This window comes from Lithobates pipiens, unplaced genomic scaffold (genome assembly GCF_037356315.1).
Source record: "Lithobates pipiens isolate NorthernLeopardFrog02 unplaced genomic scaffold, aLitPip1_a1.2 Scaffold_8, whole genome shotgun sequence".
NCBI lineage: Eukaryota > Metazoa > Chordata > Amphibia > Anura > Ranidae > Lithobates > Lithobates pipiens.
In genome coordinates, this window is record NW_027507903.1 from 324,143,763 (window position 1) to 324,215,851 (window position 72,089).

Sequence of the window (72,089 nt, forward strand, 5' to 3'; positions counted from 1 at the left end):
CGTCGGAATATCCGTCGGACCCAATTTTCCAACTTGCTGGAAATATTTTCCGACAAACTGGTCCGATCGGACATACTCCGATCATGTGTAGCCTACTCCGACGGACAAGGTGCCACGCATGCTCACATTCAAATTCCGACACGGAAGCGCTCATTCAGGTAAAACTACTGTTCGTAAGCGATATAGCACATTTGTCACGCTGCAATGTTAAAAATTCATTCATGAAGCGCATTCTCTTGTTCTTTACAATGCTGCAAGAACAAACTGCTTTTGATGCTCACAGTCACACACACTTCTCCCGAACGTACTTCATTACTCTTTTTTTACCATTTCAGCAATACAATTTTATTTTGCGTCACATCTACACAATTTTAGATTTTGTTTATTCTTTTTTGGATTTTTTTTTTTTAAATTCCTAAAAATCTCCTTTAAAGACAGTTAGCTCATTTCTCCTTTTTTTGGGGTGTTTTTTTTTTCACCACAAAAACATTATTGTATTTTTGATATTTTGTTTTTCTTTTTTAATCTACAGGAGGTTGTTTATTGTTGGTACCCCTTGTTATTCATTTCACTTTGTTTTTTTTTAAATGTACCTGCCTGCTCACAAATAAACTGTACGTTTTGAAGGAAAACACATTCACAAGTATTTGATCAAACAAAAAAAAACTTTATTTTGGTCGCAATAACATAAAAAGAGGAACGCAGCGCTGAAGAAACCTGTTACTTTGGTGCAGCCTTTGGACCCCAGGGCAGACATGAACAAATTAGAATATAAAAAATTGGTGGCCTGAGGAGTACATCACTCAGGGAGAGAAGTCTGGTCCCGAAGTCCTAGAGAATAGGAAATGCAGATGCCATTTATGTCCCCAGGATGTGGATCTTCAAGAGGCTGCATATTCTGGCAGACCAGACTGAACCCAGGCCATCACTCACTCGTCTTCCTTAGGCACTTCCCTCCAGGCATCCTTCGAGGCTGTGGCTGGTCTCCTGTAGTTGGGCCAGGAGGAGGAGAAGGAGGGCATTGGTCGACCTCCTGGCTGCCACTTGCCACAGCCTCCCCCCGACTGAGGTCTTCCTGTGTATGAAAAGGGGACATTGTTTTAGTTTTTTGCTCATCAATCACACCATTTTGTGCTCCTGGCTTTTGCAAATTGAATGTTACCAAATAGAACAGACTATCATTCTGAGCCCAGCATTTTTCTTTCCCGTCCCAATCATTTTTGGTCACTACTGTCTCTTGATATGTAAACCACTTTGATAAATCACAACTTACTGATCAATAAGAACATCTAGTTAACATCATTAAATGTAACACAAGAAATATGTTCAACAATGCAATACCTGTCTCAAGCTGGGCCCCTCCACATGTTGCTGCCTGGAAGGCCCAGGTTGGACGTTGGAAGCCTCAGCTGGGGGTGAAGGATGCCTTGAAGGAAGACTGGAGAGTGGTGGCCTGAGTGGTGGCCTGGGTACCCCCTGGTCTACCAGAAAATGCAGCCTCTCAAAGTAAACCCTCCTGGGGTAATAAACGGCATCTGTATCTCCTGCTCTCAAGGACTCCAGGTGCTTCTTTCTCTCCCTGAGATATGTAATCCTCATGGCCCCAATTTTCTTATTCAGATAGGCCATGTCTACCGTGGGGACCATGATCCGCACCAAAGAAAGAAGTTTCTCCAGCGCTGCGTTCCTCTTTGTTATGTCGGCATAAAACTCGTTGTGGAACTGCCACAGGCAGGGCATCTCCTTGAAGCGTTTGAGGAATAGCCCCATAAAATTTGGGTTTTTGAATGGATCCATATTGTCTGCAAGACACAACACAAGACAAACCCTCAAATATTAATAATGCTATTAAAAACCCTCCTAATCTTGGTCCAACATCGGCCTAGATAGAAGCAGTCTAGTCTAGTGATGCACCAAGTTAAAAATGTTACCTTTGTTTGCACGTTCGTCGCGTCCGCGCCTCACTCTCTTCCCAGATCGTACGGACGATACACGCGTGTTGCGTTTTATATACAGTGCGCATGCGTGAAAATCCACCCGCCCCTGACGTTCTTTCTAGACTATTCCCCGCCCCTTCGCTTCTGGCGCAGTGGGGAGAGCACATGGCGGAGAGAACGCAGGTGCACACTAATAATAGTTCCACTAACGAGGAGGAGGGTGAGGAAAGCCCGGAGCCTGAAACGTCCCGATCCAGAAAGAGAAGATTTAAGGCCTCAAATATGTCTTTTGGAGAGATGTTGGAGATGGTCGACATATTGAACAGGACCGACTATGATGGGAAGTATGGACCTTACCCAAACCCAAATATCAGAAAGGCCAAGATCATGTCTAAAGTTGTGAATTTTGGGGTACGACGATCCAAGGATCAACTGAGAAAACGCTGGTCAGACCTGAAACTGAGGGAGCATGAGCAGTACCTGAGGATCAAGCGTGTTCTTAAAAAAATTAAGTAGTTGTCGTGTGTTCATATGATTATTCTTGCTTGCATACTGCTCCATGTGCTTTGATTTCATGTTGTGCATTTTAAAATGGGCACTTTCAAGTTCATGGTTTCATTTGTTCGTAAGAAACATCGTTCTGCAGGGAAGTATTCCAGCTTAACAAAGTGTCCCCAATAATGTTCTCACCTTGGAACTCGGCAAAAAAGCACAATTGCACAACACTTCCAAGCAATGTTTCAGATTCCTATTTCTGCCCTCTGTGTGCTAATTATTCTTTGTTTACATTCTCATAGAGGAGAGAAGACTCGGCAAGTATGAGGACACCAGGGACCACACCCCTCCCAAAAAAGGGCAACTTCCAAAAGCAGAAACAGAGGAGCAGGAGGAGGAGGAGGAAGGAGAGATCGTGGAGGTTGGGCAAATTGTCACCACAACAGGTGAGTGTTGGAGAACACAGCTTCCGGTAAGCTCATCAATGTATGTCACCATATTTTTATTACATGGTGTGTTTTTTTGCTTTGTTTTATAGGTGATGTGGAAGAAGATTTCTGTTTTACCAGTGAAAGTGCCCAGATCCTGATTGGGGAGATAATGGGGTGCAATCGGGATTTGGAAAATATACAGCAAAACCTCAATGATGTTAAAAATAAAATGAAGAACATCATTGATGTTTTGGGGAGAGTGTGAAACACACAAAACTAGATAGGGTTTTATTTTTGATATTTTAAACAAAAAATTTAGTATTTCTCGAAATTACAAATTTGGAAGATGCACAGAGTGTGTAAACATGCACTAACTCCCATCATGGGGGTTCAATGTACGTGTTTTGTGTAAAGTGTCTGAGATGAAGGGGTTGCAGCCCCAAAGCATGTACATTGATCCCCCATGATGGGAGATAGCACATGTTGAGACACTGTGTGCATCTTCCAAATTTGGATTTTTCAGGGGTGACACCCCATGTGATGAAGGCAATATCAGCCCAGTTTGTACATACTCATGTCTGATATTGTCTTCACTTTTCAAAGTTGAACTTTGTAAGTCCCTGTGTTCTGTATTTTACAGTTTGATACATGCCTGTTTACACAAAAACAAGTAAACAAAATTTGGATTAAACTCTGTTTTTGATACACACAATTTCTTGGTTTGTTGTAAAAACCTTTTCGAAACGCACATGTGAATGTGCTTGTATTAAAAAGTTTAATTTTCAACAATGTGTGGCTTCCTTTTTCATTGCGCCAAAAATGTATTTGTAGTACAATTTTAGTTTGTGCTGAGAAGGAGTGTGATTTACTAAAGGCAACTCCACTTTGCACTCCAAGTGCAGTTTCAGGTGTACTTTTGCAGTGCACTTGTAGTGCATAGTGGATGTGCCTTTAGTAAAAACCACCCACAGTGAGGTGTAAATTTGGACAATCATGCCATTTTCCTGCCATGGTGCAGAAAATGAGCATGATTTTGGTCAGTAATGCACTACATACATTAGTTACAAAAAGAAGGTGTGTGTGTAGCAGACCCACAACATAATAAGATTATCTGAAGAAGAGACTGTCCCCTCATCTCGCTCTGAACTTGGGTTTGCACTGTTGGTGAAAAAGGCACAACTTGAAAAAAACTGGAAAAGTGGGAGGCCACAGTCTGCCATTCCTGTGGCGTTGAAGGACATTGTGTAGTGAAACAAGAACAAAAATTTAATAATTTGACAAATCAACATTGCAAGCAGATTAGACACCAACATTTTTGGTCAAAATTAGTATAACATTTTGGGAACTGAGTATTTAAAGCCTAAAGTATAAGGTCCCCTTAATGAGAGTCATCCACCCTCCCCCCCCCCCCCCCCACATCTGATGGGCCCTTGCTAAAAAATGAGGGGGGATGTTTAGGACAGGTAACCCTCTCCACTTGATTGAGAGCTGAATGCCTAAATAATGTGTGATGCCTTTCAAAGCGTACTATACCAAGATATAGTCCACAGTGAGAAACAAATACTTAATGACTGCATGCACTGATTATCAGATACGCAAAGACAAGCACAAACCGAAGAGCAGTAGCGATCTGAATCACAAATCTGAAAAGCGCGAATCGTCTCTCCCCAAACTTCTACTAACATGAGATCAGCAGAAGGAGCCCAAAGGGTGCCGGACGTGGTGCTGAACTTCCCTTTTCTAGTCCCGCCGTACAAGGCTTACGTCACCGCGTTCTTGGCAACCGCAAATTCCGACAACTTGGTCCAACCGTGTGTATGCAACAGTTTCGGACACAATCCGTCGGACAAAATCCGTCGGACAAAATCCAACGGATTTGGTTGCCAGAATGTCCGACCGTGTGTACAAGGGCTAAGGCATCACCAAGCATGTTATTTAAAGACATTTTATTTGTGTTCCTTGAAGTGTTCCTAGCTGATGGAATTCTACCCATGGATGCTCCCTTGTCTTAATAAGTGATGCTTTTCTCTGTATTTCTGCAGGCCCAGAGTGGCTGACCTGGGTGGGCCATACAGAAGTTGCCTTAATGCAGGGATCCCATCACCATGTTCTGGTCCCTCCCTGGTGACTCTTGGTCTTCCTTCTCTGACTGTGAATCCCTTATTTCTTCTCTCTGCTGCCACCCTCTCTTTGGATCTCTATTCTACCTGCTTTGGGCGGGGGCTAGGTTTCCAGGCCACAGTTGTGATTAACCTCACCTCTCCCTATGTCAAGTGGATGAAGCTTAGGCTAGATGCTGATGTGATTAAACAGAGTCAATTTTCTGCCCTTGCAATATTATTTCAGTGCCACTTCATACAAAAAAAAATCAGGGTTGTAGAAAAAAAACTTTAGCAGTAAGCATATGGGACTGCAGTGGTCACATGACAATACAATTACTGAACATGTAGCCATAAAGTATAGGCAAAGATATTTTCTTGTTCAAACAGTTTATTGATTTGCAGAAATTGGCAAAATACAGAAAAACATGTCACAGGTGGACAACAAAGCATAATGTGAAAGGTACAGTCAACTAGACATGTGCACTGACAAAAAATCTGATTTTCGAAAATCCGAATTTCCAAATTTTCGGATTTCGGGAATTCGGGAATTCAAACATTTGAAAGTCAAAAAATTTGAAAATCTGAAAAAAAGAAAGAAAATCAGTTTAATTAATAACTAACTATTAAATTAATGAGTATGAATTTATCTGAAGTTACGAATTATCTGAAATACGAATGCCGCATCTAAACAAATGTAACGGAAAAAATTACTAATACATAATTAATAATTAATAATAATAAGGTTTTGTTATAATTATTAGATTGTTACGTTCCATTTGGTTAGATGTGGACGTCAATGACGAAATGCGTACGAAGGAGCCATGCACACTAAGTCACTTCCGGGTGCTGATCGTGTAGAGTGCACGCCGCTCCTCCACAGATCAAGCACTTTCCCTACAACAGTCGATCTGTATGGACTTTTTTTGTGTCTCAACATAGCAAGGTGGTTCGATACCCTGAATATACAGGCCACCAGTGGGTGGAATAACGTTGGTAATTAACCTCACTGGATGGACGTTATCGCTACCTGATAGAGGGTTTTATATATTTTAATTTGTATTTTTGTGATTATGTTTTTTATGGATTTTTAATAAATGAATTTTTGGATGTTAAAAAAAACACTACACTATGGGAGCTGATTTTAGTTTTTTCTGAGGATCCATCAGAGCATACCTTTACAAATATATACAAGCATACAAATTTAAAGGGGAAACCCCCACGACTGCAAAGACCCCTTAGAGCAGTGATGGCGAACCTTGGCACCCCAGATGTTTTGAAACTACATTTCCCATGATGCTCCTGCATTCTGCAGTGTAGTTGAGCATCATGGGAAATGTAGTTCCAAAACATCTGGGGTGCCAAGGTTCACCATCACTGCCTTAGAGTCTACGGAGTGGAGAGAGAAGGGGAAGGAGCCGAGCAGATCCAGCTGGATACAGAGGGATTACATGCATTTAACCCCTGTAGGGGTGCGAGGATCCAGTGAGTAGGGACCCGTGAGGGGGAGCACACAAGTCACTGGAATTTCTGTTCAAGCACTAAAAGTCACCTTTATTTATTTATTTTTTTCTGGACTTCCTTTATATAAAACTTTTTTGTGTTGGTTTGCACGTTTTTGCACTTTTTTGCACTTTAATACAGCCTTTTTTTTGTATTTATTTGAATATAACTGATACATGGACATTTGGTTTTCTCATATATATATATATATATATATATATATATATATATATATATATATATATATATGTATTTATTTTAAATGGAGTTACAGGAATTATTATTATTATTTCACATTAATATTTACTGTCTATGGAGTAATCTTGGCAGTGTATTATGATCACAGGCATAATTGTACACGATTAACATATATGCATAGCATGGTACCTGTTGGGTGCATTAATTGTTCAACATAGGGACTTAATCATGCTGTTACTAGTGGATTACCTAATGGTGAACCATTAGCCTACTCTTACTGTGCATATTGCATATATGTTTTTTTGGTTTTTGGACACTACAGGTTTAGTATATATCATTATATGAGTTGTTGTTTGCACTTAGGGGTGTGCTGTTTAAGTCTGTGCACTTTTGTAGCATATTAACACAATTTTTTTGGTAATATATTTTAAGTAAGGGATCTTGATGTATGCCCTCTGAATCTTGGGGGATCCATCAGTGACTGAATACTTCCAACCCTTTCCCTTTCCCCCTCCCTTCAACCTCTTCTGTTTTTTATTAACGGTTGAGAGGACTTTGGGGAGAGTTGTCACTGGAAGGAGTCTCTCTTAATTATATGTTATTTATAAGCACTATTAAGGTAGCACCATTCACCCTACTTTCTTATATAATTTTTACATCTTCAGTCCTCTAGGGGGGGTATAGATCTAAGGGAGGCAGCAACCGGTTAATTTAATCTAAGCGCGACCTTGTACAACATAATTTTTGTAGATGTGGCATTCGTTATTTCAGATAAATTGTAACTTCGGATAAATTCATACTCGTTACGTTCACTAACAGACAAATTTGAAAGGGAATTCCAATACCTATAATTTAATAGTTAGTTATTATTTAGAATTAAACAGATTTTCTTTCTTTTTTTCTGATTTTTGAATCTTAGAATTTTTGAATTTCCGAATTTCCGAAAATTCTGAATTACGAAAGTCCGAAAATCGGAAATCTGAAATTCGAAAATCCTAAAAATTAGAAATTCGGAAATTCTTAATTTCGGATTTTCCTAAATTTGGACATTTTGGAAATTCATAATTTCGCAAATATTGAAATTCGGAAATTTCAGAAATTGAAAAATTCGGAAATTCTGAGATTTGGAATTAACGAATTTGTCAAAATTTGTTAAAAAACTAATTCGGAACTAAACAAATTGCTTATGTCTACAGTCAACTCATTATGGATAATAAAGGGTATTACCCAGATTTCAGAACATCATATGGGGAAGAATCCAACGTAAACTTTATTATTCGAAAATATCAGACACTTGGTGTCCAAAACACAATATCAGCCTAATGCGTAACTGCGACAGAAATGCAGATACTGAACATAAAGGACATTTCAAAGTCTGCCAGTAAGGCAGACAAAATAGTCACCGTGGGGGTCCCAAACAGTTGTGGGCCCAGAGGGCCGACTATTGCGTTGTGGTTGTCTATCCTGAGGAAGAAAGAAAGAGAGAAGTATGAAGGTTAAAGTGAACCATAGCAGAGGGGGGATGTGTGAGAGAAGGGAATCAAGATGGAGAGTGGAAGGAAAAATAGAGAGGAGTTGTGGGGAGGGGTGTCTATCACCAGGGGGGACTGGGTCCTCAAGAAGGTGTTTTTTGGAGCAGCATCATGTGTTCACCTGAAGGCAGTTACGGACGTAAAAGTGAATTTTCAAAGTTAGAGGGCAAATACTGCTCAACCTAAGGGCTCCAGAGTTTTTCAAATTCGGATACTTTGTCTGGCAGCAGAGTTTCTATTTTGGCGTGGATCAGAGCTTGTGTTACTCTGTTTTGGGTAGCCAGTATACATAGGGTAGGTGATTTCCATGCAATCTCCTATTGTTTGTTTGTCCGCAGTTGTTTTGCATGACAATACAATTACTGAACCTGTAGCCATAAAGTATAGGCAAAGATATTTTCTTGTTCAAACAGTTTATTGATTTGCAGAAATAGGCAAAAATATAGAAAAACATGTCACAGGTAGACAACAAAACATAATGTGAAAGGTACAACAGAAACTTTATTATTTGAAAATATTGGACACTTGGCGTCCAAAACACAATATCAGCCTAATGCGTACTGTAGCTGTGACAGAAATGCAGATACTGAACACAAAGAACATTTCAAAGTCTGCCGGTGAGGCAGAAAAAAGAGGGACCATGGGGGTGCCCAGAGGACCGACTTTTGCATGGTGAGTGTCTATCCTGAGTAAGAAAGAAATTGAGAAGTATGAAGGTTAAAGCAGAGGGGGGGATGTGTGAGAGAAGGGAGTCAAGATGGAGAGTGGAGGGAAAGATAGAGAGGAGTTGTGGGGAGGGGTGTCTATCAGTAGATGCCCATCCATAGGGGGCACCTGGGCATCGCCACCCCTCCCATGTAGTAAAAAAAAAATACAAAAAAAGTAAAAAAATAAAAATACATTTTTTTTTTTAAACATGTCCCTTTAAGAATTTTTTTTTACATTTCCCTCCCTATGTGCACTGGCGCCAGGGGGCGCAGTGCAATATAGGAAGCACCACGTCTATGCAGTCACAAGATTGCAGACGAGGCACTTCATTTGGCCAAAAAAAGAGCGCTCAGTGGCGCAGCCGATCACGCCACAGCTTCCAGCGTGATCAACTGGCTGAGCAAGTGCATAGACTTGCACTTTGAGTGAGCGGTGGGCAGTGCTTCTGATGTCACTCAAGGAAGGGACGTTGGCACTGCACTTCTCTGTTCTGCCCGCCTGAGAGGATCAGGTAAGGGGCTGCCACATTGCAGCTTACAAATTCTTGATTATTTATTCAGCGCTGCCGCCAGTACCCCCTCCACATCCACAGGGTTACTAGTGTGGTGGACACACTCAGCAGCATACCCCAACCCCCACCCCCCTGCTAAACAAGATTTAAAGAAAAAGTGTTATCGGTGGCCGGCAGCATACACCCCCCCAAAGAAGCTTTAAACAAAAAAAGGGTTATTAATAATAACCCTTTTTTTAAATCTTGTCTAAGGGGGGGTATGCTGCCAACCACCAATAATAACCCTTATTTTTAAAATCTTGTTTAGCGCGGGGGGGGGGGGGGGTTAATGCTGCCGACCACCGATATCAACCTTTTTTTTAAATCTTGTTTGGGGGGGCAGGTATGGTGTTTAATGCTGCCGACCACCGATAATAACCCTTTTTTTTAAATCTTGTTCGGGGGGGTATGCTGCCGATAATAACTTATTATCGGTGTTTGGCAGCATACCCCCCAAACAAGATTAAAAAAAGGGTTATTATCGGTGGTCGGCAGCATACTCCCCCCAAACAAGATTTACAGGTTGTAGATATGTGCAATTTGCATGTTGTAGATATGTGCAATTTACAGGTTGTAGATATATGCTATCTACAGGTTGTAGATATGTGCGGTTTGCATGTTGTAGATATGTGCAATTTACAGGTTGTAGATATGTGCAATTTACAGAATGCGATTTACAGAATGCAGATATGTGCTATTCACAGGTTGTAGATATATGCTATCTACAGGTTGTAGATATGTGCGGTTTGCATGTTGTAGATATGTGCAATTTACAGGTTGTAGATATGTGCAATTTACAGAATGCGATTTACAGAATGCAGATATGTGCTATTCACAGGTTGTAGATATATGCGATTTGCAGGTTGTAGATATGTGCGATTTATAGGTTGTAGATATGTGCAATTTACAGGTTGTAGATATGTGCGATTTGCATGTTGTAGATATGTGCAATTAACAGGTTGTAGATATGTGCAATTTGCATGTTGTAGATATGTGCAATTTACAGGTTGTAGATATGTGCGATTTACAGGTTGTAGATATGTGCGATTTGCATGTTGTAGATATGTGCAATTTACAGGTTGTAGATATGTGCAATTTACAGAATGCGATTTACAGAATGCAGATATGTGCTATTTACAGGTTGTAGATATATGTGATTTGCAGGTTGTAGATATGTGCGATTTACAGGTTGTAGATATGTGCGATTTACAGGTTGTAGATATGTGCAATTTACAGGTTGTAGAAATGTAAGATTTGCATGTTGTAGATATGTGCAATTTACATGTTGTAGATATGTGCGATTTGCATGTTGTAGATATGTGCAATTTACAGGTTGTAGATATGTGCGATTTACAGAATGCAGATATGTGCGATTTACAGAATGTGATTTACAGGTTGTAGATATGTGCTATTTACAGGTTGTAGATATGTGCGATTTGCATGTTGTAGATATGTGCAATTTACAGGTTGTAGATATGTGTGATTTGCATGTTGTAGATATGTGCAATTTACAGGTTGTAGATATGTGCAATTTACAGGTTGTAGATATGTGCAATTTACAGGTGGTAGATATGTGCGATTTGCATGTTGTAGATATGTGCAATTTACAGGTTGTAGATATGTGAAATTTACAGAATGTAATTTACAGAATGCAGATATGTGCTATTTACAGGTTGTAGATATGTGCAATTTGCATGTCGTAGATATGTGCAATTTACAGGTTGTAATATGTGTGATTTCCATGTTGTAGATATGTGTGATTTACAGGTTGTAGATATGTGCGATTTGCAGGTTGTAATATGTGTGATTTCCATGTTGTAGATATGTGTGATTTACAGGTTGTAGATATGTGCGATTTGCATGTTGTAGATATGTGCAATTTACAGAAAGCAGATGTGTGATTTACAGAATGCAGATATGTGCAATTTACAGAATGTGATTTGCAGAATGCAGATATGTGCTATTTACAGGTTGTAGATATGTGCAATTTACAGGTTGTAGGTATGTGCGATTTGCATGTTGTAGATATGTGCAATTTACAGGTTGTAGATATGTGCGATTTACAGAATGTGATTTACAGAATGCAGATATGTGCTATTTACGGGTTGTAGATATGTGCAATTTACAGGTTGTAGATATGTGCAATTTACAGAATGCAGATGTGTGATTTACAGAATACAGATATGTGCGATTTACAGAATGTAGATATGTGCGATTTACATGTTGCAGAATGCAGATATGGGCAATTTACAGGTTGTAGATATGTGCTATTTACAGGTTGCAGATATGTGCGATTTACAGAATGCAGATATGTGCGATTTACAGAATGTGATTTACAGGTTGTAGATATGTGCTATTTACAGGTTGTAGATATGTGCGATTTGCATGTTGTAGATATGTGCAATTTACAGGTTGTAGATATGTGCGATTTGCATGTTGTAGATATGTGCAATTTACAGGTTGTAGATATGTGCAATTTGCATGTTGTAGATATGTGCAAATTACAGGTTGTAGATATGTGCGATTTACAGGTTGTAGATATGTGCGATTTGAATGTTGTAGATATGTGCAATTTACAGGTTGTAGATATGTGCAATTTACAGAATGAAGATGTGTGATTTACAGAATGCAGATATGTGTGATTTACAGAATGTGATTTACAGAATGCAGATATGTGCGATTTAAATGTTGCAGAATGCAGATATGGGCAATTTACAGGTTGCAGAATGCAGATATGTGCTATTTACAGGTTGCAGATATGTGCGATTTACAGAATGCAGATATGTGCGATTTACAGAATGTGATTTACAGAATGCAGATATGTGCGATTTACAGAATGCAGATGTGCAATTTACAGAATGCAGATGTGTGGGATTTACAGAATGCGATTTACAGAATGCAGATATGTGCGATTTACATGCTGCAGAATGCAGATATGTGCAATTTACAGGTTGCAGAATGCAGATATGTGCGATTTACAGAATGCGATTTACAGAATGCATATATGTGCGATTTACATGTTGCAGAATGCAGATATGTGCAATTTACAGATTGCAGAATGCAGTTATGTGCGATTTACAGAATGCAGATATGTGCGATTTACAGGTTGCAGAATGGAGTTATGTGCGATTTACAGAATGCAGATATGTGCAATTTACAGGTTGCAGAATGCAGTCATGTGCGATTTACAGAATGCAGATATGTGTGATTTACAGGTTGCAGAATGCAGATGTGTGTGATTTACAGGTTGCAGAATGCAGATATGTGTGATTTACAGGTTGCAGAATGCAAATATGTGCGATTTACAGGTTGCAGAAAATGTGCCTGATGTGGTTATACACAAGATGGGCACGATTCATCTGCTTTAGTAGAGCCATGTGTATAATGTGCAGCCTGGTATATGATATGCAGAGCCCAGTGTATAATGTGCAGCCTGGTATATGATGTTGATTTGATAAGGGGTGTGGCTTGTGACAAGTGGGATGGGTCAAACCTGAGGGGGCGTGGTCTTGCGCCCCCCATCCTAAAACTTCACCAGCCCCACTGGTGTCTATTCCCAGGGGGTCTGAGCCCTCAAGATGGTGTTTTGGGAGCAGAATCATGTGTTTGCCTGAGGGTAGTTACAGACGTAAAAGTGAGTGGTCGAAGTTAGAGGGCAAGTTGTGCTCAACCCACGGGCTCCAGAGTTTTCCAAATGTGGATACTTTGTCCAGCAGCACAGCTTCTATTTTGGCATGGATCAGAACTTGTGTTACTCTGCTTTGGGTAGCCAGTATACATAGGGTAGGGGATTTCCATGCTCTCGCTTTTGTTTGTTTGGCCACAATTGTTACTTGGAGGCATAATTTGAATTGACAGTGGGTAATAGAGGGTGGCCTCAGGTTCAAGGAAAAAACAGGGAGGGGGAGGCACCGACCTGAGTGTAGTATTAAAATGATGAATTTAATAGGATAACATTAAAAACACTTACAAGTTGATAGAAGATGCATCCAAGTCAAAGTAAAGTGCAGTCCTGGCATTCCACATGGCTCTGTGCGTCCCACCGCTGTTCCGGATAGCTGGAAAGGATTGGGCAGCTGGCTGGAATGGATCACAGTGTTTCTCCAGGAGCAAATGAACCAAGCAGCTCCACACAGACCAGCATGGACCATGGAACAAGAAGTGATGTCACCGGCATCTGATTGGACGTAGGCAAGGCTGGAATCTCATCAATTAGAGCTGCAGTAATGAAAGGCTACGTGCTTGGAGCTGACTTCTCCTTCTATTGGCCTGCTCATGTTCAAGAGTGCTATTGCGGGGTCTGGTGTCATGGAAATGTTAAAAAGTCTGCAAAGGAATGCGGAACACATCTAACCAGAAGGATTGTGCCACTGGGCATTCCCATCATATGTGACGGTGTGTGCCTGCAGAATTACAACACCGGAAGCAATGAAAAGGATATAAGAGAAGGCATTTGGATATCGAAGAGGGGATGGCAAAGATATTTTATTGTGGCTGTTACAGCAGGATGAAGCCACTGTTATCTATACACAACTAATGCAGAATTTTAATAGGTGCGATGTGATGTGCCCAAAAGCCAAAACCATTCCTCCTCTTTCTACTCCCCATAATCTGTCCAATTATTTTATTTTCCAGAGTACCTCATCTGCTATTGTTACAAATTTTTCCCAGAGTAGCTAATTCCAAGATCTCATGTTTTGGTATCAATACTTGTTACCTGATCGTTATTACTTCCAAAATACAGTAAAGTCACCTCTGTCCATTTTTCTCATAAAACTACAAATATAATAGGAGCCTGGGTTTGGGCCAAAACATGTCAGTAATAGCCCACTGCAATGATGGTAGGAAATAAAGTCAGTAACTATATCACAAAAGCCAGGTTGTCATTCAAGAATTTTTCCTTAATCCAATGGCAACATGGCCAATATGGTCAGGAAATAGTCCACCTACGGTATTTTAGCTATTTGCATTGTACTAAAATGCTCTCCTGGCCTTGGAATGGCAGCACAGCCTTCCTTAAATGTTACTACTTGATGGAATTCTACATGTGGATGCCCAATTGTCTTAATAAGCAATGTGAAATGCACACTGACTACATTAAGCAAAGCAGGAAGCATATACATCAGCATGCAAACCCACTAGCAAATGACCATTAAGATAAAAAAATAAAAAATAAAGGCAGATGATATGTCTCCCCTTTACAGATCTAATAAGCAAACAGAACACATAGACTATTTATAAATTACTATATTTTACTAATTCTATCTGCCATATTTAAATCACAAATATAGCAAAAATAGTTTTAACATATCAAGCAGCCTTGCCTTTTCTTTTCATTTTTTTAAATGATTTCATTTTTTGCAATTTAAACAAAATAAAGAGTCCCCAAATGTAATTCTGATTCAGGATTTCATAGTTACCATCTAGGTCAAGCCACAAAGAAAATAGTTTATTAAGTGAATTTGCAGCATGCTGAGAAATGCTTCATAAATAAATCATAAATTGCCTGCTCTACCATATCTTAAAAGCTTGAAGAAGGTACATATATTCACCCTAAATGTATTTATGAATTGTAATGCTGCCTCTTAAATCACTTGAAATGCAAACTAATATACAGTATGGAGCTAAAATAACATTTTAGCATGACCTAAGTTTTTTGGCAGGTTTTTGGGAAACCAGAAACAAAAAATATTTTTAATTCTACAGCATTATTCATTTATAGAGCTTTACATTGTTGAATTCATATTCACAGAGAAACAAACCACCAAATAACAGTATGTTTTTTCACTTTTCATGTGACAACACTGAAGAAATTAGTGTACAGCTTGTATAACAGTGTACATTTTCTTTCTCAACACACAGTCATTAATGTCTAAACCGCTGGCAATAAATTTTGTGTGGCCACCATTATTTTCTAGCACTGCCCTTTTGGGCATGGAGTTCACCAGAGTTTCACAAGTTGCCACTGGAGTCCTCTCCCACTCCTCCATGATGACATCACAAGACTGGTAGATATTAGAGACATTGTGTTTCTCCACCTTCCATTTGAGGATGCCCCAGAGATGCTCAATAGGGTTTAGGTCTGGAGACGTGGCCAGTCCATCACTGTTACCCTCAGATTCTTTAGCAAGGCAGTGGTCATCCTGGAGGTGTGTATGAGGTCATTACCATGCTGGAATACTGCCCTGCCGCCCAGTCTGTGGAGGGCTGCAGGGCAGTATTCAGTATGTCACAGTACATGTTGGCATTCATGGTTCCCTCGATGAACTGTAGCTCCCCAGTGCTGGCAGCAGTCATGCAGCCCCAGACCATGACACTCCCACCACCATGCACCGTGCAGGGTTCAGTGAGTTGGCTCCAGCTTGGTTGGCTCATGTTTTATCCTATAGTTTCCTCTCCACAGTCCACACACATCTGACTTCTCCCATTACCCCCATCCTGGCGGCACTACCACTCTTGACTCCTCTCCAGACTGCCCCAAGAAGACTGCAGACATGATATAAGACAAGAGATGGTCAGAGTTTGCAGACATGATACAAGAGATGGTTAGAGGCTGCGGGCATGATACAGTAGATGTCAGAGGCTTCAGACACAATACAAGAGATGGTCAGAGACTGCAGACATAATACAGGAGGTGTCAGAGGCTGCAGGCATGATACAAGAGATGGTCAGAGACTGCAGACATAGTACAGGAGGTGTCAGAGGCTGCAGGCATGATACAAGAGATGGTCAGAGACTGCAGGCATGGTACAAGAGATGGTCAGAGACTGCGGACATGATACAGGGGATGTTCAGAGACTGCAGACCTTATACAAGAGATGGTCAGAGACTGCGGACATGATACAAGTGATCAATGCAGCCTCACCAGTGCCCATCAAATGCAGCCTCATCAGTGCCCATCAAATGCAGCCTACCACTGCCCAATAAATGCAGCCTCAATGTGCCCATCAAATGCAGCCTCACTGTGCTCATCAATGCAGCCTCACTGTGCCCATCATTGCAGCCTCACTGTGCCCATGAAATGCAGCTTAATGGTGCCCATGAATACAGCCCCATTGTGCCCATCAATGCAGCTTTGCTGTGCCCATGAATGCAGCCTTACTGCCAATTAATCTAGCCTCACTATGCCCATGAATGCAGTCTCAATGTGCCTATGTATGCAGCCTCACTGTGCCCATCAATTGCAGCCTCAATGTACCCATGAATGCAGCCTCACTACCCATGAATCTAGCCTCACTGTGCCCATGTATGTAGCCTCACTGTGCCCATGAATGCAGTCTCACTGTGCGCATCAATTTCAGCCTCACCGTGTCCACCAATTGCAGCCTCACTGTGCCCATGTATGCAGCCTCACTGTGCCCATCAATTGCAGCCTCACTGTGCCCATAAATGCATCCTCATTGTGCCCATGTATGAAGCCTCACTGTGAGCATGTATGCAGCCTCACTGTGCCCATGTATGCAGTATCAATGTGCCCGTGCATTCAGCATCACTGCCCATGTATGCACCCTCACTCCTCATGTATGCAGCCTCACTGTGCCCATGAAAGCAACCTCATTGTCCCCATGTATGCAACCTGCCCATGTATGAAGCCTCACTATCCATGAATGCAGCCTCACTGCCCATATATGCAGCCTCATGGCCCATGTATATAGCCTCACTGTGCCCATGAATACAGCCTCACTGTGCCCATGTATGCAGCCTCACTGTGCCCATGTATGCAGCCTCATTGTGCCCATGTATGCAGCCTCACTGTGCCCATGAATGCAGCCTTGCTGCACTGCCCATGTATGCAGCATCACTGTGCCCATGTATGCAGCCTCACCGTACCCATGGATGCAGCCTAACTATGACCATGTATGCAGCCTCACTGTGCCCATGTATGCAGTCTCACTGTGGCCATGTATGTAGCCTCGCTGCCCATGTATGCAGCCTCACTGTGCCCATGTATGCATCCTCGCTGCCCATGTGTGCAGCCTCACTGCCCATCAATACAAATTCACCATTGCCTGAATCATACACACACAGCGAAGATCTCCTGCTGTGTGTCACAGAGCTGGGTCTGTGTTCGGCGCTGGCACGATGCTGTAATAAGGTCCCTCCTCCTAGTGTGATAGTCCTCTTTTTTAAAGCATCCTTACTTTACAGCATTTCTTCATACCTGCTTAAAACTTTTGCACAGTACTGTGTATTATCATTATAATTTTTTGTGTGTGTTGTTGCATTCAGTCTCATGTATAGAGTCTTCCAAGAATGCTGTCTACTCAGCAGAATGCATTTTAGGGCTTTTTCTACATACACATCACAAATGTGCTTAAGCCCCATACACACTATCAGATTTTCTGCAGATTTTTGTCTTCAGATTTACCAAAATCATGTAGTGCAAGGGCCTGCCTGGTTGCATACAAATTGAAACTCCTATGGTTTGACCTCATATTATATGGTTTTTGTAAATCTGAAGACAAAAATCAGCAGAAAATCTGATAGTGTGTGTGGGGCGTTACTCAGCTCAGACACAACTGTCTGTTTAAACAAAGGGAATACCTCTGTCTTGTCACAATCTCCAACTCTCAGACATCAGTCTTGCTCAGCAGCCTGTCTGTGTATACCAGAGAGGCCTGATCATTTTATTATTATACAGGCTGCATACATGGGCACAGAGAGGCTGCATACATGATGGGCACAGTGAGGCGTAATGCATATAGTCCTGGTGTGTCAGGTTTCAAGTCGCTTCTATATGTCAGAAAACAAGTTGCCCCCCCACTGACCCCCCCCCCCCCCCCAAAAAAAAATTGTCCCCAACAAAAGAAACAAGATATACCTGTGCTCAGATTCCAATATCTTGTACATGCATATAAACTGCCAGGTGCTAAAGGGGTGTAACTACACTAACAATACTGGGTGAATCCTCTGCACACTGCTATACCCTTTCTAGCAAACATTGCAATAAAACATACATACTGCAATACATGTTTAAGCTGGCCGACTGCATCAAAGTAATGCCTCTTTAGCCAGTCCTGCTTTGCTCTGCCACTGCAAATGACACTTTGGACGCAATGTCAGCATGGGGCAGACAGACACAAAATAAGGGAGAGCTGCAAGGTTTAGGTCTGACCACTGATGTAGTTGTCCAGCTTAAACATGTACAGGCAGTCCCTGAATTACGAACACCCGCGTTACAAACAACTTCTACTTACGAACAGACCTCAATGCCAGCCGCTTCTGCTCCATGCTGGTCCTGGATACCTCCGAGCAGCTATCTTGCAGAGCCGAACACATCCCACACTGCAGTACTACATGTACTGCATGGCCTAAAGAGCCCCAGATAGGGATGAGCCGAACACCCCCCGGTTCGGTTCGCACCAGAACTTTCGAACGGACCCCAAATTCGTACGAACTTTAGAACCCCATTGAAGTCTATGGGATTCGAACGTTCGAAATTAAAAGTGCTAATTTTAACGGCTAATATGCAAGATACTGTCCTAAAAAGGGTTTGGGGACCTGGCTCCTGCCCCAGGGGACATGGGTCAATGCCTAAAATGTTTTTAAAAATGGCCGTTTTGGCGGGAGCACTGATTTTAATGACGATTAAAGTGAAAAAAAAGTGAAATATTCCTTTAAATATGGTGCCTGGGGGGTGTCTGTAGTATGCTTGTGAAGTGCCACGTGTTTCCCGTGTTTAGAACCGTCCCTGTACAAAATTACATTAAACGGAAATAACATCATTTAAAACTGCTTGCGGTTTTAATGTTATATCTGGTTCCTGCAATATGGTTGAAAATCATTGAGAAAAATGGCATGGGTAGCCCTCCCTGCCCATTACCAGCCCCTTTGGGTCTTGTACGCATATTAAGGGGAACCCAGTACCCATATTAAAAAAAGGAAATGTGTGTGGCCCCCAGGCCCTATATACTCAGAACAGCAGTATACAGGCGGTGCAAACAAGACAGGGACTGTGTAGGTTTGTTGTGTTAAGTTGAATCTGTTTGTAATTTTCAACTGGTACATTTTTAAAGTGCAGCTCCAGTCAAAAAAACTATTTTTAAGCTTTTTGGAAAACATAGGGAAGGGTTATCACCCCTGTATAATTTGTTTTGTCGTCCATCTTTTTTCATCTGACTTGCTGTTGTCTCCTTCCGTTTGCAAGTAGGAGATGTTTGTAAGTTGGATGTTTGAAAGTAGGGGCCTGCCCTATATGCTCTGCAGAAATGGTGGAACAAGGTGTTGGTTTTGCCACAACATTGTAAGCCCTCAAAGTGACTCTTGGTGGGCGCTGGAGCGCCCTGCTGTGAACGATTATATCAAGAATTGTAATTACATGCCATTGTTGAACAGTGGTAGAAAAATTTACCTTTGGTGGTTGTGGTGCTGGTGCCACAACACTATAAGTCCTCACAGTTACTCTGGGTGGGCACAGGAACGGGCCCTCCTGTGAAATATTATATCAAGAATTGTAATTACATGTCCCTGTTAAACAGGGGCAGAAAAATTGGGCCTTAGGCACTGGTGCTGGTGCCACGACACTGCAACCTCTCCCATATACTCTAGTTCTATTGCAGGAATTAGCCCTGCTGCAAAGCATTGCATCAAAAATTGTAATTAAACGCCCCTGTTAAACAGGGGCAGAAAAATTGGGCTGATGGCATCACCCAGAACCAGAAATGTTCTTCCAACATATCAGCGGAGGACGAAGAGGATAGACAATCAACATAACAGGACAGTCACTCAGCATCAGCATAGGCAGTCTTGAAGGGATGTGATATTTCAAAAAAAAAATTTCGGTTACATCAGCTTCAGGTGCTTGGTAGCTGTGGGTGATCCAAGACTGATTCATCTTGATGAAGGTCAGTCGATCAACTGATTCGGTGGACAGGCGCACCCTGTGATCGGTAACAAAGCCACCAGCAGTACTGAAGGTGCGTTCCGAAAGAACGCTGGATGCAGGACAGGAGAGTAGCCAATTGCATACTGTGCAAGCTCTGGCCAGTGATCCATCCTCAAGACCCAGTAAGCCAGAGGATTTTCGGTGGGAAAGGTGTCCAAGTCTGACCTTGCCCCTAGGTATTCCTGCACAATGTAAATCAGACGCTGGCGATGGTTGCTGGAACTGATCATACCTTGGGGCTGCGGACTAAAAAATTGTCTGAAAGCATCAGTCAGACGGCCACCTTCTCCACCGCTCCTTCTGACCGATGTCTCAGCAACGCGTTGTCCAGGACCAGGAGTTTGTAACCTCCCAGTCTCTGGGAACGTGTGGCACAGACCTTTCTGCAAGGCCTCCCAGAGATGTCTCACCCTCTGCTCCCTCTGCGATGGCAAGATAAGGTCAGCAACCTTACCCTTGTACCGTGGATCAAGGAGAGTGGCCAGCCAGTAATGGTCCCTCTCCTTGATCCGAAGAATACGAGGATTCTTCCGCAGGCTTTGCAGGATCAGGGAGTCCATGCAGCGTAGGTTAGCTGAGGCATTCGGTCCGGAGTCCTCTGGGTCACTAAGGACAACATGATCCGCAGCTACCTCCTCCCAGCCACGAACAAGTCCACGTGTTTCTTGGGACTGTAAATCATCCCTACAAGACTGCTGCTGCTGCTGATGCTGAGTGCCAGCCTCCACCTCCATGCTGACACAATCATCCTCCTCCTCCTCTTCCTCCTCCTCATCCTCTTCCTGTGTGATGGGTGGCACAGCAGGAACACTGTCTGGATAAAGGGGGCCTTGAGAGGCAAGGAAGTCCTCCTCTTCCTGCCTCTGTTCTGCCACAAGTGCCCTGTCCATTATTCCACGCAGCGTATGCTCCAAGAGGTGGACAAGAGGTACAGTGTCACTGATGCATGCACTGTCACTGCTCACCATCCTTGTGGCCTCCTCAAACGGTGACAGGACAGTGCATGCATCCCTGATCATGCCCCACTGGCGTGGTGAGAAAAAACCAAGCTCCCCTGACCCTGTCCTCGTGCCGTAGTCGCACAGGTACTCATTGATGGCCCTCTGCTGCGTGTGCAGCCGCTGCAGCATGGCCAACGTTGAGTTCCACCTGGTGGGCATGTCACATATAAGGCGGTTCTTGGGCAGGTTCAACTCCTTTTGGAGCTCAGCCAGCCAAGCACAGGCATTAAATGATCGGCGGAAATGCACACAGACTTTCCTGGCCTGCTTCAGGACATCCTGTAAGCCCGGGTACCTGCCCAAGAACTGCTGCACCACCAGGTTAAGGATGTGAGCTACACAGGGCACATGGGTCAGTTGTCCCTGTCGGAGGGCGGAGAGGAGGTTGGTGCCATTGTCGCAAACCACCATTCCTGGCTTAAGCTGGCGTGGTGTCAACCACCTCTCGGCCTGCCCCTGCAGAGCTGACAAAACATCTGCCCCAGTGTGGCTCCTGTCCCCCAAACAAACCAGCGCAAGCACGGCATGGCATTGTTTTGCCTGCGTACTTGCGTAGCCCCTGGAACGCCTACGGAGCACCACTGGTTCTGAGGACAGAGCACTGGAAGAGGCCATGGAGGAAGAAGAAGAGGAGGGGGTGGAGGAGAGAGGTGTGTCACAACCAATAGTAGCATTTTGGAGGCGTGGTGACGGAACAACCTCCAACACTACTGCACCTTGTCCTGCATCCTTCCCAGCTGCCAGAAGAGTGACCCAATGGGCCGTGAAAGACAGGTAACGTCCCTGTCCATGCCTGCTGGACCATGAGTCAGCGGTAATATGCACATTACCTCTGACCGCCCTGTCCAGCGAGGCAAGGACATTGCCTTCCACATGCAGGTAGAGAGCCGGAATCGCCTTCCGTGAGAAAAAGTGGCGTTTGGGGACCTGCCACTGAGGAACCGCACATTGTACAAACTCACGGAAGGGGGCCGAGTCTACCAACTGAAAAGGCAGCAGTTGAAGTGCTAGCAATTTAGCCAAGCTAGCATTCAACCGCTGGGCATGTGGATGGCTGGGAGTGAACTTCTTTCGCCGGTCCAGCAGCTGGGGCAGGGACATTTGCCTGCTATAATCGGACGTGGGTGTACTGCTAGCAGAGTGCCCGCAAGCACTTGGCTGTGACACACCTAATTCTACACCTTCATTCCTCTCAGAGCAGGTTTCAGAGAGGACTGAAGGTCTAGTGGGGTTGGAGATCCCAGCTGATGAGGAGCAAGGAGAGGTCCGCTTTGTTCTTTGGTGTGGGTCTTTGAGGTACGCTTGCCAACGAGCTGCATGGCAGGTCAACATATGTCTGGTCAAGCATGTGGTGCCCAAGCGGCTGATGTTTTGGCCACGCGAGATACGCTTGAGACATATGTTGCAAATAGCAGCGGTGCGATCTGATGCACTCGTCTCAAAAAAGGCCCACACCAAAGAACTTTTAGAATAACGCGCAGAGGCAGCGCCCTGCACAGGCGGAGCTCTGCAGTGGGATTCAGTCGGTGTGCTGCCCCTAAGCTGACACAACACCCACTAAGCCCTGCAGATGGCTCTATTAGAGAACAGCAATAAAGGGTAGATACAGGTGTATATTGTGCTGGAGGCACACAACACCCACTAACTCCTGCAGATGCCTTTATTATAGAACACCAGAGATAAAGGGGTATACTGTAATGGAGTCACACAACACCCACTAAGCCCTGCAGATGGCTCTATTAGAGAACAGCAATAAAGGGTAGATACAGGTGTATATTGTGCTGGAGGCACACAACACCCACTAACTCCTGCAGATGCCTTTATTATAGAACACCAGAGATAAAGGGGTATACTGTAATGGAGGCACACAACACCCACTAAGCCCTGCAGATGGCTCTATTAGAGAACAGCAATAAAGGGTAGATACAGGTGTATATTGTGCTGGAGGCACAAAACACCCACTAACTCCTGCAGATGCCTTTATTATAGAACACCAGAGATAAAGGGGTATATACAGATGTATAATGTGCTGTGCTGGAGGCGCACACAACTTCCAATAACTCCTGCAGATGGCTCAAATAGAGAAGAGCTATGTAGGTGGATATAGCGGTCTGTACTGGGTACAGAGCACGCAGACAGCACGCACAAGCTCCTAACACTACTGACTGCAAGCTCTATTATAAAAGATAGATCACTAGCTATATAGGTGAGGTGAATATAGCGGTGTATACTGCGGTCAGGGCACGCAGACAACAACCACTACAGAAAATCAGACGATAACGATCGGTGTATACTGTGTTGAGTGTGGGGTGTGTACTACACAGCCTGAGCTATGATTGGCCACAGGCATCCTGCCTGTGGCCTATCATGGCTCTCCTCGCTGCTGGCGCCGTGATTGGCCAAGCATGCGGGGTCACAGTGCATGCTTGGCCAATCATGAGCCAGCAATGCACTGCGATGACGCAGTGCATTGTGGGCCGTGAGCGCCACACGAATTTGGAGCGAACGGCCCATAATGTTCGGAATTCGCCGAACGGGCGAACAGCCGATGTTCGAGTCGAACGTATGTTCGACTCGAACACGAAGCTCATCTCTAGCCCCAGATAACATAACTTCATGCTGTAAAGTGTCTGGAACATCCTGCACAGGCTGAGGTACACTTAAAAATGCACTGTTCCGGCTTACACACAAATTCCACTTAAGAACAAAACTAAACTGTGTTCATAACCCAGGGACCACCTGTATTGCAATATGTGTGAACTAAAGTTTGCTAGAAAGGGTATAGCAGTGTGCAGAGGGTTCATCCAGTATTTTTAGTGTTAACATGTGGTTACACCCCTTTAGCACCTGTTATCTTATATGCATACACAAGCTATTTGGATCTGAGCACAGGTATATATATATTTTTTTATATTGTATTGCACGTCAGTGGCCAGACCTAAACCTTGTAGCTCTCCTGCATTTTGTGTCTGTTTGCCCCATGTTGACATTGTGTCCACAGTGGTATTTAGGCTTGGTTCACACTGTTGTGATGCAGGAAACCCTGCAAATCCAATGCAGGTTCTGGCATTGCACCTGACTTGCAGGCAGTTCATACTGCCCTCTGCAAACCGCTGCGGGTGTCGGTTCACAGATCGCAGTGCGAACTGTGAGTTTGGACAGGAATCACATCTGATTCTGGTGCGGACAAAAAAAGGGTCCTGCATGAGATTTGTCCAAACAATTTGTATGGCTGAATTTGCATAGCACAGACATTGCATGTGATCTGCACAATAATGCGGTGCAAATCACATGCGATGTCTGGCATCGCACTAGTGTGAACTGGCCATTGCGGTGGAAGAGCAGAGTAGGCCTGACTCACATGTGTCCTGTGGAATCCTAGAGCTTTCATAGGCAGTGTCAAGATGGAGAGTGGAGGGCGAATGAGTAACACCTGAGGTTCTATTATTAAAAATTAAAAATACAGCAGTAATTAAATACCACCAAAAGAAAGCTATATTTGTGTGAAAAAATAATTAAAATTGTTTGGGTACAGTGCAGCATGACTGCGCAATTGTTTTTCAAAGTGCGGCAGCGCTGAAAGCTGAAAAATGCCTTGGGCAGGAATGAGATGTAAGTGCCCTGTATGCAAGTGGTTAAAATGATCCCAAGTCATGCAAATTTTTTTATATATTGCAGTTTGGACTCCAATTACATGCTCATTATTAAACTCATGCCTGAGTTCCTCTCACCTAAATCACTGTATGATTTGTTTATCATTTATTAGCCACTTAACAACCGTGTTATAGCCAAATGACAGCTACAGCGTGGCTCGATAACTCTGGGAGGGTGTACATTGACATCCTGCCAGAATTGCTTACCACATGAAAGCTTCATCAAACTAGCGTCATGTCCGGGTTCTCTCTCCCCTCTCTGTACTGATCGGTACCGTGTGAGTGGAGAGGGTGATCAGGTGCAGAAGCACTGTGGGCTGGATCTGTAGTGCCCACAGCACTGATTTGTGCCCATTGCTGCCTCATCCATCCATGCTCAGCCATCCCTATGTCATACTCATCCAGCCAGCCATCCATACTCAGCCATGCCTCTGTCATACTCATCCAGCCACCCATGCTCAGCCATCCCCATTGTTGGAATTCAACGTGAATTAATATCACATTTATGGATTTTCTACATATGTTTCCTATTGCCCAGATGAGCCATGCTGACACTTGGAGTCCCACAGTTTTAAAAGGTACAGAGGAATGTGGCCCCAAACAGAATCTGCAAGGGGTTTGTCTCCAGCCCACCTTGTGTGCTACACACTTCAAATAGATTGATGACAAAGAAGGCCCAGGGCGCATGGACGGCAATACTGCCACAGAGGCCAAGTATGGCAGGACAGTCAGTAATATAAGGAGGATTGTCATGTGAACACTGATTGGTCCAAAGCAAATGGGACTGGCAATGGGAGGTGGTTTGGATGATGTGTGGTTGTAAAAAGGGTTTGTTACAGAGAGCTCTTTCTCTGTTCGCTGCAAAGCCTTACCATGAGGCAGTGTCTCTGCCATCTCGAGGCCTTGCTCTGGGTGTTGGCTCGGGCCTAATCCATGTGGCCCAGACCCCTTTTATCATCCAGAACCAGCAGATGAAAACATGTGTGATAAGTATCTTTGATATTTCATTGTTGTTATATGCTCGGTATATATACTGTGCTGTGTAGTGTGTGATGTTAGTACATTCCTATTTTCTTGGGAAATAAATGTAACTGGTTTACTAAGCAGAGGTGTTTGTTATATCATTGTGCTTATCAGACTTTTAATAGACTAACTAACTATAGGGACTAGACAAATTATGCTTCAGGTCCTTCAAAAGTGCAAGATGTAGTCATGAAATTATATATGCAATTTATGCTCCTAAAGCGCCTGAAGGTGCTCCCTCAAAGTTGGGCCTCTGTATGTGGCCACACTGTGTAAAAGTCTCACACATGTGGTATCCCCATACTCAGGAGGAGTAGCAGAATGTGTTTTAGGGTAAAATGTGTGGTATGCATATGCTGTGTGTGAGAAATAACCTGCTAATATGACAATTTTGTGAAAAAATTAAAATAAAATTATCTTGATTTTGCAAAGAATTGTGGGAAAAAAATACAACTTCAAAAAACTCACCATGCCTCTTACTAAATAACTTTGAATGTCTACTTTCCAAAAAGGGGTCATTTGGGGGATATTTGTACTTTCCTGGTTTGTTAGGGTCTCAAGAAATGAGATAAGCCATCAGTACTTCAGGTATGATCAATTTTCAGAGATTGGCACTATAGCTTGTGGACTCTAGAATTTTCACAAAGACCTAATATACACCAATTTGGGTTATGTTTAGCTAAGATATTTATGAAGAAAAAGGGCTAATTTGCAAAATTTTATAACAGAAACTAAGAAAAATGCATTTAAAAAAAAAAAAGAATTTTCAGTCTTTTTTCTTTTATAGCGCAAAAAATAGAAATAAAATAGCAGTGATTAAATACCACCAAAATAAATCTTTGTATGAAAAAAAAAGGACAAAAATTTTAATGGGTACAGTGTTGCATGACTATGTAATTGTCATTCAAAATGTCAGAGCACCGAAAGCTGAAAATTGGTCTGGTTAGGAAGAGGGTTTAAGTGCTCAGTGGGTAAGTGGTTAAAGACAACATTACGTTATATACTATAATACAGGACAGTAAGTGGTCTGGTAAGGTGTTCTGCTCTTGATAACAACAAAGTCTGGGGATTCTGCTTTTGATACCTTTCACAGACTGAAATGTCAGCTTGTTCAGGTGATGCAATGAGTCTAAAAATGACAGTATGTCCACGAGATAAATAATTAAAAACTAATATGTCAAACAAAACTCAAATATTTTGGTCAAATGTGAAACACTTACAAAAGTTGCTAATAGCACACAGTTAAAGCGGGAGTCCGCCGGGACTCCGCGTTTTTTTTTTTTTTTTTAAAAGCCAGCAGCTACAAATACTGCAGCTGCTGACTTTTAAAATAGTGACACTTACCTGTCCAGCGCGCCCGCGATGTCGGCACCCGAAGCCGATCTCTAGATCGTCTTGTCGGGTGCTGCCGCCGCCATCTTGGGTATGGGAATCAGGAAATGGAGCCTTTCGGCTTCATTTCCCGGTTCCCTACTGCACATGCGCGAATCGCGCTGCGCAATAAGGATGGTCCCCGCTGCCTCTGGGATCTGTGTGTTTCCCAGCAGGCAGCGGGGCACTTGCGGAAAGGGGCGGGCACTTGCGGAAAGGGGCGTAATCTACGCCCCTTTCCGCAGAGAGCTATCCCAGAAGTGGGTGCAGAATACCTGTACTGTACAGGTATCTGCACCCCCCTCCCCCCTGAAAGGTGCCAATTGTGGCGCCGGAGGGGGGGGGGTTCCAATGAGCGGAGGTCCACTTTAGGGTGGACCTCCGCTTTAATGGTGATACACAGTCAACAGTAGCTTGCCCAAATCTATACATAATTGTGTCAAAACAGCAGATTAGAGATGCTCTGTCTTTGATCTGCTTTGGCTGAGTATAGAGTAGGCATTAGGGCTCTACTCTAATGTCTCTATAAATAACACCTGTTACCAGAAAATTACTATCACATAGAGGGGTCTGTCAGCCCCCTTGAGATTGCAATACAGTTAAGTAAGTTAACTGTTTAAAAAATAAAATAAATCAGAAAGCCAGCAACTGGACTCTAAAATTATGAACATTTTTGTTAAATTTCTAATATCAGACTTTATATTGTTCTGGGTTCAAATTAAAATTGCCTACCCCTGGGTCTTAAAGTGGTTGTACACCCTGTACAACCACTTTTGCCTACAGGTAAGCCTATATTGAGGCTTACCTGTAGGTGCTGGAAATATCTCCTAAACCTCCATGGTTTAGGAGATATTTACACAAAAGCTGTGCACCGATGCCTACTGTGCATGTGTCAATGTCTATGGCACATGCGCACTTTAGAAAGGGCACATCGTGCCCTTTCTAATAGGGGCCATGCCGTGACTGGCAACAAGTTGAAGATAGAGGCTTGGAGACACTAGATCCTCATGGAGGAAGAAGACTGGTCACCGGAGGTGTTCAGCGGGAGCTAAGCAGGTATGTGGAAACTGCACATCAGGAACAGGCAAGGTTTGCAACTGGCTGGCAATGAGGTACAGGAACGGAAGGCAGGTTCATAGTCAAGGACAGGCAGAGGTCTGGCAACGTGCTGGCAGCGAGATACAAAGTCAGGAAGCAAGCCGAAGTGGAGAATCCAAGCCGAGGTCAGTATAGTAAATCCAGGTAAGTAGTAAGCAGGGGTGATCCAGAAGAGTAGACAAGCAAGACGGGTAATCAGGAACAAGGTAACAGGAACAACAGCGGTCAGGTATCTCAGGAACGAGCTGAAGACGATCCAGCACTGGTATCAGGTAAGGACCCTGTTTATATGTGGTGACATGTGTCAGGATTGGTGGATGTGGTCGTGCGTGTGTGAGTACGTACACACATTCGGTTTGGGGCGCGAGTGCGCCCACGTGTTCGTATTGGCGTATTCATTGCGGAACTCATTCGCCTCTGATGGGGACACCGCGCATGGCCCTTGGAATGAAAATAAGCTGCTGCTATACGGGGACGGACATTCACACGGTGAGTTCCCTGACAGGAACTCTAATCTTTGGGAGGTGTGTGCCTGGGAGACCCATAGAGTGGTCTTGCTTTGGATTCAAGTCCATATCTCCGCAAAACACACAGATTCTGGGACCTGGGGAATCCATATACATATTGGGGGTCTCTATGCCTCAAACCAAGCAGCAATGACTGCTTTAGACTGTGAGATTCAGAGCAGATGTTAATATAATTAACTCAAGCAACCCGATGTTAGGGGTCGTCTGATATCATCTATTTAAGGTGTTATGTGTTAAGTGTCTTTCTCCCATTGTGTCCACTTTACCTTGTTATGGAACCACTGTGGGATGTTATGTGTTTATGCTTATAATAAAGTGTAAAGTACTTTGTATTACAGGTTGTGGGCACCAGACTGTCTGAGTGGCTAAATGGTAATTTGTTCATGTTAATTAAATCACTGTCAGTTATCAGTTGCTAGATGTGGATTAGCATTAGGTGTATGTTGGCTGTTTCGTAGCTTAGTTAATTATATTCCTGTTTACAGTTTGTATTGTTAGGGTAATGTGATCAGGCCATACCTTGGGTTGTGTGGTATATAAATTCTGTGTGAGTTTTCGATAAAGAGTTCCAGTTTGCATCTAAGCTATTGTCAGCTAGTCTTGGATGGTTCCTATGTCCAGGCGGGTGGAAGCTATATCATGACGCAAGCATCCAAGCTGGGGGCTGAACGGTTCCGTTACACTAAGCTAAACTGAACAAATTTTCATAGGCTTGTTTAGGCTTAGAAAAACACTTTAAGCCCACACAATTGTATAAAGTTATTTGATACAGATATGTTCCGTAAATATGCTTAGCCATCATGACATTTATTTACCTATATTTAGAAAGTAAACATGGATATTGAAACTATTATAATCCCAGTAAGACCCAAAATATGACCAATACTCAAAGGCTTTCAACCCAAACACTTAAAGCAAATGAGCAAATGTTTTGTTGCACATGTTGCTGTAATTTCAAAAAGGTTTATCACTTTCTTTTTAAATGTTCTGCTGACAAAAAATGATGAACACGATGTACTTGGGTTTTGTGAGAGCAGGGTGAGCTAACATTAGGTACGTTTTACCAAATCTGAACCCTACTGAAAAAAAAATGCAAACCGAATCTCTAAAAATCAAGTTTTTGACAAGTCTTTTATTTAAAAAAAAAAATCCCATGATGTAAATCCATGGTCAATTAAATCATCCAGTGATATAGATCACGGCAAACTACACCAGTCAAAAAAACTTAAAACGATAATGGCCACATACCAAAACTTTCTAAGCTCCTATATTGGACTACACCAGCAGTGTAAGGGAAGGAAATAATGTCAACATAACTTCCCAGATATGGCCATGGCCATATTTGATTACAGTTATTTCCCAAATATAGCCATGTGCATTGATGTCAAATCCCCCCCCCCCCCATACCGGCCATGCAAGTTAATGGGCTGATTGTTGTCAGTGGTAACTAATGACTTAGTGGGTGTAGGCAGCAGCTATGTCCATAGCAACCACTGACAACATGAAGCTGTTATGTTCATCCACTCTGAATGCTCTAAGTGTTCAGAAAAACATCCAAACAGTGAATGATTGGTCTGAACACTCTGCTCATCCCGACTTTCAATGAAATCACTGTTCACAGATTCTTCCTTACACAGGGTTATCACAGTATTGTCATCCTTTCCTGCACACTCCTAATTTTTGAACTACATGCTGCTATGCCAATGCACTGTGTGATTGTGTACAAATATGCTTATAGGAGTAGCCTTCTATATTTACAGATCAGATTTGAAAGAAAATCCCCTTATGGGAATACAGAAAAGAAATGGAGCAGTGATAAAGGAGAGCGATGGGATGCTTTTTTTCTCAGAGAATAGGTGCAGGAACTCTGACCTTCATCCTTTGTTTCTCCGCCCTACCCACCCCTGAGCACTGTTCCTTGGTTCCACCTCCTACCAGCCTCCCTGTACCACCCATTTTAGAGAATACATAACCAAATATAATTTTGCTACTAAGTGATTTGCATGGAATTTGTTAATAATAACAAAGAAAGACAGTAAAATAGATCCCCTGTAGTGAGCAACAATAGACCCTAACCTAGCAACAGTAGACTCTTCCAGCAATGATAGAACTTACCCCAGCAAAAATAGAGTCTCCACACAACAAAATGCCACCCCAGCAACAATAGACCCCTGGCAGCAAAAACAGATGTCCCAGCAGACTGCATCAATAGAACCTCCAGACCCTCAAGGAGGCAACAACAATAGACCTCTCCCTCAACAGTAGATCCCTCCCAGTAACAATTTCTCCCCCTAAAAACATAAGACCCCTCCCACTAGCAACAATAGACCTATCCAGCAACAAGAGACCTCCATGCAAAAATAGATCCAAAGATCCCCACCAGTGACATTAGATCTCCCAGGAGCAAGCATCAATAAACCCTCCAGCACACCCCAGTAGTCCTTGCCATTGCATACATTCATTGCTGGAGGTGCCGAAACTGAGTTCCCCCACGTTTCATATTATGTATATTTTCATAGATACTAAACCAAAGCCATCTTGTTTAAAGGAGTTCTTCTTTTAAGAGGTTACATTAAGTTCATAGCTTATGAATAGACAAAGTTATTTTCTGTCTCACAAGGAATTGTTTTTTTTCTGTTTCACTAGGAGTCTAGTTGTGCCATCTCCCAGGTTATAATTCAAATATTTAGACACTTAGTAATATAAACATGATAAGAAAATGGTTAGAGGTTCTTGTGTTTACATGAGCACTGGAATCATCTTTGCATGAATGAAACCAGAGGGCTTATTCACAATTCCTATTGTATTATGTATTTTAAATAATGTTTTTCTTTCATAATATGGTAATAATACATCTGTATTAGTTATTCACACATAAACCTATTTGCGACATATACAGTATTATTATAAGGTTGCAAATATGGTATCCTATTTAATGGGAATGTTCATGAATAACTGTTAAGCTATCGTTAGATTGATGACTTCACTTTCATGGCATTTACAACCCAACTAATGATGTGAGGTAAATTTCTCAATCCATATATTTAAGCTAACGCCAGTGTGTCTGGGGATAGTGACACTTGATTGTCAACCATTAGACAATTAATGGTGTTTTGCTAAGCCAAGGTCAGAAGGTTATGTCAATCACATTAAAAGTAATTTCTGATCCAACACTGCCCCGAAGAGGCCCGAAATTGGTAATTATTCAAAATGGCGTTGGTCGTGGTTGGCAAGGTAACATATAAACTACATCTTCATATGACATCATCCATTACATAATAATGAGACATACACCCATTTTTGGGGTGAGCTAAAAATTAGCTACAGGTAGCAGGAAGGGGGTCTGATAGGGAAGAAGAAGAAAGGCTGGGAGAATGTGATCTAGCTGAGATCTTAGAGGGATCTGAGCGCAATGGGAAGTCTAGAGAGAGATCTCTATGAAGCTGTCTATACCTCACTGAAAGACAGAGAAATGTAGGGAGGTTGGAAGAGGTCCCTCTGGGGGATTCATCAGACTCATAACGGAATCTTCTCAAACTGACAGACGTCTTAAAGTTCTGGTAAAGTATTGATCTTTCCATGTACACCTTTTTGGTAATTGAATTGTTTTTGCATATCCATTACTAAAACCATTTACATATATACGGCAGAGCAAATTGTAGTTGTATTATTTTTAACTGCATTATGAAATAATTATATTCCAAATATATTTAAAGACATACACAGTTTTGACTGTCTTTAAAAAGCCAAAGCCAGAATCTGTACAATGGTTTTATCAAGATATGTGTGAAATAAATTCACTCTAAATTTAACAGAAGCTTTGATCAAATTATCAAGCTGTGTGCAACATGACACTTGGTCTGCGCACATTTAAGAGTGTAAGTGAGAAGATTTCTTTGTTTTGAGAAGAGATCACATCATAGGTTTAAGGTAAACAGATTGTTAACATAAGTCAGTGAAGTCAGAGAAGCTATTCACTAAGAGTTACCAAGTCTGAATAATATACAAGTATCATTTAAGTATTGAAATGTGATATTTTACAATAAGAGCTTGACTGTGAATATTATCTGTTTCATCATTTATCTGATATGTAGAAGTATATCCATTTAACTGTTTTATCATGAAATATACCTGATATTATTTTGCACTGTATTTTTAGTTAATAATTATATATTTTTAAGCAATATCATTTGTATCACTTGTCTTCAAAATAGCACGAACAAACAAACAAACTTGAATTTCTTGTTGGTATTGGTAGAAAATTGTAAATCTCCCAAATCAAAGATTTGCATATTTTCATAATCACAATACTATTTTATTATTTCAGTATAAATATTTTGACAAGGTTTTTGACCTGGCATAAACTACAGGTGAGCATGTTTTGCTGCTGTTTGTACTGCATATACTTTTAGAGGAGCTTTTTGTTTCTTGTTTATTATTGTGTAGTGTCCTGGCACATTTTGCTGTAATCACCACAGTAAAATTGTAATGTTCTAGAGTGTGCACGCATCCACTGAAAGTTTTTGAGTTCAATCAAGTCTAACGCTGACAAAACATGAACAAATTAAAAGTAAAGCTGTTCTTTTAATAAAAAAAAGTAATTCAGTCCTATTTTACATATAGTGCTCCTCAAAAGTCGGTATTCTTTTCTGAGAGTTTTATTTTACTATACCTGGGTTATGCATTATGATTACAGCCCAACTAATGCATAATGTTTACCCATGATATGCTGGCTTGGGATGCTGGAAATTTAGAGTAAGCTTTAAAGAGCTAAATGGGGTAACCTTGGATACTATATATAAAGCAAATACAACTCCTGTCTTTGTTAACTCAGTGTGTGTCGTATTCTGATAGAGATATAAACTTTTTAATTCTGTATCAGCATATAATTAATAATCAGTCCTACTAAGGGAACTGTGAGATGCAATGTATTGGTTAATACAGTAGACATAGAGAAGTATAAAATAATATTTGTTTAAACACTGTCCTTTAGACAGCCAGGCCCTTAGACTTAGATCCTGTCAGCTAAGAATACGACTGTTGATGCCCATGTTAACCTTGGAAATAACAAGCAAAGACTTGACAGAAGATCTCTTTAATGCAGTTTTCCTGATAAAGGGACCAAAAAACAGAGCATCTTACAGGAGGGCATTTTTCATTTACAGCCTGCTGGCAAACAGCAATGACCAGTGACAGATAATCCCAGCTTGTGGAAACAGTACAGTTTGACTGCAGGGCAAATAGATAGCAGGCTATGACAAGTGTTTATTTTGCTGTAGTAAAAGGGATGACAGTCTATGCTTTTATACATGATATGTAGCAGTGACAGTCCTTTAAGCTGCTCTTAGACATATTTCAGACATCTGAGTACCGATTTTTTTTGTTCAACCTGAAATATCCAGAATAGAGAGCACCATAGCTTGACACCTCAACACTCTATTCTACCAGTCCATCATCAAAGGGATCCTCTTCTGCCCATATTTACTCACCAACACCCCATTTTCTGCAACTTTCAGCTAAACCCCAACCTTGCGCATCACATTACATCTCATGACCAGCACCAAAGAAGCCAACCCAAAATATAAATTCTGCACCACTCCCATTTTATGGAACTGTTCAGTAGAAGAAAAGGCTTCAGCACTACAAGAATACCTTCTTCATGGCCCCATGCCTCCACGGCTAAAGTGACAATATTGGTTACTCTAATTAATTTTCACTATAATGTGTAGGATCATCTTCTGAGTAGATAAGAAACTGTTATGCCCTGTACAGACAACCTGTTTTCCTGTTGGAATAAACTCTGAAGCTTTTTTTTCCGACGGAGTTCTGCTGAAGTTGTCTTGCATACGCACGACCACACCAAAGTCCGACCGTCAAGAATGCGCTGACGTACAACACGTACGACGGGACTAGAAAAAGGAAGTTCAATACCCAGTGCGCCACCCTTTGGGCTCCTTCTGATAATCTTGTGTTGGTTGAAGTTTGGTTATATGCAATTCGCGCGTTTCAGACTCCTACTTTTTCAGATTGTTTTACTGTTGTTCGGTTTGTACTTGTGGGTTTGTATCTGGTTTTCAGTGCGTACAGTCAGTTTGCATCTGTTTTTCAGTACGTTCTTTTCCGCTCATTGCTGATTTTCAGCTCGCTCTTCACAGGCCTTGCTGTTCTTCACTGCGTTCTGTTAAGTTTGTTCTGACCAACCGACCATTTTAAAACCATGTTATAGAGTTCATGCTGTGTGGGGGCTTGGTGTTGGGGTTTATACTTTGACCCAAGTTCAGTCCATGAACAGGGTGGGGAGGAGTTCATGGACCAAGAATTGGTTACTCCAGCATGACCAATCCTCACATGTGCCTTTGCTTCGTGAGATCCAAGAGAATAATCCTGATGATTTCAGGAATTTTCTCAGGATGACAGACCCCGTTTTTCACCGTCTGTTGGCTTTGCTCACCTCTTATATTACGAAGCAGGACACCTGCATGTGGCAAGCCATCACTCCAGAGCAGAGGCTAGTCAGCACCTTGCAGTACTTGGTGACTGGGAGAAGTCTACAGGACCTCAAGTTCTCTACCTCAGGCTCTGGGAATCATTATCCCAGAGACCTGTTCTGCCATCATTTATGTCCTGCAGAAGGACTATATTAGGGTAAGTTTTATCCTTTAACATCACATTATATGTATTTAATGTTTTCTATTGTATTGTATTTATTTCATAATTCCCTAATTACTATGATTGTAAAATGCTGTGAATGTCCCCTTTATCCTCATGCATGCTGAAAGTTTTTAATGCTCCTTTTTTGGCATTCATGCATATTTGCCTTCACTAACCTTCCCAGCATGCTATACTGGGCCCATATACACCTATAGCCTAGTCACTTAACAATGTATTTTGTCAGCTCCATTGTAGTGCTTTACCCAAAACACCCCCTAAAATGTGTACAAATGTTATTTGTGTCCTTAAATTCAGGCAGAGTGCTGGAGGCTTTTTTTTTGGCTTCTAAAGTCACCTCAAACCCTCCCCCCCTATTTTTTTTTACAATGGGCCATCAGAAGTGGGGAGGAATATGATAAGTGGAACTTAGATTTTTGTCTGGAAAGACTCCTTAAAAAAATGTTATACTGATGTTGGCCAAGAATGCTTTTGTTTAATCTGTTTGCAATATTATGTGCAAAAATACTTTTTTTAATGTTTTGACTCCACAGTTCCCTTTACGGCACAGGAATGACAGACTGTGGCCTCCCATTTTGTTGACTGTTGGGACTTTCCCAACTGTGGAGGGGCTATAGATGGGAAGCATGTCCACATCGTACCACCACCCCATTCGGGGTCTTACTATTATAACTATAAGGGGTTTAATAGTATAGTGTTAATGACGGTGTTGTGTCGGCACAATATGAGTTCCTCTATGTGGACATGGGGAAGAATGGTCAGATGTCAGATGGAGGAGTCTTTGCCCAGATGGAGGTTTACCAACGTCTCCAGAGTGGTGGCCTGGCATTACCACCTGCAAGGCCATCTTTAACGCAGGGCAAAAAGGGCAGCTGCCCCGGGCCCTGTCATGGCTGGGGGGCCCACCAAAGTAGCTGCCCCTTGAGCCTGCACTGCGTGCAAATTAGGGTCCCCGGTCCCTTGATAACCCCCCGGCGCCGAGCACAGAAAAACTTTGCTGTATTGCCTGGCCAACAGGGCGGGGGCGGGGCTGGGCCGGGAGCTCCAATGAAGCTCTGACCCCGCCCCATGCAACCTCTATGCTCAGGGCTGAGATGGGAGTATGAGCGCTGAGAGCCCCGCCTCCGAACCTCTGCGAGTCCCGTCCCAGACCTTTGCGAGCCCTGCCTCCGGACTCCTGAGGGCCCCGAACATTGATGTCTGAGGGCCCCGCACCTGGACCCTCAAGGCCCTGAACGTCTGAGGGCCACACATCTGGACACCGAAGGCCCTGAACCTGGACCTCTGAGAGCACCATCCCTCAATCAATGAGAGCGGGTGGTGAGTCTGGCTGGCTAGGTAGGTCATTCTCCCCATAGACTGCTTGTTGAATGTTATCCTAGCCCTGACCTGTTAATGAACAATATAGTTGTACACTGCTGATAGGTAAAATTTTAAAATGGTTAATTAGTTGATCACCTCCTTTACTCGTGGTCATCTCCTGTATTAAATCTGCAGTCTCTGGTCATCTCCTGTAGTAAATCCGCAGTCTCTGGTCATCTCCTGTATTAGATTCGCAGTCTCTGGTCATCTCCGGTATTAAATCCGCAATCTCTGGTCATCTCCTGTATTAAATCCGCAGTCTCTGGTCATCTCCTGTATTAGATCCGCAGTCTCTGGTCATCTCCTGTATTAAATCCGCAGTCTCTGGTCATCTCCTGTATTAAATCCGCAGTCTCTGGTCATCTCCTGTATTAGATCCGCAGTCTCTTGTCATCTCCCGTATTAGATGCGCAGTCTCTGGTCATCTCCTGTATTAGATTTGCAGTCTCTAGTCATCTCCTTTATTAGAGCCGCAGTCTCTGGTCATCTCCTGTATTAGATTTGCAGTCTCTGGTCATCACCTGTATTAGATCTGCAGTCTCTGGTCATCTCCTGTATTAGATCCGCAGTCTCTGGTCATCTCCTGTATTAGATCCGCAGTCTCTGGTCATTTCCTGTATTAGATCCGCAGTCTCTGGTCATCTCCTGTATTAGATCCGCAGTCTCTGGTCATCTCCTTTATTAGATCCGCAGTCTCTGGTCATCTTCTGTATTAGATTTGCAGTCTCTGCTCATCTCCTGTGTTCGATCCGCAGTCTCTGGTCATCTCCTGTATTAGATTTACAGTCTCTGGTCATCTCCTGTATTAGATCCGCAGTCTCTGGTCATCTCCTGTATTAGATTTGCAGTCTCTGGTCATCTCCTGTATTAGATCCGCAGTCTCTGGTCATCACCTGTATTAGATCCGCAGTCTCTGGTCATCTCCTGTATTAGATCCGCAGTCTCTGGTCATCTCTTGTATTAGATTTGCAGTCTCTGGTCATCTCCTGTATTAGATCCGCAGTCTCTGGTCATCTCCTGTATTAGATTTGCAGTCTCTGGTCATTTCCTATATTAGATTTGCAGTCTCTGGTCATCGCCTGTATTAGATTTGCAGTCTCTGGTCATCTCCTGTGCTAGATCCGCAGTCTCTGGTCATCTCCTGTATTAGATTTGCAGTCTCTGGTCATCTCCTGTATTAGATTTGCAGTCTCTGGTCATCTCCTGTGCTAGATCCGCAGTCTCTGGTCATCTCCTGTATTAGATCCGCAGTCTCTGGTCATCTCCTGTATTAAATCCGCAGTCTCTGGTCATCTCCTGTATTAGATCCGCAGTCTCTGGTCATCTCATGTATTAAATCCGCAGTCTCTGGTCATCTCCTGTATTAGATCCGCAATCTCTGGTCATCTCCTGTATTAGATCCACAGTCTCTGGTCAACTCCTGTATTAGATCCGCAGTCTCTGGTCATCTCCTGTATTAGATCCGCAGTCTCTGGTCATCTCCTGTATTAAATCCGCAGTCTCTGGTCATCTTCTGTATTAAATTCGCAGTCTCTGGTCATCTCCTGTATTAAATCCGCAGTCTCTGGTCATCTCCTGTATTAGATCCACAGTCTCTGGTCATCTCCTGTATTAGATTTGCAGTCTCTGGTCATTTCCTATATTAGATTTGCAGTCTCTGGTCATCGCCTGTATTAGATTTGCAGTCTCTGGTCATCTCCTGTGCTAGATCCGCAGTCTCTGGTCATCTCCTGTATTAGATTTGCAGTCTCTGGTCATCTCCTGTGCTAGATCCGCAGTCTCTGGTCATCTCCTGTATTAGATCCGCAGTCTCTGGTCATCTCCTGTATTAAATCCGCAGTCTCTGGTCATCTCCTGTATTAGATTCGCAGTCTCTGGTCATCTCCTGTATTAAATCCGCAGTCTCTGGTCATCTCCTGTATTAGATTCGCAGTCTCTGGTCATCTCATGTATTAAATCCGCAGTCTCTGGTCATCTCCTGTATTAGATCCACAGTCTCTGGTCAACTCCTGTATTAGATCCGCAGTCTCTGGTCATCTCCTGTATTAGATCCGCAGTCTCTGGTCATCTCCTGTATTAAATCCGCAGTCTCTGGTCATCTTCTGTATTAAATTTGCAGTCTCTGGTCATCTCCTGTATTAAATCCGCAGTCTCTGGTCATCTCCTGTATTAGATCCGCAGTCTCTGGTCATCTCCTGTATTAGATCCGCAGTCTCTGGTCATCTCCTGTATTAAATGCGCAGTCTCTGGTCATCTCCTGTATTAGATCCGCAATCTCTGGTCATCGCCTGTATTAAATCCGCAGTCTCTGGTCATCTCCTGTATTAGATCCGCAGTCTCTGGTCATCTCCTGTATTAGATCCGCAGTCTCTGGTCATCTCCTGTATTAAATGCGCAGTCTCTGGTCATCTCCTGTATTAGATCCGCAGTCTCTGGTCATCTCCTGTATTAAATCCGCAGTCTCTGGTCATCTCCTGTATTAGATCCGCAGTCTCTGGTCATCTCATGTATTAAATCCGCAGTCTCTGGTCATCTCATGTATTAAATCCGCAGTTTCTGGTCATCTCCTGTATTAGATCCGCAGTCTCTGGTCATCTCCTGTATTAAATCCGCAGTCTCTGGTCATCTCCTGTATTAGATCCGCAGTCTCTGGTCATCTCCTGTATTAGATCCACAGTCTCTGGTCATCTCCTATATTAAAGAGGGATTTCACTGTGGAAAAAAATCTTAAAAGCCAGCAGCTACAAATACTGCAGCTGCTGACTTTTAATAAATGGACCCTCGCCTGTCCTATGGTCCAGCGATGTCGGCAGCCAAGGCCGATCGATCGCTCGGCTCTCGGCTGCTGCCACCACCATTCTAGGTGAGGGAATCAAGAAGTGAAGCGCTGCGGCTTCACTTGCTGGTTCCCTACTGCGCATGCGCGAGTCGCGCAGCGCAATAGGAATTGTCCGCGCTGTCTCTGGGACCCGTGTGTGTCCCAGCAGACAGCGCGCAGGGACAGGAAGAGGCATAGACTCCCGTGGGAGTCTATGCCCGGAAGTGGGTGTAAATATCTGTCTTTGACACGTATCTGCACCCCCCTCCCCCCTGAATGGTGCCAATTGTGACACCAGAGGGGGGGAGGGTTCCGATTAGCGTAAGTTCCACTTTAGGGTGGAACCCCGCTTTAAATCTGCAGTCTCTGGTCATCTCCTGTGTTAAATCCGCAGTCTCTGGTCATCTCCTGTGTTAAATCCACAGTCTCTGGTCATCTCCTGTATTAAATCCGCAGTCTCTGGTTATCTCCTGTATTAGATTTGCAATCTCTGGTCATCTCATGTATTAGATCCGCCGTCTCTGGTCATCTCCTGTATTAGATCTGCAGTCTCTGGTCATCTCCTGTATTAAATCCGCAGACTCTGGTCATCTCCTGTATTAGATCCGCAGTCTCTGGTCATCTCCTGTATTAGATCTGCAGTCTCTGGTCATCTCCTGTATTAGATCCGCAGTCTCTGGTCATCTCCTGTATTAGATCCGCAGTCTCTGGTCATCTCCTGTATTAGATCCGCAGTCTCTGGTCATCTCCTGTATTAGAATTGCAGTCTCTGGTCATCTCCTGTATTAGATCCGAAGTCTCTGGTCATCTCCTGTATTAGATTTGCAGTCTCTGGTCATCTCCTGTATTAGATTTGCAGTCTCTGGTCATCTCCTGTGCTAGATCCGCAGTTTCTGGTCATCTCCTGTATAAGAAAATGTTTGCCCAGGGCCCAATCAACATTAAAGACGGCCCTGGCCACCTGATGTGGACAACGTGGAAGGACTCCCATTCGTCTTTCTTGCTGATAAAGCATTTGGCCTGGGCGAGCACCTGATGAGGCCATTCCCCCAAAGGACCCTCACCCTGTAGAGGAGGGTTTTTAACTACCAGCTGGCCAGAGTGAGAAGAGTCCTTGAGAATACCTTTGGGATAATGGCCAGCTGTTTCCGCTTGTTTCTGACAGCAATCCATATGGCGGACTACAAAATCAACCATATCGTCCTATCCTTCTCCATATTGCACACATTTTTAAGGAAAAATGCCCAAAATGATATTGCCTCAGTTGGGCCTGGTACCTGGCAGTACTGGCTTGGCACCCCAAAGTACCCGTGAAGTAGGGCAGAAATATGTAAATTATTTTATGGGTAGGGGGGCCATTGCTGTGCCAGACAATGTCTAAAAAAAAATTTAATAAAAAAAAAATATCTGATAAAATCTTGATTTTTCTTTATTGCTTGTGTTTCTTTTTGGCTGTCTCCTAGGTTCTCCTAGTGCATTTGTAGTCCCAAGTGGATTTTCCTTTAGTAAATAAGCGCCATTGCCACTGTAAACACAAAATTACTTAAAAAACTGGTATTGACCATTGAAAGAAGAAGCCGCACATTGTTGATGATTAAAGTTTTTACTCTGTGCACATTCACACATGTGCATTATAAAGTGTTTGTGTAAAAAATTGTTTTTGTTTTTTTTTACATTTTTTTTAATTTTTGGGGTTTTTTTGCTCAAAATTGGCATGTTTAATAACATACAGTAAGTGCCTGCGATATTGTGTCAATCTCGCCGCTTTTATCGGTGAGATTGACACCCTGCTAGTCCCATTGCGGGAGCACGCACCGAGCCGGCTCGCATCGGGAAAGGAAAAATATTTATTTTCCTTTCCAAATGAGCGACAAGCGCTGACCTTGAGGCCGGGTTCACACTGGTGCGGGGATCTGACTTGGATTCCCTCCAATACCAGGCGCTGTATTTGGTATGAATCTTGAGGGAGAACTCCACGCCAAATTTTAAATAAAAAACTGGCATGGATTCCCCCTTCAAGAGCATACCAGGCCCTTAGATCTGGTATGGATTTTAAGGGGAACCCCGCCGAAAAAACAGCATGGGGTCCCCCCAAAATCCATACCAGACCAGACGAGCCACCGCCCCCCTCCTAAGCCGTACCAGGCCGCATGCCCTCAACATGGGGGGTATGTGCTTTGGATAAGGGGGTGCCCTGCGGCCCCCAATCCCAAAGCACCTTGTCCCCATGTTAATGAGGACAAGGGCCTCTTCCCGACAACCCTGGCCGTTGGTTGTTGGAGTCTGCGGGCGGGGGGCTTATTGGAATCCGGGAGCCCCCTTTAATAAGGGGGCCCCAAGATCCCGGCCCCCCACCCTATGTGAATGAGTATTGGGTACATCGTACTCCTACCCATTCACCTGAGGAAAAAAGTGTCAATAAAAAAAAAACACTACACAGGTTTTTTTAAGTAATTTATTAGACAGCTCCGGGGGTCTTCTTCTGACTTCGGGGGTCTTCTTCCGACTCCTTCATGCTATCTGGTTCTTCTCTTGCCGGCTCCTCCGCTATCTTCTTCCAGCTCTTTTGCTAGTGGTGGCCGGTTTTCTGCGTCCTTCTTCCCTCTTCCCACTTCTCTTCTTCTCTTCTTCCGATGTTGACACGACACTCTCTCCCGCTGTAATGCCATGTCACTTTTATGTAATTGTAAATGCAGCGTTCACGCGGCATTACAGTGGGAGAGAGCATCGTGTCAACATCGGAAGAAGAGAAGAAGGAAGAAGGACGCAGAAGACCAGGCCACTGTTAGAAAAAGAGCTGGAAGAAGATAGCGGAGGAGCCAGCAGAAGAACCGGAGAGCGGGAGAATACGCCAGAGAGAGCGGGAGAATACGCCAGAGAGAGCGGGAGAAGAGGCCGGAGAGCGCGGAGAAGAACCAGAGAGCACGAAGGAGTCAGAAGAAGACCCCCAAAGTCGTAAGAAGACCTCCGGATGGCGACAACGTCGAACAATAAAGCCGGGCTCCTCCTCTAGCAAAAGAGTGGCAAAAGAGCAGAAGATAGCGGAGGAGCCCGGCGAGAAGACCCCTGAAGTCAGAAGAAGACCCCTGGAGCTGCCTAATAAACTACTTTAAAAACCTGTGTTGTGTGTTTTTTTATTGACACTTTGCCCCCCAGGTGAATGGGTAGGGGTACGATGTACCCCATACTCATTTACATAGGGTGGGGAGCCGGGATCTGGGGGTCCCCTTATTAAAGGGGGCTCCCAGATTCCGATAAGCCCCCCGCCCGCAGACCCTGACAACCAATGGCCAGGGTTGTCGGGAAGAGGCCTCATCAACATGGGTACAAGGTGCTTTGGGGTGGGAGGTCATAGTAGGGCGCCCCCTTCCCCAAAGCACCCACCCCCCCATGTTGACGGCATGCGGCCTGGTATGGCTCAGGAGGGGGGCCCCTTTCTTGACCGGCTGGGCTGCATGCTTGGATAGGGATCTGGTATGGATTTTGGGGGGACCTCACAACGTTTTTTAGGTGTAGGGGGTTCCCCTTAAAATCCATACCAGACCTAAGGGCCTGGTATGCCCCTGGAGGGGAAGCCATGCTGGCTCTATTAGAGAGGCAACATTGTTGCTTCTCTCTTGCGCTGGCTGCAATAGGAAAATGTGACATTTTCCTATTGCGGCCAGCACGAGATGCACAGTGACCTGTCGCCGAGAACCAACGTGATGAGATCGCACTGGAAACACAATCTCGCGGTCAGGTACTGTATCATACAAAACTCTGGAACTTACAAAGTTCAACATAGAAAACCAGAAGGCAATATCAGACATTATAGTATGTCCTAAATGTCTGGATATTGCCTTCATCAGATGGGCTGATGTCACCCCTGTAAAAGCCAAATTTTGAAGATGCACACAATTTGGGAGTCAAAATGGATATTTACCTCCTGATCCCATGCCTAATGTCAACATGTGCTATCTGCCATCATGGGAGAGCAATAGACGTGTTTTGGGGGTGCAACCCCTTCCTCTCACCTACTTCATTTGGGAGGAAGGGGTTGCACCCACAAAACGCGTACATTGAAAACCCCTGATGGCAGATATCACATGTTGACACACTGTGTGCATCTTCAAAATCTGGCTTTTACTAATTACAAATAAATTGTGTTTTCTTAAAATAGTTGCATTTTGAAGATCTTTTAAATTCTCCCAAACACATCAATCATGCTCTTCATTTGTTGTTCAAGACAATTTAGTTTGTTTCTTATGATGTCCATTTCACGATTCTATGTCATGATCTCCTGTATTAGGAGTCGTGCACTTGAAAATACATGAAAAACATATATTATAAATATGCAGGCATACATATATTACCTGAAGCTGGGGTGTCAGACACTCACTTGTTGTGGTGACAAGTTCACCCACTTCCTCCACCTCTCCTTCTTCCAGAACCTCGGGGTGTGTTGTTTTTGGGAGTTCCCCTTTATTGTCCGATGGGGGGTTCCTGGTGTCCTCTGTTGAGTGGTGTCCTCCAAGTCTTTGGTCCCCTATGAGAATAAAACAAAAATGAAACAAGATTGAAACAAAAGGTATACTTACTTTATACACAGATATTTAGGCATGACCAAATGTATACTGTACTGTACTGTACTGTGCGCCAAAGAGAAGGGGTGGGGAATAGACTAGAAATAACTTCAGGGATGGGTGATGTGGGTGACACATGCGCAGTGTATATAAAGTAACATGCATGTGTTGTACGTACGTTTGGTGTGCTGAAGAAGGAGGACGAATGTTCTAACAAAGGTAAAATCTTAACTTTGGTACATCAGTGGCCTATACTGCTTCAAGGTTGAGGCCTATATTGGGATAAGATTATGAGAGTTTAGGCTAACATGTGTTTTTGTCTTGTGTATTGTCTTACAGAAAATATGAATCACTTTAAGAACCCAGAATTTATGGCCAGTTTCACTGACAAGTACAGGGAGATGAGTAATTTGTGGGAGGTAAAACACAGCTTATATTATAAGAAACAAGCTAGGAGGTCAACGCTGGAGAAACTTCTGGAATTTGCGAAGACTCGGATCCCCAATGCAACCATCTTGGAAAAATTCTTGGAAAAGAAAATTGGGATCTTGAGGAACATGTATTAGAAGGAGCATAATAAGATCCAGAAATCACTCCAATCAGGAGCATCAGCAGCGCAATTGTATGTCCCCAGACTCTGGTACTTCAACAAACTGTGGTTTCTGGATAACCGGACTGAAAGCAGGGAATCTCTCTCTACCCTTCCCTGCAACCTTCCCTCCACCCTTCCCTCAACCCCAACAGAGGCTGACGAGCAACAACCTGGGCCTACCATCCTGGAAGAAGTGGATGTGCCCAGCTGGAGCCAGGTATATTATTTTTAGACATATTTATTGTCCTAATATTAATGATGTTAACTAGATGTTATAATTGCTAAAAAATTAATGATTTAAAAAAAAGTGATGTTTACATATCAATAGACAGTAGGGGCCAAAAATGTTTGGGGACAAGAATGAAAAATGCTGGGGTCAGAATGATAGTCTTTTCTATTTATTAACATTCAATTTGTAAGTCATGAGCTAAAATTGTGTGTGATTGATGAAACTAAAACGATTTCCCTTTTTTATACACAGAATGAGCTCAGCCAGAAGGAGGGTCTGAAAAGTGACAGCCAGGAGGAGGCTGTGCTCATTAGCAGCCAGGAAGAGGCCGTGCTCAGTGGCAGCCAAAAGGAGGGCAGGCCCAGTGTCAGCCAGGAAGAGAGCAGGCCCAGTAGGAACCTTAGCCAGGTGCCTTCCCTCTGCCTTAGAACCAAAAGGCCCAGGAAAGGGATGATGATGGAGGAGGCAGCACTGAGCCTCATTAGGGAAGCAAGCAATGTCCTCAGGAGCACTGAAGAGGCCTATGACTGCTATTTAGCAACTAGATGTCTGAAACTGGTGGAGGGCCAATGCCTCCTCTGTGAGGAAATTATTGGCGAGGCCCTTCAGAAGGGGTTGAGGGGCCAGCTGACTGAGAACAGCCACATATATGAGAAAGCCCATCCTCCTCCTCCTCCTGTCACAAGTCCACCACCAGAGGCACAGTCTCCAAGGAAGGATGCAGGGAAGGGTGCAGGGAAGGCTGCAGGGAAGCGTGGAGGGAAAGCTGCAGCAAAGAGAAGAAAGTGATGACCTGGGTTCAGTCTGGTCTGACAGAAGACACAGGCAGGTGTAGTACCACAGCCTGGGGACAGATATATCATCTGCTGCTGGTCCTTATCTCTGGGATTCCTGGACCAGATTGTGCTCCAAGTTATATGGACTCCTCAAGCTACCAATTTTCTTTTCCACAGACTTGATGTGTACCCTGGGGCCAAAAGACTTTGCAAATTCTAAAAGTTTCTCCAGCGTTGCCTTCCTCTTTATTTTATTACCCAGAATAAATGGAGATTTTATTTTCTGAAAATACTTGCCTATGTGTTTTTATTCAAATAGGACAGTTTGTGAGTAGGCAGGTACATTTCTAAAAGACAATATGTCAAATTAACAAGGAACACCAACCTCCTTGAGGTTAATAAAAAATACAAGATAATAATGTTATTATGGTAACTTGACACAAAAAAATATATATATGGAGATCACTAGAAAATAATTTTTCAATAATACAAAAAAAGGATAGCTTGATGAAAAAAATAAAAATAAAAGATGACTATTAAAAATAATTGTAAACATTATTATGGAGATTGGGCTTTTAAAAAATACATTATTATTCATGAGATTAGGAGAAATAATCAAGAAATAAGTTTGTGAGAACAAAAGAATGCGCTGCGTGAGGAATGTGCTAGCTCCATTACAAATGCTAGTTTTACCACACCGACCGCTTCCTTCTCGTACTTGATACAGAGCATGCGTTGTTTTTGGTCTGTCGGAACAGCATACAGACGAGCAGTTTTCCCAATAGGAATTGGTTCCATCGGAAATATTTAGAACATGTTCTATTTCTAGGTCCGTCAAAATTTTCAATGTAAAAAGTCTGATGGGTCATACACACGATCGGAATATACAATGAAAAGCTGAGTTTTTCTGTTGGACATTCTGCTCGTTTGTACGAGGCATTCGTTTACTTTACTAGTACTGTGTTGTGCATATATTGAATTTATTCTGCTAAAACATTGTAGCGCCACCCCCAAAAGTGCTGCTAGGTAACCTGGGTTCTCTATTCTGCATCTTGACTTGGATAACTCTCTCAGCCCTGCTGACACACCTAGTTGAATAAGAATCATCCAAATACTCAAGAATTACAGCAAAGATACTCTTGACTTGATAACAAATTAATATCGGGAAATGGACACAATAATGTTTAGTGGAAAAAGGAACTTAAAGCGGAAGTCCTACAGTTAGCTACAAATAATGCAACTGCTGACTTAATAAAGACACTTACCTGTCCAAAGCGCCCGCGATGTTAGCACCCAAAGCCTAACAGTCCCTCGGTCCTCAGATGCTTCCGCTGCCATTTTCAGTAAGGTAATCAGGAAATTAAGCCTTGCGGCTTCACTTCCCAGTTCCCTATTGCACATGCGCGAGTCACTCTGTGCAATCCGAATGGTCCCTGCTGTCTCTGGGAACCATGTGTTTCCCAGCAGCCCGGAAATGGGTGCAAATACTTGTCTTAGACAGGTATCTGCACCCCCTTGAAAGGTGCGGAATGTGACACCGGAGGGGGTGGAGGGTTTCCAAAAAGCGGAGGTTCAATTTTTGTGTGAACCTCCGCTTTAATGTATTAGGCTGAATTGTAGAGTTTTAGAGATACTGTTAATGCCCTGATACAGAGTGGTACCTGGCTGTCAAATGGTAGTAATACTTTAATGTGCAGGAACATGTTGTAAGTTTGTCTGTCAGAGTACAGGAGAGAGTCGGACAAGGCAGCACTAGGAGAAGACAACATCACATCCCCAGTGGTAGGAGCCTCCCCTGCCTCTGCATTTGTCTGCTTTTGATAAACAGCACTGACATAGTAAAGCCAACTCAAGGTATATATATATATATATATATATATATATATATATATATATATATATATATATATATATATATATATATATATATATATATATATATATATATATATATATATATATATATATATATTTATATATATATATTTATATATATATATATTTATTTTTTGTTGTCTTTTTATTGCTTGAATTATATACAGAATGTACTTTCCATTATAAACTTCAAAAGTTGACAAAAAATAAAATCTTAAACATTGTTTTGATACGGTGGTGGTCTAATGCTCTCATTTTAAATCAGATATCTATAGTTTACCTAACGTTAGCTAATTTGTCCTCAGATCATATTTTCATATGCTTTTTTTTCTCTATATACATTGATTTAAAAGTTTTCTACAATAAAAGATAGATTCATGAAAGTCTACCTTCCTATTATACACAATTCGAGAAACTAAAAAACAAAACCACAAAAAGATGGTTGCCTTTCTACATTTTAGCATGGTATGACATCTATTTATGCCTGGAAATACTTTTCTTATTTGGCTGGTTATTGACAAAATAAAATATGGGTGGGCTGTTTTTGAAAGGCAATTAAAGCATTGCAATTGATGCCCTCTTTTTTCCCTTAAAACTGTGTAAGTAGGTCTGTAGACAGATACTGTTATGCAACACAAGTCAGCCAATTACAGCCCCTAAAGGTGGTGCAGACTTTTCATGTGATTTGTTGCTAAGTAATCTGCCTGACTGATAAAGCATTTCCTTTCTTAGTATTTAGGTTTGGTCTGGGTGCTTTAGCAACAGATGTTTCATTTTTTTCAGCTTTTCAGCAAACACAATTTGCACAGGGGATTTATTTAACTGATTGGATGCTAGTGACCCTAATGCATTGCTCTGCTTTTTATTTTCAGCTTTTACAATAATCTGTTTTCAAAATACAGAAAAAGCAAACTAAGGTTTGAAATTTGCAAGTACTGTATCAACATAGTGTACATACTTGCCAGCACACCATCAACATGTTATATACACCTTTCTGTACAGTTAAAGCAGAACTTCAGTCATGTATTCATCTTTCCATATAATAAATCCTCTGCCCTTGTTGTTTTAACTTTGGATATTAAGATTTTTTTTTTTTTCTGCCAGTAAATACCTTATAAAGCCCACTTCCTGTTTCTTTTCTGGTAAAAAGCCTAGGCTTATGACAAGTACAGAATCACAGTATATATAGAATAATATGCAAAGTGGTTGGAGGGAAGCTTCAGAATGGCAAATATGTTTTTTATTACAAATTATGTGAGCAGTTCCTCTTTAACTAGAAGCAACTTGATAAACCAATTCATAATGTAAAAAAAGGGACATTTGAAAGAAAAAATATGCTATTCCAAGGGTTCTTTAAATATTGACATTTAAAGCGGTAGTAAACCCGCATTTTTTTTTTTTTTTTTTTTTAAACCTGCAAAGCAAAAGGCATAATGAGCTAGTATGCACCGCATACTAGCTCATTATGAAATACTTACCTTAGAACGAGGCCCCGACATCTCGCCCGATCCACGCCGAGGAAGCCGACATGCTCCCTCGGCGTCTCTTCCGGGTATCGCGGCTCCGGCGCTGTGAGTGGCCGGAGCCGCGATATCGTCACTCCCGCGCATGCGCGCGGGAGATTTAAATCCGGCCGGACGAGCACTGCCGGATTTTCGCGGAGAGAACCCCCTTGTGCGCATGCGCCGCTGCAGTCAGCGGCGCATACCGAGGGGAATATCTCCTAAACCGTACAGGTTTAGGAGATATTTTTTTTACCTACAGGTAAGCCTTATTATAGGCTTTCCTGTAGGTAAAAGTTAAAAAAGTGGGTTTACTTCCACTTTAAACATATACAGAATATAGGTATGAAAAAAATTATGAATCTAAATTTTTTGTTTTGTTTCGGATAGAGTAGAGAATGGCTAAGATACTCCTTAACACCCCAGATATAGGGGTGTTAAGGAGTAAGATGTGGGTATTTTTTTACTGATTTTCTGGAATGCAATGAGCTGGACAGGCATTTTTTTTTGTAGTGGAGTCTGTAATGAACCACTTACCTTGAGGGGTATATATATATTCTTGTGCTCCTACTTTAAATTTTCAGCTGCTTGCTGATAGTTTCGTATGCTCCCCATAGCAAGCAAATTTTAGAAATTGTAATGAACATGATTTCTCCACATATTTCTTAAACATACATGTACTTTACATGCAGAGCAGACAATATGCCCACCATGCCACATCAGAGTGGTAGGCCCAAGAGAGCTTCTCCTTTTAACCTTATTATTAAGGAAACCATTATTTGGCTTATGTAATTTTATGGGTGTGCAAGTAAATTAATATGACATTACTCAATTAAAGAGGAAGTAAACCCTGATGGGTTTTACTTCCTCTTTGTTTTCCTGCAAAGGTAAAGCATAATGGGCTACTATGCATTTCATAGTAGCCCATTATGTGTCACTTACCTGACACAGGAGCCAGCGATGTCACCGCTGTCCCCTCTTCCACGAAGCATCCATCTTCCTTCCAGGTATCGTGGCTCCGGCGCTGTGATTCGCCGAAGCCACGATGATGTCACTCCCGCACATGCGCACAGGAGCCACTGCTAACGGCATGATCGTAGTTAGCAACTGCATGCGCCGTAGACAGTGGTGCCTGGCTTTTGCAAATATATCCTAAACCATGTAGGTTTAGGAGATATTTCTTGCACCTATAGGTAAGCCTTAATCTAGGCTTACCTGTAGGTCAAAGTGGTCTGTAAGGGTTTACAACCACTTTAAGTGTTGCTTAATCTGCAATAAACAATGTCCTGGCTTTTCTTTATATAGAGATGAATACCCAGGTTCAGAATTTGTTGATTGTAAAAACAAGCCCCAGAACACTAGTCAGGCAACTTTAGGTATGTACCCCAGGTGGAAGCAACTAACGACACTGCTTCTAGCAATGCACTTCATTTAATTCAACCTACATTTAGTAAATGTTCCAAGATCTTGACCATAAATTATTCCATAATGGGCCATAAAGGAAAATATATAGCATGGTCACAGTTACACAAGATTCAGAAAAAAATATGAAGAGCTGGGACATCCAATCAGTTATAACATCATGAGTTCCTAGAAAGGTTAATAGAGTGACATCATTATTACTATAACAACTGAAAAAAATGTTTGGTGACTGGAAAAAAAAAAATACTGTCTAAATAATACTTACAGCTTAATTCCTTCAGTGAATATAAAGCTGAGCCCACATATTGTCGCAGACATTCATTTCATGTTAAAGTACGTAAATCACAATTGGAGTGTTACATTTAATGAAGCTCCTGACAGGAACATCTCCCAAGGACAGAACATTTTAACTCCTCAGAGATAGTAATATCTACACAGCATTTTCTACCTGCTACAACGCATTTGAACATGCTCACAGATGACAGTAGTGTGCACTTTAATTTTTCGCCAACGACTCAAAATAAGCTTTAAGGCAAATGCTTTGTACAATTGTTTGTTATTCTGCTCATAACACTGTTTTGCTCTGAATGTAACATAGGAAATTTAGTGATAATGCTGGTTTGTGTTTACACCTGAATTTCTGAAAATATGCATCCAAATTACATAAAAAATTCATATGACTTGTATGATGATCTTACACGCTTTGATGCGTTTTTTTGATTCAGCTGGTTAAGGGAGAAACACTTGCTAATGAGAACTGGCACAGATCAAATCTTTTGTGCTGAGAGACCAAGCATCAACCACCATTGCATCAAATCTGAATGGTGTCAAACAAGAGGAATAGTGCCAAAACACGAACTAGTAGGAGTCCCCAAAGTAATACAATTATTTAGACAAATGCGTTTACAATAAAATGTGGACATCTAATATTCAAAGCTAAGCTTCAAGACAAGCAGCTAAATACACAGTTATATAAAAGTGAGTATATATATATATATATATATATATATATATATATATATATATATATATATATGTAAACAGTATCTCACAAAAGTGAGTATATATATATATATATATATATATATATATATATATATATATACATATATTATCTCACATATATATCTGTAAATATTTTGGATGACGAGGCCCGGGTACCATATCATCTTGGGAGTCAAAATATCGGCCAGAGACATGGATCCGGTTTGTTGTAGCCCTTAGGCCCCCGCAGGGACCTGCACAGAGCTTTCTGCATAGCACATGTTTTACGTGACCAACCACCAAAAACTGAGGTGCCTCCCATATGGGAGGGGTTATATAGGGGAGGAATTCTCCTTAATTGGGGGTTAACCAGTGTCCAATCACCAGAGGTGCCTATATAACCCACTATGTAATGAAGCTCCTGTGTCCCATGATGTATGATCAAGAAAAAGTATTTATTATTGCACATAAAATTTGATCATCCAAACATGTAATGATCAATTTAAAAACATACCATACCAAAAGACAAAAAAACAAAGCAAACAGAAAACATAACAAAATTACATAGCAAGCATAGAATAGTACTTTGAATACTCCCCAATTATTGAAAAATCTCTGGTATCCGACACATTTCTGGTTCAAGCCCTTCATCAGGGAGTTTGGATAGGAGAATTTGTAATCATATATTTGTCTCATAAAAAAAGTAAAGAGAGGAATATCAAGCAATATGACGTGGATAATAGCAACAGTAAAAGTAAAAAGGACAACAAAATGCTCATAAAATACCTACAAAAAGGTAGGCAGAAGCTGATTTGAAGGAGTATATTCCACTATGCAAACATAAACAGTTGGTAAAACACTGCAGAAGATGGCATCACTGGAAGCCTACAGACACTACCCCATGGAGTCAACAAGTTTCAAATGGAAGCCCTCCAAGTATTGGTTGGTCACAGGTCAAAGTGGTATGCGGGGTGCAGCAAGGGAGTTGTAGACGCTGCATGTAGAGAAACAAAGAAAACAGAAGAGGAGCAAAAAGGGAGGGGGGGGTTTGAGAAATCTTGTCGTAGCTATAAAGAGACATGTAATCCAAAAGAAAATATCAGTAACACAATAAAAGTATAATACTGATCCTAGCGCACAAAAGGACTTACAATTTATCCGCACAGAAAGCTGTTGTTATAAATCATACATCCAATCTACAAATATGCATAAATAGGATCCCAACCACAGTCATAAACAGTACTAAAGCATTAACAGTGCTATAATCTATTGGTCAATAGATATGTGCAAAAAAGTATACACTGAATACTAATACAGTTAAATTAATAGGACATAGAATTCATAAAAAGACCAAAAGGTAAGATCAAAGTTCATAAAGTGATTAGTCATAAGTGCTCCAGGAACCCTTAGGTTAATAGGAAATCCTCAGAGAAAATACGCGTTTCGTAATCTGCGGCTCTTCTAACCATTTTGACTTATCGACCTTCTTTTAGGCAATGCCACTGGGAGTGATATAATGTAATGAGCCTTATTTATGTATTCAACTAAATGCCCCCCATAGAATCCATATTCTTGACTATTTCATTTTAAAGGATAAGTTCACCTTAGGGTAGAACAGGTAACATGTTCCCACTGTTGCAGTCGCTGCCCAACCCCCCATCACAGTAGTACAGGGAGATGTGCCCCATACTAGCTATCATTTTTTTTTTTATTAACTACAAGGCTCAATGCTTTGTGGCTGTCAGCTTGTAGTTTTCAATGAACTACCACAGCATTGTGGACACCATGGTGGTTCATTGACTCTTCTTGTCAGTGTATCTGCTTGCCCCTAGCCGGGAAGACCCAACGCATTTCAATGACTTCCTCAAGGAAGTGAATAAAATGCATTGAGTTGAATGGCATTATACGGGTTTTAGCCCACCACAATCGTGGATGGCTTTGATCCACTGTAAACAATAATAAAGGTTCAGATTCTCTTTAATTTGATCACAGTCTATCTGGGTGTAAATGCCTATTTCTTGGGTCCAACTGTACTTTAAGGCAAGGGAAGGTATATATCCATACATCTTACTAAAGAGTTTCAGTGTAATGTCTGATTAAAGGTTTGCATAAAAAAATTCTTCCTTTTGTCCTTTCATCCACCAGAGAAAGAAAAGAGGGAAAAAACAAAAAAAAGGGGGTCATGTATGTCTAGGCAAATTCCTCAGAGCAACCAAAATCTATACATATTAAAGTGATACTAACATCTCCTACTTACCTCCTCATATGTCATACATACCTCCTCTGTGCAGTGGTTTTACACAGAGCAGCCCAGATCCTCCTCTTCACTGGTCCCTCTCCGGCGCTCCTGGCCCCTCCCTCCTGTTGAGTGCCCCCCACAGCAGGCAGCTTGCTATGGGCCACCAGAGCCAAGTGATTCTCCTCAGTTTGGAATTAAAGTATTTCTAAACAATGAAGTCCAGACTATAAATATTCTCACCCGTATATATCTTCATCACAAGAGGGTCCCACCCATTATTAGGTAATTGCAGAGTAAATTGGGATTTTCAAATATGTCTAAATGTTAACAGAGGCTCAAATGTATCCTCCTATGTAGGAGGCAACAAAGTGGTGCAGCTGGGCTGATTTATCAACATCTGCCATGGTATGTTTGTATCACACTCTAAGGTGCTGTAACAATGTCATGCCATAATGATGGCTTTAACAGCACTATATAGTTCCATACCACATGAGAAAGAAGTGGCAGCCATTAGACAAAATTTGGCACAATGAGGTATGCAAGAATGTCAATTTAATCATTTTATCTGCAGACATTGGATTTCATATTGCACTACAATATTATTTTTGCTTGACAGTTCCCACTACCTCCAGATGCAGGAGGTGATGGGTGGGGACATATTGTTCACTCTCCTATGCCAACCTGTACCTGGGGAAGTGAGACAGTCCCTTTCTATAAGACGAGGATCCTTCTACAGTATATATACATGCTATATGATAATGTGGTATACATATAGTGTATATATATATATATATAATATATATATATATATATATATATTATATATATATATATATATATATATATATATATATATATATATATATATATATACACACATATATATATATATACACACATATATATATATATACATACAGTGGTGTGAAAAAGTGTTTGCCCCCTTCCTCATTTCCTGTTCCTTTGCATGTTTGTCACACTTAAGTGTTTCGGAACATCAAACCAATTTAAACAATAGTCAAGGACAACACAAGTAAACACAAAATGCAATTTGTAAATGAAGGTGTTTATTATTAAAGGTGAAAAAAAATCCAAACCATCATGGCCCTGTGTGAAAAAGTGATTGCCCCCCTTGTTAAAACATACTATAACTGTGGTTGTCCACACCTGAGTTCAATTTCTCTAGCCACACCCAGGCCTGGTTATTGCCACACCTGTTCACAATCAAGGCATCACTTAAATAGGAGCTGCTTGACACAGTAAGGTCCACCAGAAGATCCTTAAAAGCTACACATCATGCCGAGACCCAAAGAAATTCAGGAACAATTGAGAAAGAAAGTAATTGAGATCTATCAGTCTGGAAAGGGTTATAAAGCCATTTCCAAAGCTTTGGGAATCCAGCGAACCACAGTGAGAGCCATTATCCACAAATGGCGAAGACATGGAACAGTGGTGAACCTTCCCAGGAGTGGCCGGCCGCCCAAAATTACCCAAAGAGCGCAGCGACGACTCATCCAAGAGGTCACAAAAGACCCCACAACAACGTCCAAGGAACTGCAGGCCTCACTTGCCTCAGTTAAGGTCAGCGTTCATGCCTCCACCATCAGGAAAAGAATGGGCAAAAATGGCCTGCATGGCAGAGTTCCAAGGAGAAAACCACTGCTGAGCAAAAAGAACATCAAAGCTCGTCTCAATTTCTCCACAACACATATTGATGATCCCCAAGACTTTTGGGACAACATTCTGTGGACCGATGAGACAAAAGTGGAACTCTTTGGAAGGTGTGTGTCCAAGTATATCTGGCATAGAAGGAACACTGCATTTCATAAAAAGAACATTATACCAACAGTAAAATATGGTGGTGGTAGTGTGATGGTCTGGGGCTGTTTTGCTGCTTCAGGACCTGGAAGACTTGCCGTGATAAAAGGAACTATGAATTCTGCTGTCTACCAAGAGATCCTGAAGGAGAATGTCCGACCATCTGTTCGTGTACTCAAGCTGAAACGAACTTGGGTTCAGCAATGATCCTAAACACACCAGCAAGTCCACCACCGAATGGCTGAAGAAAAACAAAATGAAGACTTTGGAGTGGCCTAGCCAAAGTCCTGACCTGAATCCTATTGAGATGTTGTGGTATGACCTTAAAAAGGCCGTTCCTGCTCGAAAACCCTCTAATGTAACTGAATTAGGACAATTCTGCAAAGATGAGTGGGCCAAAATTCCTCCAGGACGCTGTAAAAGCCTCATTGCACGTTATCGCAAACGCTTGGTTGCAGTTGTTGCTGTTAAGGGTGGCTCAACCAGTTATTAGGTTTAGGGGGCAATCACTTTTTCACACAGGGCCATGATGGTTTGGATTTTTTTTCACCTTTAATAATAAACACCTTCATTTACAAATTGCATTTTGTGTTTACTTGTGTTGTCCTTGACTATTGTTTAAATTGGTTTGATGTTCCGAAACACTTAAGTGTGACAAACATGTAAAGGAACAGGAAATGAGGAAGGGGGCAAACACTTTTTCACACCACTGTATATATATATATATATATATATATATATATACACACATATATATATATATATATATATATATATATATATATATATATATATATATATATATATATATATATATATATATATATATATATATATATATATATACACATATATATACATACATATATATATATATATATATATATATATATATATATATATATATATATATATATATATATATATATATATATATATATATACATACATACATACATACATACATACATACATATATATATATATATACATATATATATATATATATATATATATATATATATATATATATATATATATACATATATATATATATATACATATATATATATATATATATATATATATATATATATATATATATATATATATATACATATATATATATGACATCTTTTTCCTCCTAGCATTAATGAACTCAAATGATTACAACTAAAATTTTACAATGACATACCTCACAGAAACCGTTACATTTTTGGATGTGCTTATCCATAGAGAAGTAGGAGGACACATTTCCAGTACTTTTTACCTCAAAGAAACTGCAGATAACAAAATTTATACACCACGAGTTTTCATGAAGGGCCATTTGAAAAGTTGATTCTCTACAGTCAGTACCTTTGTACCAGGTGGATTTCTATTGATGCTATTTTGAATATATTTTTAAAATGGAGTCTAATAAACTTACGGTATGGTTACTAAACAGAGGATATGCCAAAAGGTTTTATAAATAAGGCTTTTAATAGAGCTAACAAAATATCTCAAAATGATTTTCAAGAAAATAATCCTCCAGCAAGAAAATAGGAAACATAGGTAAGTTAGACGTACTAGAAAGAAGCACTGGTCATTGTTATCATTAAAGGATAAGGTGGTGCAGGATAAATATAAAGGAGAAAATAGAGGTGACCCGTGTAGAGATGTAGGTGCATTTCCATGTGGAATTTGCTTCTATTGTTAATACACTAACACAGAGAAACAATTCACATGAGCCAATGTTTAGTATCATTAGCAATACAGTAGGAGATGTATATTTTTTATGACACTGGAAAATCTGGAGACGTACAGTATATATAGTTATATTCATAGCCTGCAAAGTGAAAATTTGTATCTACCAGCTGGGAGAAATATGACGATGCTGCATAATTATAGATTCCCAAGGGTGAAATTTTGTAACATTAGAAAGCGCAAGCAAAAGGGCGATTGGAATTCATATGTTGTTTATGGGGCTGCCAAAAACAAATCTTCATAGTCAATGAGGAGGGCATAAGTCAGAGGCAGCTTATTTCCTTGATAGACTATGGCTATACATTTCCTTTATTGAAATAGGGTACATGTGTAGAATTATTCATATGTTCCTTTATTAGCATATATAACACCATGTTTTTTGTGAATACTGTTTAAATTGATCATATGTAATTATTTTGTAAACAGGTGTCTCCTTTTTGCCCAGACGGGATATATGTGCCGCCAAAAGTCCCACATGAGCCACTCAGCACTTTGGGCCCTTCCTCTTCATGCATTATGGCATGTTTGAGGTTTGGGCTCCTTAATAGTACCATGGAGAGAGCTTAAATTCCACCAGAACTTGTGTGGATTAGGTCCAGCAATGCTCTCAGTCTGTCGGTGTAACCTCTGCCCCACATTCGCCCCTAGTCATGTGTTGGACTAGAGAGGTGCGGGGTTGCAACACACGTGCCCATGGCATCCAAGCAATGATGCCACCCACTTGTGGAGTGACATCATTATGGCACATGATGTGTGATACAAACACTCTGCCCCAGTGAGTAGGTGAGGCACCACCTACCATGCAGGATTCTGGTGGGGTTGGACAAGTGGCACCATTTGATGCCTCCTGAATAGGAAGATATATTTGAGCCACTATTACAATTTTCAAGGTATGTTTGATACTCCTAATTAACTCTGCAATTACCTATTAATGGGTGGGATTCTCTTGGGATGGAGATGTAGGGGATAAGGGGAGGGGATATTTATACTTTTGACATCTTTGCATAGAAATACTTGAAAACTGAGGAGTATATGGAATGTATATTTGGGATCATGTGAAGAGAGGAAGTAGACTGGAATCATATATTATGGATGCTAAAATACTGTAAGGCCGCGTACACACGCGCGGACTGTTTGCCCAACCTTGTTCGTCAAACAGTTTCGGCAAACAGTCCGCTCAATATTTGCATGAGCGGACTTGCCCACACACGAGCGGACTGTTTGACGAACAAGGTTGGGCAAACAGTTCGCTCAACTTTTGAAATGAACGGACTCGCCCACGTAAGGAGGAGGCAAATCCGCCCATTTCGAGCGCGTGTACAGGTAGGCGGGGCCCGCGAAGGAGACGTCGCGGGCTCCGCCGCCTGGAATGGGCTTAAAGGGGAACCCCAACGCCGAAAAAAATCGGCGTGGGGGTTCCCCCAAAGTCCACACCAGACCCTTGTCCGAGCACGCTACCCGGCCGGCCAGGAAAGGGGGGCGAGCGAGCGCGCCCCCCCTCCTGAGCCGTACCAGGCCGCGTGCCCTCAACATGGGGGGTGCCTTGGGGAAGGGGGGGCCGCGCGGCCCCCCCACCCCAAAGCACCTTGTCCCCATGTTGATGAGGACAAGGGCCTCTTCCCGACAACCCTGGCCGTTGGTTGTCGGGGTCTGCGGGCGGGGGGCTTATCGGAATCCGGGAGCCCCCTTTAAGAAGGGGGCCCCCGGATACCGGCCCCCCACCCTATGTGAATGAGTATGGGGTACAATGTACCCCTACCCATTCACCTGTGAAATAAAGTACAAAAAAAAACACAACACAGGGGAAAAAATATTTTATTGCACAGCTCCGGGGGTCTTCCGTCTTCGGGGGTCTTCTCGCCGGACTCCTCCGCTATGTGTGTGTAGCTCTTTTACTAGCGGAGGAGTCCGGCTTTCTTCCTCCCCGCCGCCGGCCTCTTCTCCCGACTTCGGGGGTCTTGTCCCCCTCTTCGGTTCTTCTGCCGGGCCACCGCGCCTTCTTGTAGCTCTTTTACAGGCGGTGGCCCGGTCTTCTGTCGCCGCTGTCGTCGTCGTCGCCGTCGCCGCCGCCGCCTTCCGTTCTTGTTCTTCTTCTTGTTCTTCTTCTTCTTCTCCTGGAGATGTTGACTCGACGATCTCTCCGGCCGGAATGCCAGAGCCGCGCTGTGCGGTCACTTATATAGTGACAATGGGGCGGTGTCACATGGTATATGTCACATGGGTTGGTCACATGGTGACCCCGCCCCTTACGATGTCATAGTCCCCATGTGACATCAACCCATGTGACCAACCCATGTGACATATACCATGTGACACCGCCCCATTGTCACTATATAAGTGGCAGCGGAGCGTGTCCCTGGCATTCCGGCCGGAGAGATCGTCGAGTCAACATCTCCAGGAGAAGAAGAAGAAGAACAAGAAGAAGAACAAGAACGGAAGGCGGCGGCGGCGGCGGCGACGGCGACGACGACGACAGCGGCGACAGAAGACCGGGCCACCGCCTGTAAAAGAGCTACAAGAAGGCGCGGTGGCCCGGCAGAAGAACCGAAGAGGGGGACAAGACCCCCGAAGTCGGGAGAAGAGGCCGGCGGCGGGGAGGAAGAAAGCCGGACTCCTCCGCTAGTAAAAGAGCTACACACACATAGCGGAGGAGTCCGGCGAGAAGACCCCCGAAGACGGAAGACCCCCGGAGCTGTGCAATAAAATATTTTTTCCCCTGTGTTGTGTTTTTTTTTGTACTTTATTTCACAGGTGAATGGGTAGGGGTACATTGTACCCCATACTCATTCACATAGGGTGGGGGGCCGGTATCCGGGGGCCCCCTTCTTAAAGGGGGCTCCCGGATTCCGATAAGCCCCCCGCCCGCAGACCCCGACAACCAACGGCCAGGGTTGTCGGGAAGAGGCCCTTGTCCTCATCAACATGGGGACAAGGTGCTTTGGGGTGGGGGGGCCGCGCGGCCCCCCCTTCCCCAAGGCACCCCCCATGTTGAGGGCACGCGGCCTGGTACGGCTCAGGAGGGGGGGCGCGCTCGCTCGCCCCCCTTTCCTGGCCGGCCGGGTAGCGTGCTCGGACAAGGGTCTGGTGTGGACTTTGGGGGAACCCCCACGCCGATTTTTTTCGGCGTTGGGGTTCCCCTTTAAGCCCATTCCAGGCGGCGGAGCCCGCGACGTCTCCTTCGCGGGCCCCGCCTACCTGTACACGCGCTCGAAATGGGCGGACTTTCCGAGCGGGAACAGTCCGCTCATTTCGAAAGTACAGCGGACAAGCCCACACACGGGCGGACTGTTCGCTCAAACACAGTTTCAGCGGACAGTTTTTCGGAATTTCCGAAAGACTTTGTCCGTCCAACTGTCCGCTGAAACTGTCCGCTGAAAGCCCACACACGAGCGGACTGTCCGCCCAAACACTGTTCAGCGGACAAGGTTGGGCGAACAGTCCGCCCGTGTGTACGCGGCCTAATAGGTAAAACTTCTTCTTACAGATGTAAACGACCCATAATTAGTTCATTTAATATGTTACTATGGTTACTCTCAGGAATTTGCCTAGACATACATGGCCCCCCTTTTTTCACTCTATCTCTTTCCCTGGTGGATGAGAGGAGGGGAGTAAGCTGTGTTGGCAGGCAAACTGTAAACCAGACATTGCTGGGCAAAATTATTTTGTAAAATGCATTGATATAGTACCTTACCCTCCCTTGCATGAAAGTAGAATTTGCCCAAAGAATTTGGCATTTACACTCAGATAGACTGTGGTCCTATAAAAGAGAATTTGAACCTTCATTGTTGTTTACAGTGGTACTGGGTCATCTACGATCCTTGTGTAGTCATGAGGTGTCTCCTTGTGATGTTTATATTGTATATGACACCGTGGCTTGATTCTATCATAATTTGTTCTAATGTCTAATTGTAGAAAACCCCTGAGGAAGATAAAGTAATTGAAGCACTTTGGCTCTGCCTGGCTCAATTTGGGTTTTCTGTGAAAAAGTTTTCACTTTTTTGTTAATATGAAAAAATTGACAAGCACAACAAATACAAATTAAGAAATTTACATGTTAATGGTTATAAAAATAGAAACAATATCTGCTAGAATATGCCAGTTAATGGGAAAAGGGGGTGAAATTGTTAATTAGGGCTAATTGGAGTAATTTAAAGGTTGATAAGGTGTTAAAATAGGAAAGCATTGGGGGCGTGGCTTGACAATGGAGCCGTGAGGTCGCACATTCGTGGAGCTCTGTGACACGATCGGGCCGGGAGCTCTTTACAGCGTGCAGACCGGGACTCCTCTTCTATGTCCGCACCAGGACGGAAATTGATGAGCTCAACAACCGCATTGATTTGGTGGATTCACGGGTGGCGTCAGTGGAGGCAGCGAGGGACACATTAGATGCCAGGGTGCTCGCTTTAGAGGAGGCCCAGAAGGGATACAGACGCCACCTCAGCGCGCTGCAGCTCTCCATTGACGACGAGGAGAACCACAGTCGTAGGAACAATGTGCGACTGCGCGGTCTCCCCGAGGCCACCTCGAGGGGAGACCTCAAAGTAACTGTCACAGCCATTCTTAACAAGCTGTGAGACAAACCCCCCACAGCGGAACTGGATACAGGATACAGGGTCCCAGGGGCAGGGACACCGCCGCCCCACGGGACATATTGGCCAGGGTTCACTTTTACGCTATAAAGGAGGACATAATGCGGCGGGCCTGGACCGCAGGCCCAATTGACTTTGATGGTGCCACCATGCAGGTGTTCCCTGGCGTTTCCCATCTCACACTGCTGAACGCCCTTTGCTGGAGGTAGTGAGAAGCGTCGGGGCCACCTAACGCTGGGGACACCCTTTCCACCTGGTAGTTCTCAAGGGCACCGATACCTTTGCCTTATGGTGGCCGGACCAACTCCTGGACCTTTTTGCATTCCTAGGGATGCAGGAGAGCCCCGTTCCAGACTGGTTGGATTTCCCGCTCACAGCGGACCCCGCAAGACCCCCTCCGCCTAGACCTCAAAGATCAGGCAGACGCAGATACCGTTCCCGGTCCAGAAGGGACCCCAGGAATACCCCCATCTCTCCTGAACCATAACGCCCAAGATGGAGGCCCTTTCCCCCATGATGAGCAGGCTTTGTACTGTTATCTCTGACGGACTAGAGGAGGTTCTCCTGGCGTTTGTCCAGCAACATGGGACCATCCACTTCCAGCCGGGGTAATATCCTTCATTTGTTTTGTTTTTTCTTCCCCCTTTTTCTTTTGCTGCACTGTTGCCTTTTCTTTTTGTTTTATAAGGAGGAAACAGGAAAAGGATACCATAACATGGATGATTATGGACTTTAGAATCAATGCTGGTGGCTTGATGTTTTGATGCCGTGCTGCTTGGGGCCTGTGGCCTGGACTTTGGGGAAGGGTGGGGGGGTTGGCATGTGCCTCACCCCTGCACCCCGACCCGGACCCGCATACACCCACAGTATAACCCCGCGGGACTAGGTGGACTTTCAGGTATGGGGATCTGCAGGCAGGGGGAGGTGGCTGGCAACGGCTGGGAAACCGGGAGGTGAGGAGATGGTCTCTGATTCTGGGGGATCCCGTTGGCCGGCGGTTGACTGCCTCCCGCCCTCCAAGTGTGGGGGGGGGGGGGTGGTGGACTGGTCCATTGTCAGTGATATGGGTTATGTTGTGTTCTGTTTTTTCAAATGTTTTTTCAATTGTTATGATGGGCTGTACTAGGAGATGGGGTCAGGTGTTAGCTTGCTATTTTTGACTCTGGTCACAGTTAAATATGTATGAACAGTGAAATGGGCTCTATGGCCCGATCACATGGCTACTCTTGCTCTGACTACATTAGTCTCCCACGTCCCATCCATAGGCCGTGCTTTCGTGTGCTACGCTTGTATTAGCAGTTTAGGGCACCCGCGCAGTTGCCTACGTAACTGCGCTTCTTTGGTGTCAACTTTTCTTCTGCTTTTCTCTCTGTCTCTGTTCTGCACTCAACCCTCTCTCTCCATCCAACTTTTCCGTCCCCCTTTGCAGCTCCCTTCCCTATTCCTAGTTTTCGTCCGGCGGCGGAGCTCCCCCCATCCCCCCCCTTTTTTTTTCTTTCTTCTCTCCCTGGCTGCGCCCATGCCTCGTCCTGGAGACACTACCCCCGGCCTTCCCGCCAGGGGCATTAAAATCACGTCCTTGAACACTAGGGGCCTCTCCTCCCCAGGGAAGCGCTCCCGACTCCTCGCTGACCTCAAAAGCTCTCGCACTCAGTTTCTACAGGAAACATATTTTAAGCAGCAGGCAGTGCCCAGGCTAGGTAATAGGAATTTCCCCACTGCATACCACGCTCCCTCCCCCATCTCCAAATCCAAGGGGGTCAGTATATTGATCTCAAAATCAATACCATGGACCTTACTGGAAGAAAGGGCTGACCCGCTAGGTCAGTTCCTCCTTCTCAAGGGCAAGATTGGACAGACCATCGTGACCTTGCTGAATGTATATTTCCCCAATTCGGGCCATCTTTCATTCCTTAGAGCGTTAACCCCTATCATTCTCGAAGTCAGGGAAGGGGTGTTCCTGATGGGTGGAGACTTCAATTATGCGCAAGAGCCTTTGATGTCTCCCGTGGAGCGTCGCACCTCTCCTATTCACTCCTCAAGCACCTGAAGGCTGAGCTGTTGGGTTTGAATCTGGTCGATCCCTGGCGGGTTTTGCCCCCTGACGGTAGAGACTATACATACTTCTCCTCGGTCCATCACACATACTCCAGGATTAAATTCTTTCAAATCCAGCATAAAGACCTGCCATTAGTCTCCACTGCATTGATTGACCATGTCTCTCTCACAGATCACGCTCCGATCCATGTCATCCTGAACTGGGACCTGGGCTCCCGTGCACCGCCCACTTGGAAGCTTAATGAATCCCTGCTACAGTCCCCGGAGACCCGCGAGGCGGTAGGGGAAGCTATTGTTCAATACTTCAGGGACAACGTGAACCCAACCACAAGTCCTTTATGTTTATGGGAGGCTCACAAGTGCATGGTGCGGGTGTGCTGATCCGTATTGGGGCCCAGAAAAAAAGAGAAAAAAAATGCAATGACTGAGTCTCTGATTCGCAGAGTGTGCTCTCTCGAATTCCTCCATAAAAATCCCTGGCGGCAACTCACCTGGCTGATCTCACTCACTCGATCGAGGACAGAGTTGCACTATCTACTCTATCAAAAAACGATTCAAAGCTTGTCATGGGCAAGACACTTGTTTTTTGAATCCTCTAACAAGCCCAGTGCTATGCTTGCAAGGGCCTTGAGGGGTCCAAGACAGCGCACATTTATCCCGCACATCTCCACTACAACTGGGTCCAGGGTCCACTCTTCTAGGGAAATTGCTCAAGTGTTTCATGACTACTACCAGAAACTCTACAATATTGGAATCCGTGGCGTCGGCTTCTCTCAAATGGGCAGAGGCGGGGGAGTACACAAGGTCGTCCGGCATGCCTACCTTACCTACCGAAGTCCATTCGTTACTGGAGTCGGATATTTCAGTGGACGAATTCCGGTCGGTGGTGGCCCAAATGAAACCGCGTAAGGCACCGGGCCGGACAGCTTTACCCTGACCTACTATACGACGTACATGGCGTCATTGACTCAACATTTCGTGAATGCTTACAATTGCCGACGGACTCCTTGCGGGCGTTTATATCATTGATTCCCAAGGAAGGGAAAGACTTAGCCCAATGCGGAAATTACCATCCCATAGCACTCCTGAATGTTGACCTGAAACTTTTCGCGAAAATTTTATCAAACAGATTAATACCGTATATCCTGAATCTGATCCACTTTGACCAGGTGGGGTTTGTGCCGATGCGGGAGGCGAGAGATAATACGGTTCGAGTTCTCAACCTCATCCATGCGGCACGCGTCCAAGGCAGGCCCCTTCTCATGCTGTCCACAGATGCGGAAAAGGTCTTTGACAGGGTGGCCTGGCATTTCATGCGGGCCACCCTGGAACACATTGGCTTGGGCCCTAACATGCTAGGATGGGTTATGTCACTATATTCGAACCCGTCGGCGGCAGTCCGGGTAAACGAGTGGTGCTCAAAATCGTTTACAATCGCTAACGGGACGAGGCAGGGGTGTCCCCTGTCCCCCCTAATTTTCATTCTGACACTGGAGCCCCTGATGTGCCACATCAGGAGTGATCCGAATATTGTCGGCATACAAAAATCATCTGCGCACCATAAAATCGCGGCGTACGCAGATGACTTAATTTTTTTGTCTCTAACCCACATACCTCGCTCCCTAACATTTTAGAAGCCCTCAGGCGCTATGGTAATCTATCAAACTACAAGATTAACTGCACCATGTCGGCTGTGTTGAACGTCTTGGTCCCTGATAGCGAACTCCAGGGTCTCCGCTCGTCCTACCCATTCCGATGGACTGATAACTCCATACGTTACTTGGGCGTTGACGTCGCAGTGAACTTGTCGCGGTTGTATTCACTCAATTTTATCCCCCTCCTGCGCAAACTGAAATGAGACCTGGGAAATTGGCATGCCCTGACCCTGATGTGGTTTGGCCGGTGAAATGCGTTCAAAATGACGGCCCTCCCACGGATCTTATACCTATTCCAAACGCTGCCCATTCGGATACCCCCTAACTTCTTTCAACAGTTGAAGGTCCTACACCGGGACTTCATCTGGGAGCGGAAACCGCCGAGAGCCCGCCTGCAACTGTTAGCTAAACCAAAAAACAGAGGAGGCTTGGGCCTCCCCGATCTCGGACAATACCACACAGCGACTCTTCTCGCGAAAGTGGTGGACTGGCATTGTAATCAGCCGCACAAACAATGGGTGGAGATCGAGGATGTGTCCATTCCATTACTGACTTCCCCCTGGCTTTCATCCTCCCCCCCAAAGGATCTTTTGGATCACCCCCTGGTAGGAGCCACACTTTCTGTAATACAGAGATTGTTCCGCCACACGCATATTGCCCCCCTACCCTCGCCTATGACTCCCATTATAGGCAATCCTGAATTCCCACCGTGATTTACCAACAAGAGACTACGGCAGTTGACGGCGGGTGGGAAACATTGCCTAGGGGAGATCTGGCCTTCGGGCGAGCTTCCGACCACACAAACAATCACAGATCTTACTGACCCTCCGCTTGTTTAGTACATTCCAACTTTGCCATTTTCTTCAAGCCATCCAAAGAGGTCCCTACACTCCACGTACCCTGACAGACTTTGAATCCCTCTGCCATAAGGGTGAACCAGTGCGACATACCCTCTCCCTTTTGTATAACCTTTTGATTAGCCTGGAGGGTGAGTTAGACCCCTCGTTTATCCGTCAATGGGAAAAAGACTTGGACACAAAATTTACCCCCCCTGCAGATGGGGAAAATTTTAACTCTAACACATAAAGCCTCCATTGTGAGCCAAAACCAGGATTCGGGGTATAAGATAGTCACACGTTGGTATAGGGTCCCGTTTATCCTGCATAAAATGAACAGTACGATCCCAGACACCTGTTGGAGGTGCGATGCAGCTGTAGGGACAATGAGCCACATTTTCTGGACATGCCCAACTTTACGGAACTTTTGGACAGGGGTGACTGCAATAATCAAGACATTAACGAACGTTGATGTCACCGATAACCCGGCGGCGTGCCTCCTTCACCTCACTGAGAGACCCATCAGGAAATACAAAAAGACCCTCACCATGCACGCTCTGGAGACGATCCCAGCCCCCCTCCAAAGTCTTGTGGTACTCCAAGGTTAATCACATCGGCCACCCTCTACAACACAGAAGAGGCGTTCTGTGATAAATGGAGGCCCTGGAGGTACTTTACTGGTACACGTGAATATGTTTGCTAAGCGAGCAATACACCCGACCCAGGAAACGATTGAACGCTCCACAGCATGGGCGATGCTTGCTTTAGACGGCCCTTCTGCTACTCCCGTTCCCCCCCCCCTTTTTTTTTCTTTTCACTCCCCGCCTCCACCCCCCCTCCCCTCTTTCCCCCTATTTCGCTTCCTTCCCCCTCATTTCTTCTCTCCCCTCTCTAGATGTGCTCTGTCCACGCCATAGTTTATGGGATATCGAGGAGTGCTGGGGTTGTGTTCCCCACCGGAGAACGTATAAAATGGTTTCTACAGTTTCTTTACTACCCAGGTTCTTGAAATCTCAGTTACCCCCCGCCAGATAATGTGTACAGTTAGACTTGCTCTGGCTATGCATTCACCGCTCTGAATATTGTGGTATGAGCTCCTCTCTTCTGTGTAAGATATATAGGCCTCATTCATATGAGCCTAGTGTTACCTTGTTCTCCATTACCGAAAAATTGTAACATTTGAATATGTTGTACAGTTGTATGTTTTCCGCATGTTAATAAAGAATTTTAAAAATTAGGAACGCATTTTATTAACAAAAAAAGTTTTTTTATTTTATTTGTCAGGTTGTTTCAACTGACATCATATGCAGATCAAAACTCATAATTTTACTCAAATTAATGAAACAGATTAGATATAAAAGCAATGATGTTAGTTCTATTTCTCTATCTCCCATCTGAAAAGTCTGTATAAACACTGGGGGAAATTTACTAAAATTGGTGTACACAGAATTGGGTGCAGCTGTGCATAGTAACCAATCAGCTTCCAGGTTTTATTGTCAAAGCTTAATTGAACAAGCGAGAGTTAGAAGATGATTGGTTACTATGCACAGCTGCAACAGATCCTGTGTGTGTCAGTGTTAGTAAATTTCCCCCACTGTGTTAGAGGTCTATTTTTTGACAGCAGCAGCTATTTCAGCTGCTGTATTTACACAGCAACTCCTGACATATCTCCAAAATTTCCTGGCAAGTACAAGGAGGAAACAGCAGAGGACAGTACACATTGCACATATCTGGTCTATTTGCTTTTTTTTGAACTTGTGTACCAAGTCAAGTGTCCAAATCTGGTTAAATAAAAGATTTGTTGTTATTGTTTACAGGTTGTGGCAACTGGATCTTGAGCTATTTAGTGTGTGGCGCCTCCTATGTTCCACCTACCTTTGAAAAAGTATCAGTTGGACACAATGCATTAAGTGTGCAGGACCATGACATCACCACATCATCAGGAAGAACTTACTGCAAGCTTTCGAGAATTTCTCAATGGTGACAGGAACAATGTTATGCAATGTAAAATATGTGTTTATATGCTGTAATGTAAGTGGATGCTTTTTTTCCTCTTTCTATGTGTATTTCTCTTTCTATGTGCTTGCTGTTGGGGAGAAGTGTCTGAAGCTCTGTTCATTCTTAAAGTGGAAGTCCTTATAAAAACTAAAATCCCTGTATCTATAGACACTACAGATCTAACACTAACCTCTCTATCCCTGTAAAGAAAAAATGAGTATACCTTTTTGGAAGCTGATCCGACCGAATCCCACGCTAAGCTGTCAGCCGCAGCTTTACTGTAGAGGCGGGTGCAGAGGAAAGTATCAATATTCTTTCAATATAAGTATCAGGCTACAATGGAAGCCCCATAATAAGTAGTTAGTAAGTACCATATTTATCGGCGTATAATGCACACTTTTTCCCCCTTAAAAGCAGGGGAAAATCGTGGGTGTGTGTTATACGCAGATCCCCCGAAAATTCTGAGCCTCTGGGCGGCTTTTAGCCGCCTTCGGCTCTTCAAGGCGACTTTTGGCCGCCTTCGGCCATTATCGGCGGCTTTCAGCCAACTTTGGCCATTCTCGGCAGCTTTCGCCCGCCTTCGGCCGTTCTCGGCAGCTTTCGCCCGCCTTCGGCTCTTCTCTGCAGCTTTCGGCCGTTCTCGGCAGCTTTCGACCTCCTTCGGCCATTCTCGGCAGCTTACGGCTGCCGAGAAGAGCCGAAGGCGGTCGAAAGCTGGCGAGAAGAGCCGAAGGCGCCGGAGGCCCGCCGAGAACTACCGCACACCGCCGAGATACACATACGGCTCTGTATCTCAGCGGCGGCATTTAAGAAAAATTAGAAACAAACCAGGCTGCAATGGGGGACAAGGCTGCATAAGGCTGCAATGGGGGACAAGGCTGCAATGGTGGACAAGGCTGCATAAGGCTGCAATGGTGGACAAGGCTGCAATGGTGGACAAGGCTGCATAAGGATGCAATGGTGGACAAGGCTGCATAAGGTTGCAATGGTGGACAAGGCTGCATAAGGCTGCAATGGTGGACAAGGCTGCATAAGGCTGCAATGGTGGACAAGGCTGAAGATGACACTGATGGGCATAAAAATGTAAGGTTTTTTTTTCCCCTTAAACTTCCCTCCTAAAAGTTTTTTTCCTTAAAATTCCCTCCTAAGCTTGGGATGCGTGTTATACGCCGGCGCGTGTTATACACCGATAAATACGGTATACGTCACTTCCCATTAATTCCCATTATATTCACAGTAAGCATATGGGTTACGTCACTTCCCATTCATTTCACAGCCATTGTCGACCCTGTCCTCTGCAGAGCTTCCGCTGCTGGAGATCAGGTTGGAGTGAGGCAGATTGGCTTCCAAAAAAATGTATACTCATTTTTTTCTTTACTGGGATAGATAGGTTAATGTTAGATCTGTGGTGTCTAAAGATGCAGGGATTTTAGTTTTTGCATGGACTTCCAGCTTATGGTGTTGAAGTTGACACATTGGGAAGTTAGAAATATTGCACTTGAAGTGGATTTATTTGAAGATTTGTATCACTTTAGTTTTCTTATATGAAAATAACACTTGATGGTTTATTATTAATATTCTTTTTTTTTTTTTTTTTAAATTTTCAAATGATTTTATTGTAATATAATGCAATAACAGATATTGATAACAACCATTGTACATAAGATACAGAGAGTTGACGGGCAAAAGAAAAATAAAACAAGCAGGAAGTGCCCAGATAAATTGAATAACATGAGTTACTAACAGAAGAAAAAAAAAGAAAAAGGAGAAGGCCTATGGACCTGGGGCCCAGTTGCTATGTACTATACATTCTGTATCGCTAGATCCGGTAGGTCCGGGGGCATCCCGTCCCCTCCCGACACCCCAGTGGGCTGTGTCGAGCGGGGACGCCACGCCCAATAAAACAGTGCAAGGTAAAATAGAGTGAGAGTGAAATTCAGTCCCAATGCGATTGTAAAAAAGAACAAGAAGGAGAGAAGGGAAGAGAAACAGGTAAGATAGAGGAGAAAATTGATGGAAATGCCTGAGTCGAGTAACCTGAGCTGCAGGAGAATCAGAACTAACTTACAAATGCAGTATGAGAAATAGTACACTGAACCAGTGACTTTTGCTGCCGGCTCTACTTGGTCTGGGGATGATGGATTACTAGTTAGACAAGCTTAACACATTTTGGGTGTGATAACCAGGAAGACCATTGTTTGTTGAATCTAGATTCTGTCATGTGTACTCTGGAGAAAAGAAATTCCATGTGACAATGAACATTAAGTGTGTTAATAAGCTCAGTTAGGGTTGGAGGGAGGGGGTTTTTCCACGCACGAGCTATGAGCAGGCGCGCTGAGATTAAAACGTGGTGTACCACGGGTAGACAGGTGGAGGGCCAATATTGGGAATCCAGACCAAAGAGAGCCATTCGCGAGGTCAGCTGTTGGGGAGAGTTGGTTAAGGTCTGAACCAGAGAGGAAACTTGTAGCCAAAAGGATCCAATAGCCGGGCAGCTCCACCAGATGTGAAATAAGTCCCCGGTGGAGTTGCAATTTCTCCAGCACTGTGGAGAGTGGGTGGGGAAGATGGTCGCTAACTTTTGCGGTGTATAGTACCACCTATGAAACAGTTTCATGACCGCTTCCCAATGTGTAATGTTTTTGGAGATGACTAATGGGGTGCGAAGTACTCGATGCCAATCTTCCATGGGGAAAGAGCAGTGTAGCAGGGATTCCCAATAGAGTATGCTCGAAGATTTTGAGGATGAGGTGGGTCTGGAGAGGAGTTTGTAAATGAAGGATATGCCCTTCAAGACAGTAAGAGGGCGGTTATAGAAATGGAGAAGCTCCTTGGAGGTGGGGTCTGGAGTCGTCAAGCTTTGAGAGATGATATGTCGAAGCCTTAAGTAGATATAAAAGTCCTTATGCGAGAGACTAAATTCCAAAATCAGTTGTTGGAAACTTTTTAGATCTAGACCAAGAAACAGGGCTCCAATTGTGTTGATTCCGGCTTCATGCCAGTGCTTAATTGATAGGTCCAGAGAGAGAAGTTGGAGCGCTAGTAAGGGGAGATTGTTCAATGCGGCTCTGTGTATGCCCAGATGATCTTTGCGTATTGCACTCCATTGAGATAGGCAGGCCCGTACTGTGGGAAGGATGGATCGTGTGATCGGAAGAGACAACCAAATTGCAGCTAGGGTCAGTTGTGGGTCAGCTGGAAGAGTTGCTGCTTCGATTTGGTGCCATCTCGTGTTGGGGTCTTGCGACCAAAGTTGTCTCCCCTGGTCTAGTATGATTGCCTTGTAGTACTTTTTAACGTCCGGCGAGCCCATCCCTCCCGAGGTAGAGGGAGTGCGTAAAACAGAAGATT